At 49.6% G+C, this 71861-nt stretch overlaps 1 protein-coding gene across 1 annotated transcript; it reads right to left on the reverse strand.

Annotated features, from left to right (window-relative positions):
• Nucleotides 1–19123: 19123 nt before the first annotated feature.
• Nucleotides 19124–49236, reverse strand: LOC119845780 (cAMP-dependent protein kinase catalytic subunit alpha-like). The gene is made up of 10 exons (XM_043506813.1): nt 49152–49236; nt 29776–29837; nt 28054–28182; nt 27776–27874; nt 26562–26644; nt 25504–25630; nt 25171–25266; nt 24932–25054; nt 20167–20331; nt 19124–19359 (listed from the first exon to the last, which is right to left on the reverse strand). Exons 1-10 carry the CDS (start codon nt 49195–49197, stop codon nt 19234–19236), a joined length of 1056 nt encoding a protein of 351 aa, XP_043362748.1. The 5' UTR covers nt 49198–49236; the 3' UTR covers nt 19124–19233.
• Nucleotides 49237–71861: the final 22625 nt, after the last annotated feature.

Genomic DNA, 71861 nt, shown 5'->3' on the forward strand with positions numbered 1-71861 from the left:
CGTGAGCTACAGCTCACTTCATCGGATGCATTTGGTGGAAAAAACAGAGGAGAGATTTATATACACACACACAGAGAACATGAAACAATGGGTTTATCATACACACTGTAAGGAGAGTGATCACTTAAGATAAGCCATCACCAACAGCTGGGGGGGGAAGGAGGAAAACCTTTCATGGTGACAAGCAGGTAGGCTAATTCCAGCAGTTAACAAGAATATCAGAGGAACAGTGGGGGGTGGGGTGGGAGGGAGAAATACCATGGGGAAATAGTTTTACTTTGTGTAATGACTCATCCATTCCCAGTCTCTATTCAAGCCTAAGTTAATTGTATCCAGTTTGCAAATTAATTCCAATTCAGCAGTCTCTCGTTGGAGTCTGTTTTTGAAGCTTTTTTGTTGAAGTATAGCCACTCTTAGGTCTGTGATCGAGTGACCAGAGAGATTGAAGTGTTCTCCAACTGGTTTTTGAATGTTATAATTCTTGACGTCTGATTTGTGTCCATTCATTCTTTTACGTAGAGACTGTCCAGTTTGGCCAATGTACATGGCAGAGGGGCATTGCTGGCACATGATGGCATATATCACATTGGTAGATGCGCAGGTGAACGAGCCTCTGATAGTGTGGCTGATGTGATTAGGCCCTATGATGGTATCCCCTGAATAGATATGTGGACAGAGTTGGCAACGGGCTTTGTTGCAAGGATAGGTTCCTGGGTTAGTGGTTCTGTTGTGTGGTGTGTGGTTGCTGGTGAGTATTTGCTTCAGATTGGGGGGCTGTCTGTAAGCAAGGACTGGTCTGTCTCCCAAGATCTGAGAGAGCGATGGCTCGTCCTTCAGGATAGGTTGTAGATCCTTGATGATGCGTTGGAGAGGTTTTAGTTGGGGGCTGAAGGTGATGGCTAGTGGCGTTCTGTTGTTTTCTTTGTTGGGCCTGTCCTGTAGTAGGTGACTTCTGGGTACTCTTCTGGCTCTGTCATTCTGTTTCTTCACTTCAGCAGGTGGGTATTGTAATTGTAGGAACCCCTGCTGTTGGTGATGGCTTATCTTAAGTGATCACTCTCCTTACAGTGTGTATGATAAACCCATTGTTTCATGTTCTCTGTGTTTGTGTATATAAATCTCTCCTCTGTTTTTTCCACCAAATGCATCCGATGAAGTGAGCTGTAGCTCACGAAAGCTTATGCTCTAATAAATTTGTTAGTCTCTAAGGTGCCACAAGTACTCCTTTTCTTTTTGCGAATACAGACTAACACGGCTGCTACTCTGAAACCTGTAATAATTTAAGAGGCACTTCTACTGTACGAAGACAGTTCACTTGCATGTGAATTGCAAAGAGATGTATTAGACTAGCAATCAAGTCATTCAAAAATGAACAACAGATGCTAAGTGTATTTGTGTTCATCTATACCTGGTTAGAAGTGTCACAATGTAACCAAATTAGCTTGTAGATGCTAATTCCCTTTCATGTCTTAATTGTGTATGCAAGGTGTTCAGTTAACCTTAAAATCAAAGTAGTAAGATACTGCAGGAAATTAATAATTTCTACATTGTCTTCATCTTAACTATCTGTGTTACAATGGAAGAACGGCTAATAACCTTATGTGAATGAGTATAACTAATTTAGTGTTTATGCACAGGAAATAGAAGATTAGCTTCAAAGCAAAATACAAGAGGCAATCTGCATTGCCTATTCTCTCTCGGGGGAAGGTCCTGCTGTGACAATTTCTGTGAGGTAGGCTTGTCAGCCTGCTAGAATAGCTATAAAAGAGAAGGCTTGGACCTGATCCTGTCATCTCTAGTCTGCTTAAACTTTGAACAGGGAAAGTGTAAGCCATAGGACACATACCTTACAAATCATCATTTGGAAGAACCTGGAAAATGCAAGGAAAAATCTAAGAGACTTTACATCTAAGCTGCCTTTGGATTTTGATCTGTTGGGATGATTCCAGAGAGACTTGTACAAGCCAAAAGAAAAGGAGTACTTGTGGCACCTTAGAAACTAACAAATTTATTAGAGCATAAGCTTTCGTGAGCTACAGCTCATGAAGTGAGCTGTAGCTCATGAAAGCTTATGCTCTAATAAATGTGTTAGTCTCTAAGGTGCCACAAGTACTCCTTTTCTTTTTGCAAATACAGACTAACACGGCTGCTACTCTGAAACTTGTACAAGCCAGTAGTTTATTCCATCACTATTGTGATCCTGAACTATGAACATTGAAAGTCGCTTGTATGGATATTGATCTTTTAACCATTTGTAATTCTCTTTTAACAATAAGCCTTAGGTTTAGTTATTAAGGATTGACTGACAGCATGATATTTAGGAAAGACCTGAGATTCACATTGACCTGGGGATAAGCATCTGGTCCTTTATGATTGGTGAATCTCACATACAGTGAGAGGTTACTGAAAACCTGATTCACCATATTAGACTTGGCAGTTTTCATGGGAGCCAAGACCTGGAATGCCAAAAAGGGACTGTTTTTAGTATCTTGTTAACTAGGGTGCAAGCTCTTTTGCTGTTGACTTGGTGAATCTAATTCTAGAATAAGCCATCAGTTTGGGGGATTGTCTGCCCTCTACTTCTTGCAGTCTGCCTGGAGTGTGATCACAGCATTGTTGTGTAAACCTCTCTTATGGAAGCAGAGGGATCTTAGTCACCTTGAGATCCCAGCTGTTGCCTGGAAGAATTTTCATGCATTTGCGTTGAGTATCAGATCTGATATAAGCAGGGAAGTCAGCTCAAGGAAGAGTAAAGCTATAGTCACTGTGCTATTAACTGTCTCTTGATAGGCAGTCAGCAGTTGGATGATGGCCTGCAAGGCCCTCTCTCGCTCTCTCTTTCACTCCTTCCTTGAACTGAAGGATGTCTCTAAGTAACTGTTGGTAGAGCAGGGGAATGGACAGAGTTAGTACCAGAAAATCCCTCCCAAACGTTCCTCTTAAACAGGTTTAATTGTCACAAAAATCCCTCTCCAAAGCATCTGACCTCCATGGAGCAAAGGAATTACATGTTTAATGGAAGAGCCCCTTACATATACCAGTCCCAGGGACCAGATTCACCTCTGGTGACTGAAGCCAAAGGAGTTACATGAGAGATGAATCTGGGCCTGTGTAGGCTATATCTGCTGTAGACTGTCTGATGGGAGCCATCTAGCACATTGCATGCTGTTCGATGTCTGCTGCTGTGTTCTGTTTCCTTGGCAACTTCTCCCACATTGAGTGGCAAAATGACAGAGGAGCATTTCTTTTTCTTAATTTGAAGAAGAGCAGAGAAGTCCCCCCCAACCCAGCTCCTTTTAGAACTTCATTTTTGTACTGAAGGTGCATGAAACTCCCCACCCCTCAGCTCTTCAAGATATTCTGTTCATGTCTGAGGAATAGGAAGTCTCCTCTGAATGAGTTTCTATACACAGGGCTTAACTCAATATTAATGAATTCCTCTTTGAAGAAGTGATCAGTTTCAACTGCTTCTCTTGGATTTGGCTACTGCAGTGGTGATTTTCTTGCCAGTCCAAGTAGTGTCAACTACATTGTAAGAACTTGGTCCCAATCCACCCCTGGCATAAAATGGCATAGCTTTGTGGATTTCAATGGGGCATATGCCTGCTTATCCTGGGAAGAATTTGGTGCTTTCTCCCTAAAATTCACTCATTGTGGAAAATTCCTCCACAACTGAAGCTTAACCCCCTAAATCTCTGACTCTTCCCTGCTGTAACACAAGAAACAATCTCCACCACGGTTCAATGGTCTACTCACTTGAAACATTTTCCAGAACCAGTGTGCGGTTGGTTCTTCCCCCAGCAAAGTCTTCATTAGCTTGCCAAAGGCTTCCAAGGACTCTACGTACAGTGACTGAAACCAGAAGAGAAAGAGTGAGGCTCAGCACAGATAATGCGTGTTGGGGCTGGGGAGAGCTAACCATAACCTTGCCAGGGAGGCCATGTGTAACTGCCATCACCCAGTGCCTGCTGGGCAGAAATACACTGGATGGTGCCAGAGGAGAATTGCTGTCAAATACATGTATAAGCAGAGCATCCTTTACTGTCTCGCCTTCCTCTTCCATCTTCTCCAAGGGAAGGAGGGGAAGCAAACTTTTGAAACACTGATCAAGGAGCTCACGGTTTTCCTCCAAGGTCAAAGATGGTTTGAGTTTGCTGGCAGAAGACAGAGAGAGAGAAAAGTCATTCATTCGACTCAGTACCACTTCCAAGTAAAAGAAATGGGTCCAATAACTGGAGATTGTCCCAGTCTAAAACCCCAAATGCAAACAACCCTTCACTTTGCATCGGAGCACCTCTTTGCACCTCTATTAAGTATTGGCTCATCTAGAAGTAAAGCTAAAGCTTCAAGTCCCACAAGCTTCCTTCCCACTGCCAGCTAGCCAGACACCTCCCTCCCCATCTGAACTCTTCTCCATTGTACTGCATGCCCCAAAACCTCCAAGCTTGTATCTTTCAAGCACAAACCTCCAAATGGACACATTCAAACCCTCAAGAACTAAAGTTCTGCTAGTGAGCAGCATGTGAGCCAAACCCTGCAGGCGTCAGACTGCTCCCAACCTGACACTCATGAATTAACAAAGAAGAAGACATCACAGTGCCAGGAAATATGGCAGAAAATAGCCTATCTCAGATGTCCAATGGCAAGAATTGCCTTGTAGCGAACTGGAGATGCCAGGGAATCCTGTGGTTCCTTTTTAAGGAAATCCTGAAATGCATGAATAGGGACATAAAAAATGGGAAACGGATTTGAAAGGCAACGAGGCCTTCCTCTCACACCCTGAACCAGGGCCATATGCCAGACCTGTAATAAACAGACACCGTGCTCAGCAGGCTCTCTGCCTCAGAAATGGACCGTAGGGCCATCTGCAGGCTAGACAGAGGACAGAAAGATAACTTCCCAGACACAAGCCATTCCTTCCACTTACAGCCCACAATAGGTCGGCATCCCTGCCAAACTCAGAGTGGACCGCTGGAGGGGAGGGATAGGATACAGAAGGACCTAGACAAATTGGAAGATTGGGCCAAAAGAAATCTAATGAGGTTCAATAAGGATAAGTGCAGGGTCCTGCACTTAGGATGGAAGAATCCAATGCACCGCTACAGACTAGGGACCGAATGGCTCGGCAGCAGTTCTGCGGAAAAGGACCTAGGGGTGACAGTGGACGAGAAGCTGGATATGAGTCAGCAGTGTGCCCTTGTTGCCAAGAAGGCCAATGGCATTTTGGGATGTATAAGTAGGGGCATAGCGAGCAGATCGAGGGACGTGATCGTTCCCCTCTATTCGACACTGGTGAGGCCTCATCTGGAGTACTGTGTCCAGTTTTGGGCCCCACACTACAAGAAGGATGTGGATAAATTGGAAAGAGTACAGCGAAGGGCAACAAAAATGATTAGGGGTCTAGAGCACATGACTTATGAGGAGAGGCTGAGGGAGCTGGGATTGTTTAGTCTGCAGAAGAGAAGAATGAGGGGGGATTTGATAGCTGCTTTCAACTACCTGAAAGGGGGTTTCAAAGAGGATGGCTCTAGACTGTTCTCAATGGTAGCAGATGACAGAACGAGGAGTAATGGTCTCAAGTTGCAATGGGGGAGGTTTAGATTGGATATTAGGAAAAACTTTTTCACTAAGAGGGTGGTGAAACACTGGAATGCGTTACCTAGGGAGGTGGTAGAATCTCCTTCCTTAGAGGTTTTTAAGGTCAGGCTTGACAAAGCCCTGGCTAGGATGATTTAACTGGGACTTGGTCCTGCTTTGAGCAGGGGGTTTGGACTAGATGACCTTCTGGGGTCCCTTCCAACCCTGATATTCTATGATATGATTCTATGACCCAGCAGCATTCTGGGTGCCATGCAGGTAGCTCATGAGACTGCAGTGGTACAGTCACAGCCAATGGATAAAACAACATCTACCTGGAAAACCAGTCTTATTCCATTACAACAAACTCCTTTGTACTTCAGTCTTCAAAGCTCCTAATCACTCACCGGCATGTAGCCCACTTTGTAAGAGAATTCGAACTTCTGCGAGTCTCTGGTCTCCAAAATGGCACAGCTAATCTCCGTGACATTCTGGATGAGGGTTAATTTTAGGTACATGTCCTACATAATCCAGAAGGAGAAACAAGAGGATGTGGATGAGAAACGGAGAGAAGAACCAGAGTCCACAAGATAAAGATCAGGAATTAAATCTAGCCTCAGGAGAGGAGAGAGGTGTCCACAGACCCCAGAAGGCAGAGGACCCTGACTCTGCACCCACCTCAGAAGAAGAGAAAACCCAGGTTCATGAAAGAAATCCAGGTCCACTTACACCAGAGCAGCCAGGACTCCTGCTTGATGTAGCAAGGAAATCAAGCTCTGTGCAATTTAAAAAAGTAACTTGTGTATAGAAAAGGCAAGAGCTGAGGGCAGATTATTTAGAATTTACCTTGTTCATAACAGTGATGCCCAGCACCTGAAAAACAAAATGCAAAACAGCTATTAGCAATGTCTATAGATCCACACAACACACATCCGCAAAATGGCCTGGCTGGCGAATATGGAGCAGAGAAATCACTCTTGTTAAATCTTCCAAAAGGCAGGAAATGTATCCAGAGGAGGTGTTTTGCAGAGGTCAAGATCAGGGGCCATCCTAAGATCAGGGGCCATCCTACGGAATATTTGCATTTGTGAACTCCTGGAAGATATCCGTTTGGTTCAACTCTGATCAACTTTTTTGACAATGGCTAAAGGAGAGTCTCAGTTTGACAGGGCAGAATTGAATGGCAAAGTGACATGGCGAGGTTGCACTGAGAGGAGAGTCAGTACCAGCAGTCAGATACCTAGGAAACAGAAATAATGAGCACACAGACAAACAAGACGACAGAGAAGAGGGAAGGGAAGTAGTGAGTCCAAGAAACAGAGTGACAGCAAAGAAACTAAATACAAGTTAGCACCATTCTCTCTTGGGTAGCAAAAGATAGAGCTAGATACACATACATATTAGGGGAGTTAGAGGGTTATTCTCAATAGCCTGAGTGTGACTGCATCTGAATTACTGTGTAGATGTGCTCGACGGAATTTCAGAAGAATATAGAAAAACTAGAGAAAACACAAAGAAGAGCAACAAAAATGATACAACATGTGACAGCTCCGCTCCACCCATTACACTTTTAAATTTGAGTTATGTGACAAATTATTGCTCAAAGGAGAGTTTTACAAAATACAAGCCCTCTCTCTATAAACTCAGAGGCAATGCTATCACTTCAGGGTAATGCTCCTCACAGTTGTCACGCAAAAGCTCTTACCTGACAACTGGTTCTGTAATGGTGAAGGACGTTCCCTGTGATGTCTGCCTCTACTCGAGAGAGAAGCTGCTCTTTTGGAGCATGGACAGCCACGTTGCTGTATGTCAGCATCAGGGTGCTGCGAGTCTTCCCTCTTGTCCCATGGTGGTAGTCCTAGACAATCGGAAATGTCACTAGAGACAAGTTCTTCTGATTCGTTTGGCCTTGCAATTCTGATCTCCTGCTGACCAAGGAATTGCTCACAGCAGCAAGAGCAGCTTGAACTTGCAAAGCTCTTTTCAGCCAAAGATCTCAAACCACTTGCAAAAAAGTATCAAAGCAATATAATAACTGTGTGAGGTGCGGAGATATTAGTATCTCCATTGCAGGGGTGGCAAGATTGTAGAAATTTTGGTGGTGCCCAGAACCCGCCCCCCCCAACTCTGCCCCCCACCTGCCTAAGGCTCCGGGAGGGAGTTTGGATGTGGGGAGGAGGTCTGGGGTGCAGGCCCTGGACTGGGGATTAGGGTGCAGGAGGGGTGCATAGTGCAGGCTCTGGGAGGGAGTTTGGGTGGGGCGGGGGTCTGGGGTGCAGGCTCCAGGCTGGGGCAGGGGGTGGGGGTACAGGAGGGAGCTTGGGTGCAGGCTCTGGGAGGGAGTTTGGGTGCAGGCTCTGGGAGGGAGGGCAGAGGGCTGGGGTGCAGGTTGTGGGAGGGAGTTTGGGGACAGGCTCTGGGCTGGGGCAGGGAGTGGGTGTGCAGGAGGGGGCGAGGGTGTAGGCTCTGGGACAGGGTTTGGGAATTGGAGGGGGTGCAGGGATGAGGGCTGTGGGGCTGGGGATGAGGGATTTGTCTGGGGCTGGGGGTAAGGGGTTTGGGGTGTGGGAGCGGCTCAGGGCTGGGCAGCCTCCCCTGGCTCCAGTGGAGGGACGGGGGGGCACTAAGACCCTGCGGCAGCAGTTGATACCCGAAGCTGGCAGAGCAGAGTCAGCGTGAGCTGCAGGCTCTGGGCAGTGAACAGGGGCAGCAAGTGTGGGCTGGGGGACACTCGGGCGACGGAGGTGGGGCTGGGGGAGGCAGACGGGGGCGGCAGGCAGGGCCGGGGAAGAGACCTGGCGCCAAACATTGGTGGAGCCGGGCCCCCCGAGCCCTGAATATTGGTGGAGCCCAGGCACCATGAACCCCTTCAATTCGCCGCCCCGTCTCCATCATTCCCTGATGGATGATGGTAACTCTGACACAGAGAGCCGAAAAGGCTGAACCGACAGCAGTGAAGTACACAGGAGCTTAGTTATTGACACTGGTGGGTACAAGATCAGGCGCTAAATGTTTTGCCTAAGGCTGCACAGTGAGTAAATGGCAGAGCCAGCAATGGAAGCCCAGAGGCCTAGTCTCCTGCTCTATCCTCTCGATCAGTGGTGTTCAACCAGGGGTACTTGTGTGCCCCTGAGGGTCTGCAGAGGTCTTCCAGGGGGTAGATCAACTCATCTAGATATTTGCCTACTTTTACAGCAGACTACAAAGAAAGCACTTGCCAAGTTACTAACTCAAATTTCATACAATGGCTTCTTTAGACTACTCGATATACTGCAGACTGAAATGCAAGTACAATATTTATATTCCAGTTGATTTATTTTCCAATTCTAGGGTAAAAATGAGAAAATAAGCAGTCTTTTTTCCAGAAATAATGTGCTATGACACTTTTATAATTTTATGCCTGATTTTGTAAGCAAGTAGTTTTTAAGTGAGGTGAAATTTGGGGTACACAAGACAAATCAGACTGCTGAAAGGGGACACTAATCTGGAAAGGTTGAGAACCACTGCTCTAAATCAGAGGTTCCCTAATTGTCCTCCATAGACCACTGGTGGTTTACCTATAGCGGGTTGGTTAGCCACATGTTGCTTGCAACACCTCCTCATTTCCAGCTACTAACCTGGAATAAAAAACAGGTAAAAATACCTTCAGTATTTTACCTTCAGTACCTTCATGCAAGCAACTGATGTAGTTCCAACACATTGTGCATGGGAGGGGCACTCAAGCCATGAGATATCAGAAGATAAAAATCATTTGAGAGAACCCCAGCTCCACATTGTGCTCCTCTCTGCTTAACTGCAGGCATCACGTAGAACGCGTACATTGGGGGACAATGCTAGCTGAGCAGAGCAGACACTCCAGCGGGGCTTCTGCCCCTGCTTTAGAGGGAGAGGAAGTTTGAGAGAACCCCCTGGCTCCTTTACCTTCAGATGGCTGATGAACCCAGAAATCTTAACCTTGCTCATTGCAGCCCCAAACTCCTGAAGTGCACTCAAGGTGAGGTCCAAGTGGCTCTCAGCACAGAGTGCGAAGATGGAAATGACTCCCTGTCACGCAAGAAAAATATGGGTTAGGATCGAACCAGGTGTCTGATAGATCCCACGAGTCCATTCCTTTCACCTGAAGTGGTGTAAAGTGCCAATCAGGCCTGAGACACATGGGAAGTGGGGGCCGAGTGAAATAGCAATGAAGAGCATAGGAAGCAAAACGGCATCTGTCCCAGGCCAACTCAGAGCAGAGCCCCCCAGGGAGCAGTCAGGGATTACTTGGTAAAATGGGGAGAGGGACAGAGTCCTCACCTGTATCTCAGGGGCTTCCATATAATCTGTTGTTGTCAGAAGTGTATAAATCTGTGATTTCACATGGACCAGGTCCTCATGAGCTGCTAAGGACATTCCTAGCGCTTTATACAGGAAGCTCTGAAAGAAAGAGACCAGCCCTGAGATATCAGTAATACAACGTGCCTGTCAGTACAGACCCAGCTCAGCAATACTCAGGAAGGAACAAGATAGCCAAGTCCAAGCACCCATGCTGCAGAAACATCCCATCATCTAGCCCAGCCAGAGAACCAACAATGCAGTACAGATAAGCAGCCTGTCCGCGCAAATATTGGAAGGGCAGGGGGGGCAAGAGAACAGGGAACAATACAAACAAATTTTATGTGCAGAATATCAAGTAATGAAGCCTTGAGAGAAGCCTTAGGCAGCCCTCCAATCAGAATTTCAGGAGAAAGTAACTAGAAACTGAGCCTTAACAGAGAACAAACCTTCTCTTTGGAGGGGCTGGCATAGCTGGCCATCTGCTGGCTCAACTCAAGGGACATCTGGCTGCTCCAGGCACTGTCATCTATCATCTCCAGAGATCTTCTTAGGAACTGAGTGTAAAACAAGAGTTAAAGCAGATGGTTAATTGCAAGAATTTGGGGGTTGTTGTGGGGTTTGGGTTTTGTTTGTTCGGTTGGTTTTTGTTTCCTTGTTCTGTTGTAAACTTTCCAATATTCAGGTGTCACGGGAAGATTATTTCCCTCTTGAGAACCATAAACATCGATAACCCAGACTTCTTCTGCCCATTGTTCTTGAACCTTTGCCTAAGGATTCCTCTCAGTCCCCAAACCCAGATGGACAGTGAATTGGAGAATGAGATGGAGCCAAGACATCTGAGCATTGAGGAGTGATTGGCCAGTGGATGGAGGATGGGTCTAGTCAAATTTGAACAAAGGGCCCTGGACTACGAAGGACCAGGCACCTTCTCTGAAGTGCTATGGACCCTTTATGACACCTCCCGAGGGTACCCAGGATTGTGAGCGACCTCACCACCACCTGCCCTTAGCATGAGGAAGCCTTTTCTGTGCCTGCCAAGTGTCTGCTCCTGACTCTGCCAGTCACAGGAAACACAAGCACACCCTTCTCACCCCATCCAGGCTCCACTGTCCTCCTACAGATAAGCCATCGGTACACTCCAACCGCCCAGCCCTCTGTGCATCCCCAGAACGTCCAGCCCGTTCCACTGGACACTCACAGAATTCAGAGGTTTGCTACACACCACCTTACCAGTTTCACCTCAGCATCACCGCTCCATTTCACACACTTAGATACATTGATAGTGAAAAGAAGTAGAGTTTAATTCACAAAGATCAGAGACTTGAGAAGCAGCAAGAAAAATTAAAGTAAACAAAAGGTTACATAAAAATAAAATCCTAACACCCTTCTAGAGCTTCAATTTAAATAACCAAACAGTCCCATCTCACAAGGGATAACTCCCCCAAATCTCTCTCCCAGCATGAAACACCCAGACCAAATGTGATCCTCCATTCATAAGACAAGCCAGCTGGCAATTCGTCGAATAGGTGAAGGATACTTGGTGCAGGATACCTCTGCACCTCCAGATATAGTTCCAAGCATCCATTCTCCACTTGTAAACAGGGTACCCCCTATTGTTTGTTTCTTTTGCTTGTATCGAATCTCCTCTGGAGACTTTGCAATCACTTGATTAGAATTTTGCTCTATTGATTAGCATCCACTGTGAATAATTACTCAGTCTACAGACAGCCATTCAGGCAGCTAAGCATCTCCTGCCTGAAAGAAACTTCTTTATCACCTTCTGGTGACCAGCCCCAACTCACAGACCTTCAAAGCATCAATTTCAGTAGACAACCATAACGCCTTCTATATTATCCATCCAGTCCCTGTGCAATGATTATGACGAGCAGTGTGGCACAGACATCCAGTAAAGGCTTTACATGATACCCTTTGATGATATAGAGATCAGATCCAGGGACTCCTGGGAACCCTATGCACTCCTGTGGCCTCTGCCAGTGGGCACCCAAAGGACCCGGGGTCACACCCTCAACTCCCAATGAAGTCAGCCAGAGGTTAGTAACTCTCAGCACTTGGCTGTTTCAGGCCCGAATTTTGAACAACAGCCAGGAAATATCAGAAGCCTCGCAAGAGAACCTAATCTTATTTGATTTTTTAGCCAAAAGAATTTCAAATGAGGCTGGATCTGGAATGGGAAATTCTAGAGTGTAATCCAACCCCAAATGGAACTCCAACCTTCTGGGGCTTCTTTGTCACTAGGTCCATTCCTTTCATTTTCAGCACTCGCCATAAAAATGTTCCTTGTCTGATTTACATGAGGCTGTAAAGAGCTCTTTCTGACCAAAAGGGCTTCTCCATAAGATACAGTCACCAAACCTTGTCTTGTCTCTTTTCCTTTTTGGGTTTCTCAGAGCAAATTTTCTTTTGTGGCAAATAGAAAAAAAAATTCTTTAGCTGTTCCCCAGGGATGCATTAGCATCATTAGCATGCTGGTTTTCTGGTTAAGTTTTGTGTTGTTCCCAGTGGTAATACAGAAGGATTTAGAACGAGAGCTGGTTGACCAATAGTAAGTCCATTTCACAAAACAAGTGGGATTTTTGTTTTCTTGATTTTTCAACACACAAATGAAAAGTGAAAAAACAAAAAATATTTTGCTTTTCAAAATCAAAAATGACCATTATTCAATTCTTTGTTTCCCCCCTTTCCTTCCCTTTATCCCTCATCCCCTTGCTTTTTTTCCCTTCTTCCACTTTGTGATTGAAAAAGTGGGGGAAGGGAGGGGAAGAGGAGACAAACAACAAAGCAACTGAAAAAAAAATCAACTTCAGTTTCAAAAAAACTAAACATTTTCTTTTTGGGTTGGGGGTTGTTTTCTTTTGCTTTGTTTTTGTGTTAAAAAAAAAACCCTGAAAAATTTTAAAATGTCCCATGAAAATAAAAAGGCCATTTTTCATTGAACAAAAGTTGCAAATGAAATGGTTTGACCAGCTCTGCTTATAATGAATAATTTATCGTTAATTTTTCCCCAGCTGATACATTTGGAGGGGGGAGGGAGGACTGTGACAATTCATCTGAAAGCCATCCTGTACCTGAAGCAGCATGTGCTCCCACTGTGCATGGTCCAGGGAATTCTTTGTGTTTCCTATAAATCAGGAGGCAAAACAATAATGTCACCTAGATTAGCAAGAAGAACCATCCCAGCTACCTCCTTTGCAATCAGTCCTTCTAAAAGAGATGAGAAGTTTTTCGCAGGAGTGGGTGGGTGAGATACTGTGGCCTACCTTGTACAGAAAGTCAGAGTAGATGAGCATAATGGTCCCTTCTGACCTTGATATCGATGAATCTATGAAAGGGATTAACAACAGCTGGGCTGATGGGGAAAGCAGCCACAGTTGTAGCCTGGGTAATCAGGGCCCAGCTGGCCCTTATAAGACTCTAGTCTTGAAGGGAGTAGGGCCTGCAGAAAGGGTACTGGGAAGGAGGCAGGGCTCGGGAAAGGCCAGAGGAGCAGGGAAGCCCTAGGCTAGCAACTCCCCAGGCTGTCGGGTCTGGTCCCAAGGCCCATAGGGGTATTGGGTTGCAGGGAAAGGCAGCAGACCCAAACCCCCTCGCCTGTGATGACTGGCTCTTACACTGCAGTCTGCCCCAGGGGGCAGGGGCTTGATGATGACGGGCAGTAGCCCAGACTGAGGCAAGGTGGGGATTAGAGGGTTGGGCGTTCCCCAGAGAGGGGAGACCCATAGAGACTGAGGGGGTACTGCCAGGGGGCAGCACCCTGGGTAAAAAGGGCACCGGGGTCGGAGGGACACGGGCTTGCAGAGGGTGCTCTGTGCTGGAAAGAGCTAATTCCCAGATGGCCAGCAGGAGGCGCTGCAGGGGTGAGTCGTTGCGCCGTCACAGGGACCTGCGCCAACCTTCTTTGTTGGACCAACAGAAAGTATCCTGTTTCAGAGTAGCAGCTTGTCAGTCTGTATCCGCAAAAAGAAAAGGAGGACTTGTGGCACCTTAGAGACTAACGAATTTATTTGAGCATAAGCTTTCATGAGCTACAGCTCACTTCATCGGCTGTTACGTACCCTGCTGGCATTTTCATTCAGGGTCAGTCAACCCACCAGGAGTGAGATGCTGAGCACTCCCAATTCCTCTTGACTTTAATGGGAGCTGAGGGTGCTGAGCACCTCACAAAAGTGTTCAGCACATCAGAAGACTGGGTTTAATATGAATACAAACTTTTCCTGCAGAATAAGAGATTCTGGACTTGATCCGAACTGGATGTAAATCGGTGTAGCTTCATTGAAGTCAATGGAATTATACTGATTTACATCAGCTGAGAATCTGGGCCTGTTTCTGAGTGTCCAGCTCTAACCTAGCCTTCTTTAATGTCGGCACAATGTAGTACTGGGGACTCTGTACAGCCACAGCAAGGAGGGAAGATAGAGCTCATTTTTTAAAATCTTTTTTTGAATATCAAACCCACTTGAACATTGTGGGTTCATGAGAGACATATCGGGTTTGTACTGCACTTAGGGTCTGTCCTACTCCACAGAGACTAGACTGGCACAGCTACGTCATTGGAGCTCTGCTGGCATAACCCCATTGTGTAGATGCAGCCTACACTGAATGAAGGGTTTTTTCCATGGAGGTCAATAGAGTCATACCACTGTAAAATTGGTGAAAGACATTATTAAGCCCACAATACCTAGATTCTCCCTAGGGCACCCACTTGGCCAACCTAGCTTTTATGGCTCAGGTTTCCTTACAGAAAGAAAAACTCTGGTTTTTTTAATTGAATCCCCCTTGAAAGTAAACATGGGGTTTAATTTTCAGAAAAAGTCAGTTTGCAAAATCAGACTCTATATGTAACCGCAAAATCTTTCACTAACCTCCAGCTTCATACGTATTGACCTTCCCAAATAATAACCTAGCAAAGGTGTGGGGGAAACCGCTGTAAAATTTCCATTCAGCTGAAACCTTCCTGGCCTGATTCTGCCCTGATTGAATTGGCCTCAGTGGTTCAACTCTGGATTTACCCCAATGGTTCACAGTTATCCAGATGAAGGAAAAGTGTGGGCCTAGAAGCCCAATTTCAATTCCCCACTGTTCCCATGTACTGCAACAGGAATGGCACAACACACGTCAATACAAAGCTGCATTTTCTGGCTTCCCTTCTAGGCTCCATGGACCACACTCTTCCTAACTAGCACTTTACCTTCAATGAACTGCAGCAGAGAGGGGATCTTTACTACCCATATCTCACCCACTGCTGCATGGATAGTTTGGTGCAGGGCCTTTAGTAACTGCAAGGCAGCACACCCGTGTCCTTCTTTTTCATAAGGGGATGAGGCTACTACCTGTCAATGAGAGAGAAAGAACAGGCTAAGTTTTGTCAGCACAATACTAGTTTGTTCCTGAAGGAGGGAATAGTTCAGAGGCTCTCATTGTGGAGCCCATCCAATAGAGTTGTTGCTTCTACTGCAGTGCCTTCCTGAAGAAGAAAGCATTCTAGCTAGTAGGAGGATGCAGAACAGTGTGTCTCAGGAGAGGGCGGAAAGAGACAGCCCAATCATACACATTCCTCAGTCTAAGATAAGCATCTAGCTATAAAACCAATTTGTATAGTTAACTGTCCCATTCCACAGAAAACCTATTCTCATGGTCTACTCACCAGGAGTTGCGCCAGCAGCCCCTGGGGTGTAGGGAGTTGCACTAGGGAAAGAAACAAAATAGTGTTAATTATGCCAGGCTTTGCAGAGAGTCCTGCTGATGTTCTTCACCTATCCGTTTCCAGCGTGCCCACCAATGTTCAATACAGCAGATAATAATTTGCATTTCCATAGTGCTTTCAGTCTGAGCATCTCAAAATGCTTCACAAACATGAATGAATTCTGCCTCACAGCACCTCTGTCAGGTTGGCATTCATTACTCCTTCATTTCACAAGTGGGGAAGCTGAGAAAGAAAGATCAAGTGATTTCCCCAAGGTCACATCAGAATTTTGGTGGAGAGCTGGGAACAGAACCCACATTTCCTAGCTCCCTCCCATGGCCGTGTTGTAATCACAAGACCATCCCTCATTCATTTTAGCCTCCTGACTACAGATGAGAGAACTGGAGCAGACTGAACCTGTTCATTTCATAGTGCCTGGAGAGAAGAAATGAAAGAGTTTCTGTTATAAACCTCGTCCACTGTAGTCGAGGCAAGCAGCTGCTTCTCCTTCCTGCTGCTTTTTCTCAGCCAGTTCCCTAAGGCATCTGCAGAGAGGCTTCAAAGTACCAGTGTACTGAGCTGGCACCACATACTCCAGAAGCTTTGGCCATAACACCTGCAGAGAAGAGCGAGACTGTTCAGTACAGAGTTATTTCCATTCCCCCACCTCCAGTATCCTGCTGTCTGAATCCCGCCCTGTCATGTAGCTTCTCCTTTTATTCATCACTGACCCTTCCCTAACCTATCACCTCATCTCTCTCTCCCCATTATCTCACTCTCCCTGTCCGGTGCCCCCTCACTCTGTCTTTTAAAGACACTACCTTGTTTGGTGAGCAATTGGGCTCTCACCCAGAGATGAATCCTCTTTCCCTGCATTAGAGCATTGTGGAGATATTTAGATAGTACCATAAGCTCACCCACAACTTGACAGACCAATATAAGGCAGCCCCAATATCTGTTCCAATCCAAGGATCACCAACTCTACATTTCAAAAGTAGTCCTGGGGGATCTAAGGGGAAGTTGCACTCAGACAGTGGAAAGAATTAAGAGACCATCTCTGCAACACGATTCCTTCCAGTTAAGTTGCTTTATATCTTTTCTCTAATGTGAACCGCTTACTCCACGAGGAAGGGGTCACATCATCCCTGACATGAATTGGACATGCTGATCCTCCATTATGCTGATTGTGCAGAAAGCTTCCTTGTGGAGGGATACAAGGAACGTAAGGAAGAACGTCCCTATTTCAAGAAGCAGTAGCAACAGGTCACTTACTTGGGTCATTCCATGGACTGAGGTGTCCAGACATTGCAGGATGTCAATGCACAGGGTTTGGATCGTGCTTTCTTCCTGAACATCCTGGGTGAGAAGGGTTGTACCCTGCGGTGAGATAGCTATATAGAACTTATTCACTAGTAGTACGACACTGGCAATAGAATCAGTGTCCTTCTCTTACAAAGCCATCTTGAACATTGACCTATGCCTGCTTTTATACTGCACTGGAAGTGCACAAACGTCTGAAGGGAAGAGAATACTAGAAACACCGAACTGGTGGGTCAGATCCCAGGCTTAGGAAAACCCTAAAGTGCAGGGAATGATTCACTGTACACAAAAGAGTTCCCCCAACAGTGTTAAATTTTTTAAAATTTGAAAAACTGTTTCATCTTTTTCTCTCTGAGGAAAAACATTCAGACTCTGCTCAGGGGAAATAAATATGCAGAACCAGGGGGATCCAATCTCTTTGTTCTGATGCCCCAACCAGCTTGGTCATTCTGTGTGTAGTGAGTGTGATTCTATCAAAGCGCATAATTCTCTACTGATTTCAGTTTAAAAGAGACCAAAACTGGCCTGACGAGAAAAAGCAGCCTTCTTTAAGGTGTGTGTGTAGGTCTTTAAGGAGTATTGCCACAAGCTCCAACTTTGTAGAAAAGGGGCCAGACAGAGCTAAGATCTTCAACAACTTACTGTCAAGTTGAACTGCTTATGTTAATACATATCATAGATTCAGTCATTGCACTGTGGAAAAGCAAGGTCCTGCTTTCACTCACTCCAATGTAGAATGGGAACAAATTTGAAACCCTCAAATTCTCTCACAAAATACAATCGGTTTCCAGCCCGATCGCGCTTGGAACCCCCTTGTGTGAGGGGCTGTACGGATGGGCTTATCACTTTCATTTTATTTCTGATAAACTACCTTTCATTCATAGGGGTTTCCTCTCTCCCCTCTACCACACCGGAAATTAGCTGGCATCTTATTACCTCATCCCCTTTAGAGGCAGATTCACACACATGGCAGGAGTTCCCCTGCAGTAAGGAAGGTGTGCACATATCCACATTTAGAGGAAAGTATTCTGCTTCTGGCAATCCCCCCGCTGCTAGCGCACTGCACTGCTGTACACCGGGGACAGCCTGGCTGTTCACGTCTCCTGCCCCGGCCTCATAAGGCTAGATTATCGATTTAGACAGGACCACTGTGAGCACCTCGTCTGACCTGCGTAACACAGGCCACAGGACTTCCCTGAATCAACTCCTGTTGGAATTGGAGCCGATCCTCTAGAAAAACCTCCCATCTCGATTTAAACAACGAAAGTGATGAAGAATCCACCACGATGCTTGGTGAATTGTTCCAATGGCTAATTACATCCCCTCCCCCAACCCCAATTAAAAATCTGCCCTTTTTTCCTGTCTGAATGTTTCTAGTTTCAGCTTCCAGCCACGACCTCTCCTTAGACCTTTGTCTGCTAGCAGGACTAGCCCATTATCATAGTTTTATTCCCCTCATAGGTTCTTTGAGACAGGGATCATGGCACCCCTTAACCTTCGCTTTAAGAAGCTCCTTGCATCTCAGCATAAGGCAGGTTCCCCCCATTTAATCGTTCTCATGGCAACTCTCTGTCAATTTTTCCCCTTCCTTCTCGAATTGTGGGCACCAGACCTGGCCATGGTATTCCAGCAGCTGTAGCCCCCTGCCCGATACAGAGATAAAATAATCTCTCCGCTGCTGCTTATGATGCCCATTTATCCATCGGCCAGATGCCACCCCCCCATTGACGTGCGGACACTCGCCCCTTGGGGCTTCCGACTCCAGGCGAGTTCAGGTCCCGCTTATGGCGGCCGCTGGCCCCCCCGCTATATCCCTGAACTCCTTGGGCCTCCGGGGAGAGGAACAGCTCCCGGCTCATCACGGCCACGACAACTGTCCCCTAGAGCCGAACAGTCCACACGCCAGTCTAATTTTTTTTTTTAAACAAAACTTTATTGGTAATTGTTTCAAATATGTTTACAACAAAGCACACTAAAGAGGGAGTGCGGGCTGGGGGTTTTTGTTTTTTTTTTCCGGTGAAACAAGTTTTGTCAGAGGACACAGAGGTGTTTCCCGGGGCGGGGCAGATGATACTCCCACCCTCTAGATGGGAATCTCAAGCTTCTTTGTGGGAAAATGGGATTTTGGGGGGAGGGGGGAGAGTACAGGTTTAGAATAAGGGGTCTCCTGCTCCCCACCAAACCAGATCCAGGCAAATCCCTACCCCCCCGCCCACAAAAATAAAACACACAGGCAAGAAACTCGGGTCTTTCTCTTGATCAAATCCAACTCCGCCTCCACCTGCTCCGTGTGCACCCTCCCGGGGGGGCCACTCGCCCTAGAACTCCTCAAACTCCTTAGCGCACATCTCAGTGCTGGAGACCTGGATCTCCTCTTCCTCACAGTTGTCGAAGTTACTCGTGTCGCCGGGGCCATTGCACTTTGGTATAAAGGGAGCTTCCACCTGCGAAGGGAGTGGGGGGAGGTTGGGGACGAGGTGAGGGATCAACATTTATATTATCCACCTGCTGCCACTCCTGGGTCTGCTAGTGGCACACAGTCAGGCCCCAACTTTGCAACAAGGCAGGCAAGAATCAGCCCCGCCTCCCCACCTACTATCCAGCCAGAAACCTGCACACTTTGCAATCACAGAAGGGGGAGCCCATGACCCCCCTTAGGAGCCCAGGATCAGGACACCCAGCACCCTCCTTAACAGCCCAAGATGAGGGCCCCCAGCACCTTTAAGGGATACAGGATCGGGCCCCTTAGCAAATCAGGTGAGGGACACAGGATCAGCAACTCCTCAAGCCCCCTTTTATCTAGCCAGAACCCCCTCCTCTTATTTTGCAATCAGGGAAGGGCAGGGGGTCACGAGCCCCTTGGATCCCCATAAGAGCCCCCACTTGCATCATCAGGAGGGTTTTAATCAAGACCTTCAGCACAGCATTCTCCCACCAGACATGGAGGAATAACCCCATTAGCGGGCAGCAGCAGTAGTAGGCCGTTATCCTCAGGGGGTGGGGACAGGACCTTGCTTTTGCCACCATCTTACAAACAGCTGACTGAGGGCTCCCCACTTTAAACCAATGCTGGGTGAGCATATCTCCCCCTAGTGGTTGGACCCAGCCACAACACCCTACTACAGAGTCCCAGTAATCAAAGCGCTCCTAGAGGCCTGGGCACTGATGATCCCAGGTTCAATTCCTGCTCACGGAGGCTGCACCAGGTGGGAGTTACCCAGGCTCTCCTGTGCCTGCCACCGCCCTCCTACCTTCCTCTGGTAGACGGCGATCCAGTCGGTGGTAGCAAACCACTTGTGGTTCTTGATGTCGTTGACCCTGTTCTTGAGGTTGCCAAAGCGTTTGGTGAGGTCCACCTGCAGCAGGTTCTGAAGCAGGTCCCTCAGGTCCGAGCTGAAGTAAGACGGGAACCGGACCTGGGGTGGGGAGGAGAGACAGAGGTCTGCCCTGCCCTCATGGCTAGATTCATAGATACAGCTAGTAATGTACAGCCCCTAGCACAGGGTGGTCCTGGGCTACACCTGGGGCACCTAGGCACTACCATAATACATCTAGTAATGTACGGCCCTATAGCACAATGGGGTCCTGATCCATGACTGGGGCTTGTAGGCACTATCAGAATACACCTAATAATAAATAACAAGCCCTTTAAAAACACTCCAGGACAATGAGTGGACAAGAAGCGGGGGGGGGAGGGTACTGAGGACTGACACAGGAGCTGAAATGGTTAATTAGCAGAAGCCACCCCCCCCCAGCTCTTATTGAGCATTTTTCCTCCACAGATCTCAAAGCAGGGCTGCCGCATCACTATCCTCATTTTACATAAGGGGAAACTGAGTCACAGAGAGACGTGACTTGCCCAAGGTCACCCAGCAGGCTGGTAGGAGAACCGGGAACAGAACCCAGGTCTGTTGAGTTCCCACTATGCCACACAACTTGTTTTTTTTTTTTTTTTAAAAAAAAAGGAGGACTTGTGGCACTTTAGAGACTAACAAATTTATTTGAGCATAAGCTTTCGTGAGCTACAGCTCATTTCATCGGATGCATTTGGTGGAAAATACAGTGGGGAGATTTATATACACACACATGAAACAATGGGTTTTATCATACACACTGTAAGGAGAGGTTTCAGAGTAGCAGCCGTGTTAGTCTGTATTCACAAAAAGAAAAGGAGGACTTGTGGCACCTTAGAGACTAACAAATTTATTAGAGCATAAGCTTTCGTAATCTCCCCTCTGTTTTTTCCACCAAATGCATCCGATGAAGTGAGCTGTTGCTCACGAAAGCTTATGCTCTAATAAATTTGTTAGTCTCTAAGGTGCCACAAGTCCTCCTTTTCTTTTTACTGTAAGGAGAGTGATCACTTAAGATAAGCCATCACCAGCAGCGGGGGGGGGGGAGGAGGAAAACCTATCATGGTGAAAAGCAATGTGGGCTATTTCCAGCAGTTATCAAGAATATCTGAGGAACAGTGGGGGGTGGGGTGGGGGGGAGAAATAACATGGGGAAATAGTTTTACTTTGTGTAATGACCCATCCACTCCCAGTCTCTATTCAAGCCTAAGTTAATTGTATCCAGTTTGCAAATTAATTCCAATTCAGCAGTCTCTCGTTGGAGTCTGTTTTTGAAGTTTTTTTGTTGAAGGATAGCCACTCTTAGGTCTGTAATCGAGTGACCGGAGAGATTGAAGTGTTCTCCAACTGGTTTTTGAATATTATAAATCTTGACGTCTGATTTGTTTCCATTTATTCTTTTATGTAGAGACTGTCCAGTTTGACCAATGTACATGGCAGAGGGGCATTGCTGGCACATGATGGCATATATCACATTGGTAGATGCGCAGGTGAACGAGCCTCTGATCGTGTGGCTGATGTGATTAGGCCCTATGATGGTGTCCCCTGAATAGATATGTGGACAGAGTCTCTACGTAAAAGAATAAATGGACCTAGAATCCTATTTTCAACGTCTCTGACTCAAGGAATATTTCCAACACACCTCTGACCAACATATTAACCCACAGAGACCTTCCTACCAACACTACAAAAAGAAGGATTCTGGGTGGACTCCTGCTGAAGGTTGAAACAACAGACTGGACTTCTACATAGACTGCTTCCGCCGACGTGCACGAGCTGAAATTGTGGAAAAGCAGCATCACTTGCCCCATAACCTCAGCCGTGCAGAACACAGTGCCATCCACAGCCTCAGAAACAACTCTGACATCATAATCAAAAAGGCTGACAAAGGAGGTGCTGTCGTCATCATGAATAGGTCGGAGTATGAACAAGAGGCTACTAGGCAGTTCTCCAACACCACTTTCTACAAGCCATTATCCTCTGATCCCACTGAGAGTTACCAAAAGAAACTACAGCATATACTCAAGAAACTCCCTGAAAAAGCACAAGAAAAAATCCGCACAGACACACCCCTAGAACCCCAACCTGGGGTATTCTATCTGCTACCCAAGATCCATAAACCTGGAAATCCTGGAAGCCCCATCATCTCAGGCATTGGCACCCTGACAGCAGGATTGTCTGGCTATGTAGACTCCCTCCTCAGGCCCTACGCTACCAGCACTCCCAGCTATCTTCGAGATACCACTGACTTCCTGAGGAAACTACAGTCCATTGGTGATCTTCCTAAAAACACCATCCTAGCCACTATGGATGTAGAAGCCTCTACACCAACATTCCACACAAAGATGGACTACAAGCCATCAGGAACACTATCCCCGATACTGTCACGGCTAACCTGGTGGCTGAACTTTGTGACTTTGTCCTCACCCATAACTATTTCACATTTGGGGACAATGTATACCTTCAAATCAGCGGCACTGCGATGGGTACCCGCATGGTCCCACAGTATGCCAACATTTTTATGGCTGACTTAGAACAATGCTTCCTCAGCTCTCATCTCCTAATGCCCCTACTCTACTTGCGCTACATTGATGACATCTTCATCATCTGGACCCATGGAAAAGAAGCTCTTGAGGAATTCCACCATGATTGCAACAATTTCCATCCCACCATCAACCTCAGCCTGGACCAGTCCACACAAGAGATCCACTTCCTGGACACTACGGTGCTAATAAGCGATGGTCACATAAACACCACCCTATATCGGAAACCTACTGACCGCTATTCCTACCTACATGCCTCCAGCTTTCACCCAGATCACACCACACGATCCATTGTCTATAGCCAAGCTCTACGATACAACCACATTTGCTCCAACCCCTAAGACAGAGACAAACACATACAAGATCTCTATCATGCATTCCTACAACTACAATACCCACCTGCTGAAGTGAAGAAACAGATTGACAGAGCCAGAAGAGTACCCAGAAGTCACCTACTACAGGACAGGCCCAACAAAGAAAATAACAGAACGCCACTAGCCATCACCTTCAGCCCCCAACTAAAACCTCTCCAACGCCTCATCAAGGATCTACAACCTATCCTGAAGGACGACCCATCACTCTCACAGATCTTGGGAGACAGGCCAGTCCTTGCTTACAGACAGCCTCCTAACCTGAAGCAAATACTCATCAGCAACCACACACCACACAACAGAACCACTAACCCAGGAACCTATCCTTGCAACAAAGCCTGTTGCCAACTGTGTCCACATATCTATTCAGGGGATACCATCATAGGGCCTAATCACATCAGCCACACGATCAGAGGCTCGTTCACCTGCGCATCTACCAATGTGATATATGCCATCATGTGCCAGCAATGCCCCTCTGCCATGTACATTGGCCAAACTGGACAGTCTCTATGTAAAAGAATAAATGGACACAAATCAGACGTCAAGAATTATAACATTCAAAAACCAGTCGAAGAACACTTCAATCTCTCCGGTCACTCGATTACAGACCTGAGGGTGGCTGTCCTTCAACAAAAAAACTTCAAAAACAGACTCCGACGAGAGACTGCTGAATTGGAATTAATTTGCAAACTGGATACAATTAACTTAGGCTTGAATAGAGACTGGGAATGGATGAGTCATTACACAAAGTAAAACTATTTCCCCATGTTATTTCTCCCCCCCACCCCACCCCACTGTTCCTCAGATATTCTTGTTAACTGCTGGAAATAGCCTACCTTGCTTGTCACCATGAAAGGTTTTCCTCCTCCCCCCACCCCCCGCCGGTGATGGCTTATCTTAAGTGATCACTCTCCTTACAGTGTGTATGATAAACCCATTGTTTCATGTTCTCTGTGTGTGTATATCAATCTCCCCTCTGTATTTTCCACCAAATGCATCCGATGAAGTGAGCTGTAGCTCACGAAAGCTTATGCTCAAATAAATTTGTTAGTCTCTAAGGTGCCACAAGTCCTCCTTTTCTTTTTGTGAATACAGACTAACACGGCTGCTACTCTGAAACCTTGTTTTTTTAAAACCTCACTAGGTTTAAAGCTGACTGTGTCCACCACGAGTGCTTGGAGATCCTTGGTGAGAAGGCGCTGGGGTGGGCAGAGGAATATTATGGGCTCTTGGTTACTATGGTGATGAGTGCTCTACCAGTGCCTGGAGGTGACTGATGTGTTTTAGTCTTGCAACGTAGCAGAGTTGTGGAGGGTTTTGCAATTAACAACAGTGTATAAGAAAACCAAAAGCACCTGTTCCAGGAGTCCCCATGTGAGTTACAGGGAGCCCAATGGTGGTGGGGTGAGGAATGGAGTCCATGTGTTGGAGAAGTAGGGTACACGGCAAGGGAGGGCCCATGTGTAGGGTGTAGGAGTGGGGGACACAATGGGGAGGATGTCCATATGTTGGAGAACAGGAGTACGTGGCAAGGGAGGGTCTATGTGTTGGGGTGCAGGGGGAATGGGGTACATGACAGGGAGGATGCCCATGTGTTGGGGATTGGGGGAGCATGGGAGGGCATGAGCATGTGTGGGGTGCGTGTAAACATCTCTCTTATCAGTCGCTGAGACTTGGCACCCCCCTTTCACTGGCAAAATCCCGCCTCCCACAAAATCACACAAGTGTCCCCTCCCACAGCCCAAATACCTTGCCAGAGACGATCTTCTCGTAGAGTTGAATGGTCTGGTCCGCAAAGAATGGGGAGTAACCAGCCACCATCTCGTAGATGAGGACGCCCAGAGTCCACCAATCCACAGCCTTGTTATAACCCTGCCCAGGGAAAGCAGGCTGGGGTCATGCAGCGAACATTTGGGGGGCGGAAGGAACCATCTGGTGGCCAGGGATCAGCTAGAGATCAGGCAGCAGACAGGCCCTCCCCAGCTCACCTTGCTGAGGATGATCTCGGGGGCCAGGTATTCCGAGGTCCCACACAGAGTCCAGGTTCGGTCTTTCACCCGCTTGGCAAAACCAAAATCCGCCATCTGAAGCCAAAACACAGAGAGAGGAGAAGCTGGATCAGCCTGGAGGCTGTGACAGCAGGAGGGGAGTGGGGGGGAGCAGAGGATGGATGTATTCTGTCCGTGTTATGTTTCTGGGGGTGTCTTGGCTTTGGGAAGGGGATGGCAGCAGAGAGAGACTTGGGCAGGGAGGAGATCACGGCAGGGAGCCAGGAGCCGGAGCTGGGATGGGGACAGGAAGGAGTGGGGGAGGGGCATCACCAAGATGTAGCCCTGCTGGTCTATCAGGAGATTCTCTGGCTTCAGGTTTCGGTAGATGAGATCCAGCGAGTGCAGATACTCAAAGGTCAGGACGATCTGAGCAGCGTAGAACTGGGCGCGAGGTTCACTGCAATGAGGTGGGAGGAGAACGTGGGCATCCCAGGCCAGATCCGCCCCCTCTCAGCCAGCTCAGGATCCTCGGCCCCCTGCCGCCCTCACTTCTCCTCAGTGGCGTAGCTGGGGGGGAACAGGGGAGCGGCCCCTCCCCCACTGAGCACAAGTGGCGCCTTTTGAATGTCTTGGCGATAAAAAAAAGAAAGCGCCACCTGCTGCGGGTCTTCAGCGGCACTTGGGCGGCGGGAGCTTCAGTGCCGAAGACACCCGGCGCGAGTGAGGGCCGGCCGCCGGAGCGCCGCTGGGGGAGTGAAAGCGCAGCAGCAGGTGGCGCCTTTTTTCTGATTGCTCCCCCTGTTCCCTTCACCTGGCTCCGCGGCTGCTTCACCTTCCTTATAGATCCCTGACTCCATCTACTCAGGCAACCCCAGGCAAGATGCCCCAACCCTTCTAGGCCTGGTGGCCCCATCTGCCCCAGCCCACACATCCCACCCACCATTCCTAGACCCCTGACTCCACCCAGCCTGGCAAACCCCTCCCAGACCAGCATCTCCCCGCTAGCCCCAACACACACCCCCATGGACCTCCAGCTCCATCCAGCCTGGCCCCATCTAGCCCTGGCATCCTTGCCACTAACTGTGCCTCATGCTGGCAGAAGATCTCAGCACCTCTCCCCATGGGGAATCCCTTCCTGACCAGCCCAGCTGGGATCACATCATGGCGTGCAGCATGAGGATCAAAGCCAGCATCGCTGCAGATGCTGCTAGTGGATAAAAGGTCTAGTTCTCTACTGAACTAAATCCCAAATTTACAGCTGTGGAAACTGAGGCACAGAGTGATTCTCCCCCCTCCCCACAAGGAGTGAATGGCAGAGGCAGGATTAGGACCCAGCTCTAACCATTAGCAACGCTGTCCCCAACATTGGCTCCCGTGGCAACGCTCACCTGAACCTCCCGATCTGCCGTAGGTGGGAGAACATCTCCCCGCCTGGGATGTATTCCTTCACCATGTACAGATTGGAGTTATCCTAGAAGGAAATGCAGCAGAAACTGAGTGCAAGGGATGGAGTCACTCCAGCCCCCTGTCAGTGTCTGCAACACTAGAATGAAGCTGCTCACCACACCCCTGCTCCTTTATTAGCCCCATCCCTTTCCGGGCACTAACCCCACACTCCTCAAGGGAGCCTGATGCACTGGCCTGGCTTCCCCATAGCACACAATGCAGTGCACCCGCTGTCTGGGAGATAACAGCCTACTACTGCCACCAGCTGCTGCTGTTACTCCTTTGGCTCAAGGGCCAGAGGGGCTGCGCTTGGTGCCCAAGGTCCCAGGCACACAGCAGCAGTGGGAGTTGCTGCCCAGATGCAGCTGGGGAACAGATTCACTAATGAGAGGGCGCAAGCTTTATTTTCTTGGAGTATTTAGTACTAGAGCCCTAGAAAATTCAACCCCTCCCACACCTCTGCTCTAGGGGCAGGGACAGGAGGGCCCAAGAGGGATTTCCCAGCTCTGATGTCTCCGATCAAAGGGGAAACCCAACCTGCCGACAGGTCTGACAGCCAAAGAAGCAGAAGCAGGAAGTGAAACTTCTCAAAAGCAGGTTTCAGAGTAGCAGCCGTGTCAGACTGTATCCGTAAAAAGAACAGGAATACTTTTGGCACCTTAGAGACTAACAAATTTATTTGAGCATAAGCTTTCGTGAGCTACAGCTCACTTCATCGGAAACGATCCCATGTGATGGTTTCAAAGTCTCCACAAAGTCAACTGTGCATGGAGTTAGGACTTCCTCTGAGACTCCCCCGCAAGCCAGACCTCATGCCCTAGGGCCAGCGCATGGGAGCCTGAAACTGGAACTGACTAGGAACGAAAGCAAAACTGACCAGGTTGCGGGGGGAAGTATCACTTTTCAAAACCTGGAGTCAAAAGCAGAACAGAAGAGAGTGAAAAAGGGGAATGATCCAAACTGATTTTTCTTAGCTCCAAACCTGATCCCAGACATCACGCCAGGAAGGTTTGCTCTCAGGATACAAGAGACGCAGGCTGTGCCCTTTGACCCCTTCAGCACAGCTTTGCTTTTAAATAGGAAACAAATCAAGGGGATTGTGGGAGTCGGGGGCAGACAGAGCCCAGGGCCGGGCTGGCAAGCGAAGGACACCTACCTTGAAAGAATACTCGAGCTTGACAAGGAATGGAAAGTTGACGGCCTGAAGGAGCCGTTTCTCATTGAGGGTGTGCTCAATTTGTTTCAACTTCACTACCTGGGAGAGAAAAGGAAGTAGTAACATTAGATCTTCCTCTGCTGGTGCAGCACCCCCTACGCCTCCCACACACTCCCCTCTCCAGCGTCCCCATGCAGGGTTCAGCCCCACATCCGTCCCCTGCACTGGGGATTCCACGGCCCCAGGCCAGATCTCTGCGGCAGCCCCCAGCCTCTCACCTTCTGTTTATCCAGGATCTTCATGGCATAGTGATTCCCAGTCTCTTTTTGTTTCACCAGCATTACCCTCCCAAATGAGCCCGTGCCCAGAGTCTTGATTCGATCAAACTGATCCAAACTGGCCGTGTTCTGGAAGGGGGAAAACAAACCTGATGTGGGGCCAGACTGGTCCTGGGGGCATCAGGAAGGAACCTGCCCAGGACGGTGGGATTTGCACTGCAAGACTGGAGGGATCTTTAATGACCATGAGGGGGTAAGAGCCAGAGCCAGCTCCAGGCACCAGCTTTCCAAGCAGGTGCTTGGGGCGGCGTTCAGAATGGAGTGGCAGTCCATGTCCCGCAGTGGCAAGTCGGTGGCCGCTCTGCCGCTGTTCCAGCGGCGACAATTCAGCAGCGACTGCTTGGGGCAGCAAAATTGGTAGACCTGCCCTTGGTCAGAGATTCAGTTTTTATAGCTCACCAGAAAGACAGCCCCTCCAGGGTCATCACTGACTGTGACAGGAGAGCGCCCCCAACTGAGCCCCCCTCTACCTGCAGCACAGCACCCCCTAGCCCCGCACTGGGGTTGTTCTTGAGAACACTGTTATGAAGTAGATGTCACATTTCACCACCAGAGGATGCCAAAGGAAGTCACTGCATTTTTAATAGGTTTCAGACTAGCAGCCCTGTTAGTCTGTATTCACAAAAAAGAAAAGGAGTACTTGTGGCACCTTAGAGACTAACAAATTTATTTGAGCATAAGCTTTCGTGAGCTACAGCTCACTTCATCGGATGCATTCGAATGAATTTGTTAGTCTCTAAGGTGCCACAAGTACTCCTTTTCTTTTTTGCATTTTTAATGAGACACAGACAAGGGATTCCCTGCTCCTCGGGCAGAACCAGACTCCAGATCCAGACAGGCGACCCGCCCAGCTCCATTCAGTGGGGATGGTGGGTTAGAGGCGGGGGCGGAGCTGGGAGTCAGGACTCCTGGGTTCTAGCCCTCCGTCTGTGAAGAGAGGGAGTGAAGTGTAGTGGTCAGAGGGCAGGAGACTAGGAGTCAAAACATCTCTTCCTAGTTCTGCCACCAATTTCCTATACCCTTGACCAAGTCCTTTTCCCTCTGGGCCTCAGTTTCCCCATCTGTGCCATGGCATTAATGACAGGGTGTGCGGGAGAACTAGCAAAGTGACAGTGCTGCAGAGGGACCAGCAGCTCTGCCTCAGGAATTACCCACAATCACCCCAGGTGGGATTTCCAGTGGGGACAGACCAAGGGCACTGGGGCACTGCGCTCAAATGCAGGTAGCAAACGGAGGCCCTTTGAACAGGGTCCCTGTTAGCACAACCCCCCCGGGGAGCCAATCTGGGGCTGGGCTGAGCTGGACGACCACGCTGGAGCCTCGGGAGGAGGATGGGGGAGGGGGAGACAGGCTGGATCAGGAGTCGTCCCACATGGTTAGTGTCCCCCTCCCTCAGCAGAGTGGAGTTGAACCTACAGAGTTCTTGGCCCTCCAGCTACCAGAGGGCAGATTAAGGGGGCGGGGAGGAGAGCAACATGGTCCACTCAGCCCCGCCCCCCAGGAGCAAAAAGAACCCCCAGACCCTCAGAGGAGGCTGGGTAGCAAGGTGGCTCAGTGATGGGGAAAGAGATCTAGGGGGTGACTGCAGAGTAATCAGCCTGGGGCTGCAAAGGCCTTGATTGCGGGGGGCGGGGTGTGTGATCTGGGTTGGGGGCACAGTACCTGAGAGGGGTTCTCCCATTTCTTGAGGAAGTCTTCATTGGCTTTGGCTAAGAACTCCTCCACTGTAAGGGAAAGAGAGAGGGAGCAGCGTGAGGAGTCAGGAGGGGGGGCACCCAGCCTGGTGGACAGAGCTCCCCTTTCAGCCCCCACCCCACGCAGCGAAGAGGCACGCAGTCACAAAGGGGATGAGTATTTTAAGCTTATCAGCGGGATGGTGATGCCTCATTGGCTACAAAGGGCGGCTCAGCTGGGGATTGGCTAGATAGAGGCCATGTGGGGGTGCTCCCGCAACATCCCCACCCCTGTGCCTCTGGACACACCGAACAGCCCCGTCAGGGAGGGCTAATGCAGCCCCCAGTACCAAGGGGATGCACTTCTGCCTCTATACCCCCACTGAACATGCCACTTGTGGTGCCTGGTCCACGCCCCTCAACACACAACCTGCACCCCACAAGGAGACACTCGTACAACCCTTCAGTCAAATGACGTTAAGATGCGTGGATCACGTTGCCCTAATGGGAGGATACGGGATCTACTACTGCTGCCAGCAAAAGGGGGTGAAGGGGAAGGAGATTCCCCTTAGCTCAAAGGGCAGAGGCCTGTGTGTAGCCTTCTCTCAACCATGCAGTCATCACAGATCAATGACACCAACAGTCCACAAGGGGGTGCTCTGCGCACACACACAGAGCTGCAGAAGGCAGCCACGAAAGTCAGAAACCCCAGTTGGGCTTTGCCCACAAAGGGGTTAAAACAACCTGCCAGAGCCTCCACAGCAGCAGCCTGGGACCAGCCAAGTGCCCCACTCTCTGGCATCCAGCCAGGTCATCCTTCCTTCACCAGCCGGGCTCCCTGTCCTTGCTGCCAGATCCCAGAACCATGGGAGGGAGAGCAAGGATGGGGGTTGGAGCAATCTGCAGCATCTGGAAGGATATTTGGTACCGAGAGCCCCTTTTATCTTCACTGCCTCCTGCTGCTCCTGACAGGGCCAAGTCCCTCAGCTCTCAACAGTGCAAGAGATGCCCATGGGATTTGAATGGCTGCAGCAGCGAGGCCAAGCACAGAGCAGCAGCAGGGGGTGACTTTGAGCCCAGAACTCAACCCTGCCCCCACCATCACAGGCAAGTCTCCCCCACACCAGAGGTGTATAAAGTTAACTGCCTCCCCCAGGGATCATTGGTGCTCAGATGTTAGGGAGGGGACAAGCTAAAAGCCTAGATCCAGATCTGGGTGCTGCGGTTCTTGGGGTCACAGATGCACAACCCAGGAGTCAACTCCCTGCCGCCCCACTCTCACCACTACAACCCACTCCCTTCCCAGAGCTGGGGACAGAACCCCAGGAGCCCCCACTTTAATCAGTAAATAGCAACATCCTGTGGAAACCCGGCATCACCGCGCTCTAGTCCTGTCATCCCTGCCCTAAAGAAAGGGCTGAGAAATAGGCCAGGCGAGGGCCTGAAATGCATCAGTGAAGCAGGACAACATCCTACAGATGTGACTGATTCACTGCTGGAGGGAAGGAGACCAAGATTACGGGGATTCCCCGATCCCACAGGACAGGGCAGGGCATCCCTGAAAGGGTTCCGGGGATCAGCTATTTGCTGGCTAACTACCCCCGCCCACACCCCCCCTTCACCCTCTAGTCCCCACAGCCCATCTCCCGTGGAGCTTCACAGAGGGGGAGTAAATTCACATCCGCTCAGTCTATCTGACCTACTTTCACTTTGTCTCCTACTTTCTCCAGGTTATTTTTAGAAACAGGCTTAGCTCACCAGCCACTGTCTCCCACCATTGATCCCAGCCCCAAGGGGGTGGGGAAGAGGGATCCTTGCATGGACATGGGACAGAGAAGACAATTTCCTGCACTATCCTGGCCGTACCTTACATAACTAAGTTTAAGTAGTTTAGGAGTTCATTGTATTACAAAGGCAGGCGGTTATGTATTATTGTGGGACTGTATGCGACATCTCAGATGGAAACCCAGGGAAGGGATATGGGCTTTGAGGGACCATCTGAAACTATGGGGCCTTTTAAAGTTAAGTACGTTTCCCAGGAAATCACTAAAGGGAGGGGTATGCAAATGTAACGCCTCTGGTTATGCAAAACCTCAGCCGCTGGAAGCCGCTCCCGAGGAGAAACCCACTGCCTGTGAGATACCTGGCTGGAAGCAGGGTGATCTTTGGAAAGCTTATTAGCAGGTGTGTTGGTTCTTTGCTGGTTTTTAAGAGGTTTTCCCTACAATGCTTTTACCTTAAGAATCAATGTGCTTGCTAACAGCCGTGTGGTACCTTATACCTGTGGGACACTGGGCTGTTCATAGCCTCTGAGGAAGGAGGTCAAAGCAGGCCGGCTGAGGCAGTCTGGCTAGCTGGGGAACTCACAGTGTAGGCAGGGAGCTGTGCAGCCTGGAAATCCCCCAGGCAGGAAGGAGAGAGACGCAGGTCTCTGCCCAAGAGAGGTGATGACTGGGAGCCAGAAGCCTAAGTGGCTTCCCTGGCTGGACCATGAGGGGCAAATACAGGTGCAGTTGCCCTGACCTGCAATACCCCTCCCCCCACTGTTCTTTCCTGGCATCATCCACACCAGATCAATGCCTTGGGAAGGGAGATCAGCCATTCTGCCTTCTTCTGGAGGTCTAGGAAGACTTGTGAGGCTCTGCTAATCAGTTACATAAACTGGGGGCAGCCTCAGATAGTGATGGAGGAATCTTCTCTGCACCACCAGCCTCTAATTCACTTGGCCCAACACCAATAATTTGTTCCCTTTTTGGGCCTGTCTCATCTCAGAGTCTTGTTCTTCCTCTTCAAGGCCCTGGGCCTGGGCGAGGGACCCCTAGAGCTGAAAGCTCTGGGATGGAGATTGTGGCTGTCAGCCCCACTCCTCCCGTCCCATGGCACTTTCTACCACCCTGGTGAAGCTCATCTGTGAGAGAGACAGAGTTTCTTTGGGAGCCCATCCAAGACGGTGGAACTGACTGCCACAGGATATAAGGATCATCCCAAACTTCCCCACCTCTTCCTCCTAGTTCTATGTGCCCTCCTCTGATCAGCCTTCTCCACTATAAAAACAGCATAGCACAGGCATATATAAAAAGATCCTACCAAAACCAACACCTCCACTGCACACACAGCTCTCCCCCTGGTGAAAGAATGAACCGCAGGGGACAGATGAGAGTCACCTTGCTTATGGCATGGACTGAAAAGTGACCAAACACTATGGTAGTGAGGGCAGGACAGGAACGTACACAGTGCCTCTGCACTGGTCAGTTTCACTCCTTCGCCAGCAGGGCTCAGACGCCATCCTGCAGGTTCTCGGCACTGTGGCAGGACGAAGGGTTAACTGAGGCTCCAATCCCGCAGTTGAGTGTATGGACAGACCCCGGCACTAAGCCCCATTGATTTCCAGGGGGATCTCCCCTGTATAATCAATTGCAAGCTCTGGGAGTTCCATTGTAAGCTCTTTGGGGCAGACACTGGCTCATTTCAGGTCTGTACAGAACCCAGGCACAAGGAGTCCTCAGTTGAAATCAATATCTCTGGGGGCTGCTGTAATTAAAAAACATTTAACGAGCAGGCAATTCAAATTTGGCCTCCAAAAATGTAAGTTTTGGTTAAACCCGCCAATGCTGTCTAAAAACAAATCCTGAAATATTCCAATTATTTTTGAACTAAGTCCCACTTGAAACTATTCATGTCAGTTTTGTCAGATGGCACGAATCTGGCATATGAAACTAATTGACTGTGTCTGATTACACAATAGACTAACACACTGACCTGCGCCAGGATAAACACCAGAGGATAGCTGGCTAATGGAGATGTTTTCATACCGCTAATCTTTTGTACCATCTTTCAACAAACTGAGCAAAACCTTAAACTCCTTAATCCTTCCAGGAGGTAGGAAATATTCCATTTTTTATGGGAAGGGAAATTGAGGCAGGGAGACATGACCTTGCCCACTGTTGCACAGGAAGTGGAAGAACTGAAAAGAGCACCAAGAAGCCTGACTCTCAGTTCCCCACCCCCAACCACTAGACTCCACTCCTCTCCCAGAGCTTGGAATAGAACCCAGGAGTTCTGATTCTCAGTCCCCTGTTCTAACCACTGGTTCCCACTCTCCATCCCAGAGCCAGGAATCCCAACTCCCATTCCTTACTCTGACCGCTAGACTGCACTCTTGCTTATCACAATGCATCCAGTTCTCTTGTATCCAATGCAGCAGCATGAGGTATTATTCGAATACCTGGGACAGGGATCAACCCCGATACACAGAAAGGAAAATGCACGAGGTCAGACCACTTAGGACCATAGATCTGGTTAACAAAACCATTCTCTGTTGGAGGGAAATCAGAGCCCAGCAGGGCCCAGCACCAGGGCTCTAGGGACCTGTAATTAGGAGAAATCAGAGTTATCTGGAAGAGAGCTGAGTCTCCTAATCAGAGGGCAGACTGCTCTTAAAGAGACCTGATAAGTTTTAGGCCCAACATTTGTGATTACAGAAACCTAACGCATGCCAGCTTGTGGGTAGCAGTTTCCAACCTCATGCTTCTCCTTAGAGCCTCTGCCTTTCAAACCAAGTTCAAGTTCTTGTTCCCATCTTCAAGGCCTCCATGGCCTGCGCCAAGGGAGATCTAAATGAGTGTACGACTTTGGCAGAAAGATAATGGCTGACAACTCTTTTTCATTGGTAAAATGGCACCTACCACCACTGTGAAGTTCACCTGTGCAGGAGACAGAGTTTCCTCAGGGTCTGGTTGTAGATTGTGGAACTACCTGCCACATGAACCAGGGACCATCCCAAATCCAGACGCGTTTCTTTGACCTACCAGAACTTCTAAAACGACAAGACACTCCACTGCCCTCACTATTCCTTCAAGGGAGAAGATGACAGAACAAGCCACATGACAGATGTGAAGTCACATCATTTAATGTACGACTGGAAGGCATTCAGATACTGGGGTAATAAGAGCAGAATAAGAACCTATAAAGGACAGATTAGGCTTGTTTCTGAAATCCTGTTGCAGGATCAGGGCCAGGCCCGTAAGAAAAAAAATTGAGTTGCACAAGGCCGGGGTTACAAAACGTCACACAACTTTCCCCCTATTTGGGGGAGAGGGGCTGGTTTGACAAAACTTTAAAGTCTCCGCCCCCAAAACCAGTGTTGGGCCCTCAGCCTCTGCCAATCAACACTGGAGAAATCAGAAACAAAGTGAAATTGATTCATCACATTTCACCACGCCCCAGAGGCGCAAAGGGCATGAATGGTGAAGAGCAGATGAGAGGTTTACAGGGACAGGTCACCTTGGAACGCAGCCAGAATTTAAAAGCAGGCTCATTTGTCTGTAACTTGAGTGTAACTGACAGGGGGCCAGGGCTTCTGAAGGCAAAGCTTCCACAGCAGCCAATACTAAGTGCTTTAAAAGTGGTCACTACAAGGATCATTTCATCCACCACCAAAATGCAGCCACCTCTGGGGTGAAACAGGGCAGCTGTTTAAGGACACTGTACAACAACAAAGAGATCCTGAAGCTACAGGCGAAAACTCAGGGAGGGAGAATGGCACCGGGGTTAAAACCCACACAGATTCCGCCCTTGCGTGCCCCAGCGATGATTGTCCGATAAGAACGAACATGCTGACAGCTCCCCCATGGGCTTGTTCCACTCCCCTCCGTCCTCCCTCTTAGCCCAGCATCATCACCTGCCATCATGGATTTAGATTTTAGGCCCTAGATGCATGTTAGCAACCTGCCTCAGCCCCACTAGCTTTCCACATTGGATGCCATTTCTGGCCAGGGGAGGGTTTTCACTGGGATGACGCCTGACTAGGATGGCGGGGGGCAAGCTACAAGCACCACATGAAAGAACCGTTACTAGTGCAGCCCCAGGCCCTATTCTGATTCCAGCTACATCCCGTCCACCTCATGCCCCCAGCTGCTCCACATCCCGATCTCCCACAGTGCCTGGGAGCTGCTCCAGATCCTGATCTCCCACATGCCTGGGAGCTGCGGTTCCTAGCAGAGCTCCCAGGCATGACAGTCGGGAAACCCAACATCCTCCCCAACCCCCCACAGAGCATCCAGCTTCCCGCTGGCTTAAATATTCACCACCAAGGCAACAGACCCGCGTGCTTTGCCACCTGCAGGCGAGGAAAGAGGCCATCGCAGGCAGCAAGGGGTTAATGCCAAGAAGCAGAGTCTCAGTTACCCAAAGTCAGAGAGGAGCCAGCTCTGTTTCAGATGGTTAAAATCCCTCCTCTCAGTTAGAGTCCTGTGAGCTTCCCCCCCCACCACCACCACCACAGTGTCACCAGGCTGCAGAGGGGAAACAGAGCACAGACCAGGAGGGTCAGTTCGTCAGGGGAGCTGTTGCTGCTAGCAGGCTGGCTTACAGGACAACTGACACAGTTGCTGGTAAAAAGCACTTTATTTCCCTTCCCACAGCAATATATATACAGCACTTGTTTATTCCTTTTCTGTTGTTTATCACCCAATGTTCTCATCATTCTTATCTTTGGGTTCCATTATCTTGTGGTAGTAAAGACTCTCAGGTGCTGCTTATATCATTTGTTCTCAGTCCAGCCAAAATCTTCTGGCCTTGTCCTTTATCTCTTGTACTGTTATTTTCCATTACTTGGCACACATTTCTAAAACATCTGATACTCAGCATTTCCCACATCTCCCCCTTTTTGTTAAAAAGCAGCTTGAATCATCCGTGACATTCCCCAACGCATACATTGAACTATATATGGACCACACAAACAAATTATACCAATACAGATACCAATTAATAAAAGAGTGTGCTATAATGATGTTATCCATATTGTGTTCTAATTTTGCAAATAATTCATGAACAGAGTGAGAATGATCTGACAAATTAACACAACGAATACCCTCAAAATCTTCACATCCGTGTCCATGTGCTAATAACAAAAATTCACTCGCAGCACTATTATATAAAACTGCATGGCAAATGCTATCTACATCGATTAATAACTCAGTTAATATTTCAAAAATTAGATTAAACTGTTTAATACTCCAACACACTAATTTCTCTAAATTAAAAGCATTTTCCATAATAGCAACACCAGGGATGCTTAAGCAATAGAAAATCAATCGCAGCTCGATTATCTAAAATGGCATCTCTTAATTCCTGTTGTTCCATACTTAAAAGAGCAATTGCCTGTAATATAGCATTAAGCGCTTTAACAGCAAAACAAGCTAATGCATTCAAAGTTTGCACCGTGTAATAAGTTGCAAAGCCAGGAATGCCTGCAACAGCATTCAGCAAAGCCAAATATTCTGAGTGACTATATAAGGTAACATCGGCGGAACACGTATTTTGCAGGGCCGTGCTTCGCCGATTTCGCTGCTGATTCTTTCCGGGCAACAAAAGGGTCATTCGGCTAAGACAACACAAGGTATTATGACTTAGATTGGCAGGAATATAACTAAAGGTTCGTTCGCCGCAGGTAAAAAACCAACCAGACGGCAAAATAATATGTCCATAATTAAAAGAAACATTCACCGCATTAGTACAATTCAAAAGGGGGGCACTTACGGTTTGGCAGCCCATGGGTACTTTTGCGCGTGTGCAATTAACCACTCACGCACACGTTACATTATCTGCCCCGGCTGGGTACAGGGTATGTAAAGATAGGGCCCAGGGGGCAAGGAGTAATTGGCGGGGCCCCAATTTGCCATATTCGAATACTGTGAAGACAAATTGGCATAAGCTGCAAGCATGGTGTGACTGCCAATTTCTTCGGGATGATGACATATGGGCACAAGACAAGTGCCCAGTAGTTCCCCGGCTGCCACAGAATCAGACAAACAAAAGTGTGTGACATTGGCTATCAATGCTAGACGTTCCCGTAGGTTATACGTCATTCGCACGCCTAGGGGTACAAGGAGTCCCCCCTGTAACCCAAGCAATAACACTATAACAATATCGATAACCCACATCCTCATTCTGGAAATAAACAGGATATGGCAACAAAATCTGATGCGGATCAATTCCTGTCATTACAGTTACTCTTTTCCGCGCTTGCACTATTAGCATGGCTATTGCTTTAATTCTGGAAGTTACCGTACGCACATTTTTACACGGTGGAAATATCCATTCCAAACCGACTAGGGGGTCTTTATCCCTAGTATCCCACTGAAATAATAGCGCTTCCAATACTGCATCTAGGCTAAAGACCACTACCACGAAGGGTAAGTTTTCCCGATATCACCCGGAATAACCCTCCCCCACCTTCTGTCCTATTCGTTGTAATGCTTGCTTCTGTAGTACCGACAGTTGTCGTTTATCTCCAGGGGCTCTCCCCCCTTCTAATAAGGGAAGAAGAGGAATTATATCCTGATTTGTGATGCCACAAAGGGGGCGAAGCCATTGCAGTTCACCTAGCAGTTTCTGTGCATCATATAGTGTGCGCACATGAGGAGAGATTTTCAACTGCTGGGGGCGTACGGTGCAGTCAGTGATCTGAAGTCCCAAATACAAAAAAGGGGCTTTAGTCTGACCTCTTTTCTTGGGGCAATCTCGTTTTAAATGACCCATCTTTCCACACTAATAACACGCCCCCTCCTTTCCTCTACGCCAATTCGACTTGGAGGTATTCAAGGCTACCGCCAAGGCGCGTGCATGAATCTTTGCCTTATCCTCCTCCTCCACCAAGGGGGCACGAGTGCAGGCTTCAATCATGTCGACTAGGGAGGCCGATTTTGGTAAGGTCACCAAAATCTTCTTACACGTGGGGTTAGCATTTTGAAGGGCTAAATCTACCCCCAATGCTGATCTGGTGTCTGGTGTTAAATTAGGGGCCCTATCCAATGCCGTCCTTAGGCGGTCCAAAAAGAGGGCAAAAGATTCGCCCACTCCCTGTGTGACTTTTAAATAGGGAGGTGAAGGGGTGCCCAAATCAGGGAGCTCTTTGAATGCCTCCAATGCTAGAAGCTGAGACTGTTGTAATATTTGGGGTACCAATCGCGCCTGTAGCTGAGGCTCTTCAAATCGCCCCTGTCCCAACAACATGTCTATTGATGCTACCTGGAGAGGGTCGTCCCGGGGTCTATCTAAATTAAGCACTGCCGCGTGCTCAGCCTTTTTTCTCCATGAATCCTTCCATAATAATCTCTGTGTGGGTGTTAACAACATGTCTGCAAATTTCTGGGCGTCAAAGGGACACATCACTTGCCCCGAGAATATTTGTTCTAATAACGCTTGTACATACGGATTTTTCAAGCCATATGCCACAATAGCTTTCTGAGCCTCCCTCATCGATTTCCAGTCTAACGGCACCCAAGATTTAACCCCCTCCCTTGATACCGATACCGGGAAAGTAGCCGGCATGGCATCCAAAAATTCCCCTTCAATTATAGCATCCTTTATCAATCCATGCCAGCGCTTAATTGGGTCAGGAGATCCCGCTCCCCCCCCATCCCTCCAAATCACCCCCGTCCCCCGTTCTTCTTGCCCTCGTCCAATTGAAGAACACGTAGGTGGCGGAGTTTTCACTTTTGGTTGAACTGGTTGCGTAGCGGGGGCATAAATTTTGCGATATTCTTCCTCTGCTGTCGGTTGCAACCCTCCCTCGGGAGTGAGGTGCTCCGTACAACCATAATACCCACACAACCTACAAATATGGGGCAAACGTGAGGGGTCAGGTATGCCGTGCTCTTGAAACTGTTGTAGCAGTTGCGATCGTGACGATCCTTGCGGTCTGTTTTCCTTTCTATCCAGCTCATCCATCATCTGTTGAGCTGCAATACCTTCCTTATATAACCACCAAATTATCTGGTCCTGCGTCAAGTTATCAAACTCTCCAGTTTTAGGCAAGTCAATAATCCGAACGTGTCGGGGAGGGGCTGGTGGCACAACCGCGGGCGGCAATCCTGACCCCCCTTGTAACGGGTTCTCTGGATTGCCCGATGACAATTCCCCCGACACAGGCTGATCCACGGCCATCGGTTCGCCCCGATCTGAGTCGTCATCCTTCAAGGGCAACGGTACCTCACTGGGGTCCAACGGCGCCAAAGGAATCATAGGCGTTGTTTTACCAAAAAAGTCTTTCGCTCCTACCGTGAAGGCCCCTTTCACTGATGATTCTAATGCCTCACGTAAGGCAATACGCGCCCCTGCCTGAGCCGCTGCGGTGGTAACGGCTCGATGAACAGTCCGCCAGATAGGGCTCAAGGCAGCAGCTCTTTATTTCCGACCCCCACAAAGTCCCACAGGTCTTCCCCCACTGTTTTCCACACCGAGGAGTCAAACACTTTCTTTGCATTAACCAGGACACCCCGTCGCTTTCCCCACCGAAGCAATTTTTGAAGAGCTTCTGGGGAAAATTTTTCTCCCTGGTTATTAAGCAGATTGCTTAAGACCTTAAACACGGCCTGCTCATCTGCTGATGCTGCCGCTCCCATTATGAGAGATATTCCCCACCGCTCACCTTCCAGTGGGAGCTCCCCCGCCTCTTGGGTGTCCCGGTTCCTCACCCAAACGGAGGACACCGGCAGCGGCAGTCCCTGCTATTTCTTCCTCTGTCCATGGTATCAAATTCACAGAATTCTATCACGTCGGGGTCATCATTTGTTGCTGCTAGCAGGCTGGCTTACAGGACAACTGACACAGTTGCTGGTAAAAAGCACTTTATTTCCCTTCCCACAGCAATATATATACAGCACTTGTTTATTCCTTTTCTGTTGTTTATCACCCAATGTTCTCATCATTCTTATCTTTGGGTTCCATTATCTTGTGGTAGTAAAGACTCTCAGGTGCTGCTTATATCATTAGTCCTCAGTCCAGCCAAAATCTTCTGGCCTTGTCCTTTATCTCTTGTACTGTTATTTTCCATTACTTGGCACACATTTCTAAAACATCTGATACTCAGCATTTCCCACAGGGAGCGATGAGGCTGCACATCTTTGCTACCCGGATCCTAGGTGGGAATCAGGCTCTAGGTGGGCAGTGCAATTTATTTTAACTCCAGGGCACTTTGAGATGCAAACTGGTTTCATACAGGGGCCGTTGGCCTGGGTCCTAGAGGGAGTTGTCCCGATTTCTAGTGCCAGTCCAGTAGCAGCCTCAGATGAGGAGGGAGCAGGGTCTGGCACCAGGGGCCCCTTGCCCCAGCCACCGGGAGGGTCCCTCCAGGGCAGACAGCGCAGGGATGGCAGACCTGTTGGGGTTCTCAGCTGGGAGGGCCAGGGCTGCTGATATAGTGTGCAATTAACTAAGGGAAACAATACTGAAGCCTGGATGTCTGAGACAAAGAGGCGGGCGGGAACCTACAGAGGGAGATTTGGTTGCGACGAGACAGTGATCTATGAGGAGTCTCCTCACCTCCAGCCAGTGAACAATTACTCCAAATTGCAGCTGGATGGGCGGCTGTGGTGTAACTAACCACAGGGAGGGTCCATCCCCTTTAACAGGCAGCAGCTAGCAAAGAAGGCAACAGCCCCGCAGGGCACCTCCTACTCCCTCCTGACCATTTCCAGACCCAGCATGGGTTTGCTAACTGCTGATGCTCCACCCAGGAGCTTCTGCAGCGGTGCCCACAACGCAAAGCAGAGGAAACCCCTGATGCTCTGATCATTGCCTTGTTCTGCTGGGTCAGAGAAGTGGGCAGAATCAGTGCCAACCAGTGGATCAGACCCTGGCCTGGAAATCAGGAGACCTGGGTTCTAGTCCTGGCTCTGCCACTGACTTGCCATGAGACCCTGGAGATGTTGCTTTGTGCCTCAGGTTCCCCATTCGTACACTGGGGATGATAGCCCTGCCTCACAGGCAGGTTGTAAGGATAAATGCATTGACTGAGGTGCTCAGATGCTATAGTGATGGGCCCTCAGAAGTACCTTAAGATCAAGAGAACAAACCCAGGAGTCCTGGCTCCCAGCCCCCCTGCTCTAACCACTTTAGACCCCTCTCCCCTCCCAGAGCCAGGGAGAGAACCCAGGAGTCCCGACTCCTGGTGCTACCAAACTATGGCGTATAGTCCTTACTCACAAGGCTATCAAGAAGTCCAAGCTTGCCCCCCACACCATGCCCACTGGACCTGGAGGCAGTGCTCAGAAGGCCGAGACAGCAGAGGGTTAAAGGTGCTAGAGAAGCCGCTGGCACCAGGTGCTTTACAATCTGCTATTTTAATCCTGGCTGCCCTGCCAAGGCACTATTGTTACAACCTTGTTTGAACTTCCAGCGCGTGCCTGGGATTGGCGGGCGGGTCAGAGATAGCTCATTCCCCACATCCCCCCCTCCACTCCCCCGCCAAGCTAGCGCAGAGCCCCCAGTAGAGGGAGCAGAGCCACTGAGGGTCGCGTGGGGACTTCCAGATCCCCCATGGGAATCCTACCCACCCAAAACTACAGCCCGGGCCATGGAGTGGGGATGTGACCTTGACCCAAGCGGCTGTGCAGTTAATTCAAGAATACAAGCTGATCAACACCCAGGTAACACTTGACAGGTTGCAAATAGGGAGCAGGGGGGAGTTTTCATCTCTGAGAGTCATGGCTGGGCACCCAAGAAAGATCAAGGTCTTTAGTCTCCACATTAGCCCGAGTAGCAGCTGCTAAGTGCTGGGGAAGGGAGGAATAAAAGGAGGAAATGAGGGAAAGAAAGAGGGAGCATGAAAGAGAAGGAGGAAGTGAAAGTGGATGAGAAGGAAAGAGTGAGACAGGATGTCAGAGAAGAAGTGTAAGTGATACATAAGAGGGCACAAATCTGTCCCAGCAGCACGGGGAAGTAGCCATGACTATCCCACGGAGGGGAGCCAGTGGGTCCTCGTGCCACTCAGGGCAAAGGGATCCGAGCGCCCAGCCTCCCACCCACACCAAAGATCTGCAGCGATCAAGGACCAGGCGTTTGGCCTGCAGCTTCCCAGGTGCAGTGGGGGGAACGGGAAGTGCCACACCCCAGGGACTGGCCTTTGGAATGGAGGGAGAGTGGGAATAGAGAGAGGAAGAAAGACAGACAGGGAGTAATGAGGAAGAGAAGAATCCACAGACCCCACTCCCTTCCCAGAGCTGGGGACAGAACCCAGGAGTCCTGACACCCAGGCCCTGCTCTAACCAGTATGGAAGACTGGGAGCCAGGACTCCTGGGTTCCATAGCCAGCTCCGTCCCCAAGTCTGCAAGTCTTTAGGCAAGTCACTTCCCCTCTGTGCAGGTCAGTTTCCCCCCATCACAAAACGAAGATAATCTCTCCCTTCGGAGGGTTTGTGTGTGTGTGGAGATTAGCTACCATTGGCAGAACAGCCAGAGCCGATGGAGCAGCGCACGCCGCATAAACTGGTTTGGACGCCTGGCGCAGACACTCAGCGAGGAGAGAAGTCACACTCGGATTGGCGGGTTCAGCCCTCCTGACATAAGAGCTGCCATCTCCAGAGCCCACGTCCCACCCCACACCTCCACGGTGCCACCATAAGCTCCTTAGCATGGCAAGAGGCTCACGTGGCTGGCGCAACACGGCTGATGGCTCAGGAATGGCAGGAAGACGAGTCCCTTGATGTCAACCTCCTGCCAGCGTTGACTGGGAACCGAGAGCTCCTAAGGCCTCATCCACTGAGTGAGCTTCCCCCTCACCTCGACCCTGCCCCTCAGGGAACCTTTCCAGGGGGGAACTGGGCAGACCAGACTCAATCCTTGATTTTCCCACAGAAGCCACCACAAACTTCAATGGCGCCTGCATCACAGGGACCCCCCCGCATCCCCACTAGGACTCAGATGCTGCATCTCTTCCCCAGCACTGAATCACGGCAGCTCGACCCCCTAGGATCTGGGGCTGCACATGGTCCTACCAACAGGGCTCCCATCCCAACTCACTCTGCTCATTCCAGGAGGCAGTGTGCTCAGACACATGGGCTGTCTCGCTGCGCGGCCCCCAGTAGAAGATCCGCCCAGCCAGGCTCTCCAGCTTCTGAAGCAGTGACATATTAGCGCCTTTGTTCCTGCTGGGGTTGGGGCAGGTCATTTCTGCTCCATGGCTCATGTTTCCCTTCATTTATTTATCTCCCTCTCTCCCCGGCTCTCACAACCAGAGTCGACGCGAAGCTCGGCCCTGATCCAGGAATCCTACAGCCTTGGTCATTACCCAGCAGCAGAGAAGACAGCAGGATCAGGGACTACAGGAACAGCCCCAAGCCTCAGCAAAACTCCTCAACTCCCGACAGAGATAGGGGGTTTGAGCTGATTGCTCTTGACTTCTAACCCGGAGAGAGAATTTCCATCCAACAGCTCCCCCGCCCTGCAGCAGCCCAAGAGCGTGGCTGTCAACTCAGAGACCAGCACGCGACTCTTCAGGACCAGCCAGTCACATCCATGCACATTCCCAAGCGGGAAAGACCCACGGACTTGGAAATGGTCTCTTCTCTCCCACCTCTGTCTGGAGAGTTGGCTTCCCTGGTGGCGGAAACGGAGCTGGAGTGGGGGAGTCTGGTCACTTACACAGCCAGCCAAGTCAGTTTCACTTCCTGGAGGGTGAGGGGAGGACAGATCCTGCATCAGAACTCATGGGACAATGGCCAGTGGAAGGGGAAACACCAACACAGCAGGGCTTAAAACAGCGCCCTGGGTCTCCGCTCCTCTCAAATCCTTGGGCCGAAAGCAGCGTGAGAGGCTCCCTCTGGCTTCACGGCCGATCCTGCATGCATTGGGGGCAGACCCCTGGAAAAAACACCATCCTACAAGTTCAGTGTCCCCCAGGCCAAGCCACTGGGGCTGCAAAGGAAATGGGGGGGGGGCTGGGGGTGGGCTTGTGGCTCCTGTGAGGCCTGAGTCAGAGGGGTGCAGGTCCTTAAATCCACTGCTGGGGGCCCCACTTGCAGAGATGAACAGCAGGGGGTGGCAGTACATCGAAGGTGGCTCTCCAAGCGGCGTTCAAAGAGACTCACATTCGGAAACCCTTGGCGGCCCCCACAGCAGCACCCCAGGGAGGAGATCTCGAAGCACCACAGGGTTTGACTCTCGTGCCGCGCAGCCCCAGGTGGTACCGACCGCCGTCAGGGGAGGGACCCAGGACTAGTCGCCTGGAGGTTTCTTTACTTCGTCTTTCCCAAACAAGCGTTGCTGCGCTCCTTGCCCTTGGGAGCAGGAAGCCACTGTCAGCGGAAGCCAAAGAGAGCCAGGTAGCGGTCCGGGGGAGAAGCAAGAGGGTGGGATGGGGAAGGAGGAAGGCCCTTTCTTGCGAGTCTCAATTTCCAAGCAGCTGAGGTCTGCAGAGACGGTGACTCTGCAGGCAGAAGGCAGGGGGGGATCTGGAAAGGAAGCTGCTCACCGTGGATGCAATGGACAACGGGGCTACTGGGTCAGCCCCCCAAAGGTGCGGAGGAGGTAATGGACCAGCCGGCCGAACAAGTGCACCCAGAGGAAGAGCTGGATCCAGAACTGGAAGTCGAAATCCGAGCCTTCCTCAATCCCACGAAGGTCGCTGGATCTGAGCTCCATGCCGCTGCCCCTGGTAATGCAGACCTTGGCTCCTGGCCGCCGGGATTCTGATTCAGGCTGCCCTCCTTATCTATGCCACCCGAGGCTCCCCCATGGCTGCACGGCTTCCAACCAGACCTCTGGGACCCTTTAAGGGGTGGAAACAGGATCTCCGGGGGAGAAATTTCTGGACGGTAGCAGCGTGGGAAGCAGCCGGCTTCGCTCCTGTCGTTTCCCAGGCTCAGGGCTCAGTCTGCTCCGGTGAGGAGCGCGCTAGGTATTGTTTCAGAAAGCGCCCCATGGGAGGGAGGGAGAGCCAGGGCTGGGCACACCGCCAGGTTCACACAAAGCCCTTAAAGGCATCGGCTCCCTGCTCCACATCTGCTTTCGGCTGCTCCATCAGCTGCTGCAGCTAGCCACTGGGCGACTGGCGCTCCCCGGGGATCTCGGCACACGGGCCCATGCGGCAGGACAGGAGGGTGGAATCCCATGGAACCTGGCCCAGCAGCTCCCACATCTCAGGAGGATTGGGGGGTGGTGGCTGTGATCTACAGTATCTCTAGGGCAGTATTCAAACACCGTCCAATGTGAAATTAATTTGGCAGGTCTCAGTCCAATTCCCAGAGGGAGAGACCTCCCCATCACAGAATCCAGCTAGACAGACAGGACTCCTGGGTTCATTCTCACCATTAGACCATGCTGCCTCTCCAAGCCAGGACTAGAGCCCAGGCGTCCTGAGTCCCAGCCCCCATTCCAAAAACAAACAAAAACAAAAACACACACACCCCATCCCAGCCCCCACTCACTGCATAAGAGGAAAGGCCATGTTAGCTGCTCCTATCCCTTTTGGAGAGAGAGGCTGGTGAGGGGCAGATTATGTTCTGGGCTCCCATTCAAGCCCCTTTCAGGCCTTACAGGCATGGGACTGGGGGTGGGCTGGGGTCTCCCCACAGTTCCCAGATGGGAGGGAGATGGTTTTGTGATGGGGAGGCCCCTCCCTCTGGGAATTGGACTGATACCTGTCAAACACCTTTCACATTGCAGTGGGTTTGAGCGGGGCTACTAGCAGTCAGGACTCCCAGCTTGGAGGGCTGAGAGTCTGATCTTCCTGACTCATCTGGTCTTTGTCAGTACAGCCAGCTGGGGCAGCTGAGGCCAGTGCTGCTCCCGCATGCAACACGATCAGCTTATTTGAGCTGTGCCTGGGTGAATGGAAGCCTAGAGCAGATCAGCTGAACAGCTGGGCAGGAAGGTCTCCACCAGCTGCTGCACACTCAGCACCTAAAAGGGGGTTGATTGGAAGCCACTCTCCATGGAAGGGACTGGAGCAGGCCATCAGTGCCCGTCCTCCAGAGCTGGAGTCTAAACCCCTTTCCATGGAACCTGGGGTGCTCAAGCTGTTCAGGTCAGAACAATTCCTTTGCCAGCCCTGTCCGAAGGCACCAGCAGAGGGAATTAACTGGCTGATTGGGGTGGGGTAACAGATATGTAGCTGAGTCTGCACACCCAAGGGGCTGCCCCCCCCACGTGCCAATCCGACAGGCTGGCGAGAGCGGCGCCCAAAGGGTTAACCTTGTATAGGTGCAGCTTTGGCAGGACCAGGGGAATTCTCTGCCATCTCAGGTGGCGGGTCCTGCAGGCTCAGCACAAAAGGTTTAAAATATTCCAGCGTGCTCATTAAAAATCATCTAGCTGCAGCCAGCAACGAGCAGCAGCAGGAGGGACAAACGGACACAGCAGATGGCATTTTGCCCTCCTCAGCAATTGGAGCACCGTGGCCTGGCCACAGATGGTGACCCCAGGGCAGTCAGCCTCATGGGGCAGCACCAGTGAGAGCCCCACTTGGTATACCCGGTCTAACTAGGGGCTTGTCTGCTCTGGCAGCCTGAAACTCATTAGTTGTTCATTTCAGCAGTGGCATCCCTGCTCCACCCCAGAAGTGGGTGCATCAGGGAAGCATTGAATGTTCATTGCCTGAACAGCCCTGTGCACCCAAGGAGGCACCACTGGCAGTACAGGCCATTTAACCCAGATAGGTTCATTTTGGCCTAGCAGGCAAGTCACCCCGCTTCAGAAGCCACCGCAGAGACTCATGATCTTTGAACAACTGAAGCCCACCCAAGCAGTTGCAGGTGTAGAACATACACATCTCGCCCCCCTTAACCCTGCTTCTGGTCCCCCAACAGCAGCCAGCTGGGTCTGTGAACACGCAGAGAAAAGGGAAGATGTAACACACCAAGGGGGGGCGGGGGAGGCAAGAGACAGCATGAAATATAGATCTAGGCTCTGCACAGAATCCTCCACTCCCTAAGTTACAGCAAGCTTTCTGTCACAGTTTACCAGGGGCTGTGGTGGATTCTCCAGCACAGGCAATTTTCAAAACAAATGTGGATGCTTTTCTAAGAGATCTGCTCTAAGTCAAACGGGCAAGTCCTATGGCCTGTGCCATGCTGGAGGTCAGACTAGCCCAGTGGTTTTCAACCTTTTTTATTTGCGAACCCCTAAACAATTTCAAATGGAGGTGCAGACCCCTTGGAAATCTTAGACACTGACTGCAGACCCCCAGGAGTCTGCCGACTACAGGTTGAAGAACACCGGATGATATGATCACGGTGGTCTTGGCTGGCTTTGGGATCTCAGACCGACGGCCTTGTGGTAAAGGCAGGGGACTGGGATTCGGGAGATTTGGGTTCCATTCCCAGTTTGGACACCGACTTCACGCAACCTTGGCTGAGTCATTTCATCTCAGCTCCCTGTCTGTAAAATGGGGCTACAAATCCCTCCATTGTCTGTCTGCTCTCTTTAGATTCAAAGCTCTTTAGGGCAGAGACTCTTTCCAGGTGTCGGAGGGCTACGGATCAAGTCATCACATGCTACTGTAATACAAATAATAGAAACCCATCCCATTCTTAACCAGAAGGAACGCAGGAAGCCAGCTCGGATGCTCACATCACAAACACATGCTGATACAGGAGAGAATTGCAATCATTTTCAGCCCCAAAACTATGTATATTTACAAACATAGGTTTGTAAAAGTGGTGCGGGCCGAGGCACATACTGGCTGCCGCTTCCCGCAGCCCCCATTGGCCTGGAGCCGCGGCCATTGGGAGCTGCAATCAGCTGAACCTGTGGACTCAGCAGGTAAAGAAACCGGCCCAGACTGCTGGGGGCTTTCCCTGAACAAGCAGCAGCCCGAGTTTGAGAACCACTGTCCTAGACAGACCCCTCCAGACACACAGTGAGGTGCGGTGGGTGGGGGTACAGGTAGCAGCAAAGTGCAGCAGTGTGGGGCATGGAGGGACAGGGCAGGGGCACACAGGTATGAAAGAGCCTCTAGGGCTACGGGTTCACGGGGCCGGGGGAATGCAGCCAGGCCAGCACAGAGCTGTTGGGTGTCCCAGGCAGGGTGGAGGGAGGATCCCCTCAGCAGCCTGTCCTCTCCACACTCACCCTGCCCGGATTCAGCAGGCCTTTCTCCAGAACTGCTAAGCCCTGCTCCCCCAGGCCCGGGCACACTGCTCTCCCCAGCCCCCACGACCCGTGGCCCTGTACCTCCTAATGCAGGGCAGGTCCCGTATTCACCCACCCTTCAATCCCCGATCCCCCGCACTCCCCACTTCCCCCGCACACTCCTCCCCCCAGGCCCCGTGCTCTCTCCCCTCCCAACATAGGCCCCAAACACTCTCCATCCCTCCCAGGGCCCTGATCCCCCTACAAGGCCTACCATTCCCTACTCCCCCCGGGTCCTGTACTCCTCCCACTCCCCGCTCCCCCCCGTGGCCCTGATCCTATCTTCAGGCCCTGCGCTGTCCCCATCCCCCCGGAGCCCCGATCCCCCCACCAAGCCCCACGCTCTCCCCATCCCCCCACTCCCTGCTCCCCCCGGGGCCCCAATCACCCCCGCCAGGCACTGTGCTCTCCCCTTTCCCCCATTCCCTGCTCCCCGATCCTCCCAGCACTCACTGCTCTCCAGCTCGCCGCCCTTCTGGGCCGTTGTTGCATTGCCCATCGTGGTGGTGGGGCCCGGGCGGGTCCGGCTGCGGCTCCTGCTACCCCTGCTGCTCTCTCTGGCGCCCGCTGCCCGCAGGAGGCTCAGCTGGAGCCGCCGAGATGGTTATTGCCGTTATCGCCTCCCCTCAAAGAGTTCCTGAAAAACCAAACGCAGAGAGCAACTTTTCAGGATTCCTAAAGAAAATTCAGTAAAAAAAACCAACATTTGCTGGAGGATTTAGAGAGATGTTACTGGTTTAAAAAAACATTACAACAAAAACTATGTTTCCTTCTTGTGTTACTAGCACCTGGGTTTATTAAACTTAAAGCTTGTTTTTAATATAAATCCCTCCGCACTTATTACCTTTGCTGTTATTTCAGCATGGACAAATGAGGGGAAAAACAGGCACTACAGCTGGTCAATTTCACTCCATTTCGAGTCAGTTTCACTTCTGGTACTTAAGTAACTCCACATTGCTACACTGAACTGTGATCAGCAGATGGAGATACTCAGCAACTGCTAGTGTCGATTCCTTGTTACAGCCGCTAAACTGCATCAACCCACGAAAGACTTTCTTCATCTGAATTTGAAATAATGTCTGCAGCACAGGTCACCCCAAATCAAAGAGGATACTGCAGAATTAGAAGGTTCAGAGAAGGGCAACAAGAATGATCTAGGGCCTGGACAAACTCTCCTATGAGGAGAGATTGAAAGGATTGTTTACCTTTGGAAAGGAGACCAATAAGAGGGGCCATAATAAATATCTATAAAATAATAATTGGGATGAAGAAGGGAGATCAGGAGCTTCTGGTCTTCCTGTCTCATCCCACAAGCGTCAAGGGACACTCAAATAGAATTAAAAGGTAAGGAATTCAAAACCAATACGAGGAAATACTTTTCAATTAGCCTGTGGAACTCACCACCACATGAAGTTGAGACCAAAACCAGCCTGGACATTCACATGGATAAAGACTATCCAGGGCTATAATTTAAATTACAACAATAATTCTGGAATGGATATTAAACCTTGTACTTCAGAGTTTAAACTGAACTACTAGACATCAGGATGAGACCTATGGTGGTGAAAAGTTTTCCTCCCCACTGCTACTGTGGGTTCTTTACCCTTCCTCTGCAGCCTCTACTGCTGATGCTACATAGACCTCAGGGCTGACCCAGACTGGCATTTGCTACGTTCAGGTTATTTTTCCATGTTGTCTGTCACTACCACAGGACATTAGGGGATCATGAAGGAGGAGCTGCTTGATGGAATGGCACAATGGGAACAGAGGGCCCCATGGAGATCTCCTCAACACTATCAAAAGTCTGACGTAACATCGAGCTCTTAATTAGCACTTTTCATCTGCAGATCTCAAAGTGTTTTATAAAGGAGGCTCAGTATCACCAGCCCCATTTTACAGATGGGGAAACTAAGGCACGGGGAAGGGACTTGCTAAAGGTCATAGCTGGGAATAGAACCCAAGTCCCACAAGTCCCCATGCTCTATGCACTAGGCTGCACTGCCTGACAAAGCAGCTTGCACTGTCACAATGCTGCACTGTTTGGTTTCCAGGGGAAGGTTTAAAAAACAAACTGTTCTCTTTGGAATTTCTTAATTTCTAGGGACTTTGGGGTATGTAACAACGTTGTTTTTACAACCCCTAAATTCAAGGTCTAAATCAACCCCAGCCCTGTCTACATGCAGAAATGCCCCCTCCTTCACCCCTCGCAAAAAATTCTAACCAGTTTTAAAACCAGCTGGAGCCAGAGCATCAACCAGGCTCTGACCCCTCCAACCATCAGTTAAGGCAGGACTGGGCAGCCTGGACCGTGCCATGACTCCAGCCACTTTTCAAAACCGGTGAGAAGTTTGGGGGGGAAATTTTCACTGGTCTTCAAATAAATCTCTCTAAAATCTTCCCTTGCAGCGAGACAATTCATAGGTGCACTGAGTTTAAGGCCAGAAGGGATGGCTGATGATCATCATCATTCTAGACTGAACTCCTGCATAACCCAGGCCAGGGGATTCCACCCAGTAATGCCTGCACCCAGCCCAACAAACTGTAGTGGAATAAGAGCAGATCTTTTAGAAAGAAACATCTCGCCTGGATTTAAAGACTCCAAGCGATGGAGGATTCACTGCATCCCTTGGAAAGCTGTTTCCACGGTCAATTCCACTTCTTGTTAAAAATTTGCTCTTTATTATTCCCAGTTTGTATTTGTCAAGCATCAACTTCCAACTGATGAATTGTCTTGCCTTCATCTTCCAGATGAAAGAGCCCCTGCTATCAGAAATCTTCTCCTAGTGTATTTATAGATACAAGTGATCAAGCCACCTTCTCTTTGTTAGACTGAACAGATTGACCCTCTTAGCTCTCACTCAGACCTAGTAGATCTTCTCTGAGACCACTTTACTCCCCACCCCCCATCTGATTTAAAGCACAGACACCAGAATGGGACGCAGTTCGAGGGTGAAAGGCTAGAAACAGATTGTACAACTGGCCAGGTGAATTTCCCTGTCCCATGCTCAGTCAGATGCAAGAGAACATTAACCAAACAGCATCAACTGTGAACATCGCTAATGTGTTTAGACATTAGGATACATTTATATGAGTTTTCTGTTGACAGCGTCCCTTGAATTTCCTCAGCCTGCCTGTCTCAAGAGAAAGAGTCAGAATCCTCTTACACTGGGGCTGGAAAAATGATCTTAAGTAATAGCATAACCTGCTTGTGAAAAGAGTATCACATCTAGCATGTGGCCCGCATAGAGGATGACAGCTTACTAGTGCTGCCAGCTAATAGAGATCATGCCTTCAGGTGATGTGGTAGAGGACCTCACTTGAACACTGAGGATCCTGGGTTCAAACCTCACCAGGACAGGGTTTGCTATAACATCACCCCTGCTGAGAACTAAACGACCGTCCCAGAAATCAGAACTCTCACACTGGAATAGTTATGGAGGACTGATTCTCCCACAGGTCACGCTGGTGTAACCCCCCAAGGTACAAGGGCAATGGGGCACCCCCGGCAGAGTTACACAGGTACCACCGAAGAATTTGAACCCACAGTTTTGATATTTACTAACGGAGACCAGACCATGAAGCATACCCCTCAGGGAAGCAACATAACTAAGAGCTGAACTCATCTCCTCTAGACAATTCAGTCTCTTGTCCCTTTTCCCCTTCTGTCCCCCTCCCCCCCAAATCAGTCTGTTCCTTGGTCCTGCCCCTGACTCCACACATCTCATACACTTCCCCTCGCAGTCTGTTCACCCCTGAGGAGGAAGCAGCTGGGGGTGGTTGAGTCCCAGGGAGGATGGGGCCTGGATTCTGACTCAAGAGACCCAAGTTTAATTCCCAGCTCTGCCTACAGCTCCTTGTGTGACCTTGGGAGAGTCACTTCCCCCACCCTGCTCTGTGCTTCAGCGTCCAGATCTGTGAAATAGGGATAATACTCTCTTGCCTCACGGCAAGGATTGAGTCTGTTAATGACCGTGAGGGGCTCAGATCCTACGTCAATGGGAGCCATACAAACCCCTAGATCGGTCCACACATGCCTTCCCACCCCACAACACTGATCACCAGCATTTAACAATCCCATTGGAAGGGACTGCCCTCAAGATCACAGTTCAAATCAGTGGAGGAAAGAAGAGACCATTCCTCCCCCTCCCCAGCCATGTCCCCGACACATCCCAAGCCACAAAATTCATTTGTTAGTCTCTAAGGTGCCACAAGTACTCCTTTTCTTTTTCCAAAATTCATTTGAAAACTCACCACCTTCCATCAAGAAATTCAGAGTCAAGGTCCCACCCCTTTCTGGGAGGCTCCTCCCACAGCCCTAGGCTGGAGATGAAAGCATGTTCCCATGGCAACCACCAATTCCAATTTTTTTAATTCAAACCCACGAATTTTCCTTCTTTTAATTATTTAGTGGATTTAGTGCTGGGATTGGGGCCTGATGCCCAGCCCTGGAGAACGAGGCTTCTGGGTCCCCCCTAAAACAGGGGTAGGAAGGCATCCCACCATTCCCGCACACAGATGAGGGCTCGGTCCCCAGGGCCCATCCAATCCTTGGTCTCTCTGCCAGCCAGGGGCCCAGTCAGTGCCCATGGGGTGGTGACACTGGACATTCATGCCATTCGGACTGAACCAAGACCCAAACCCTTTCCAGGGGCCAGTGAATGGGGCATCACAGGGGATGTGCCTGCCGCTGCAGGGGGCGAGAGAGGCACTTGCTCTTAGCCAGGGCCCCTGGCGCTCTGCCAAGCGTGGGGCAGACTGACCCCACCAGGGAGCCGTAGCTGGGGGACGAGGGTGGGAGCCACCCAGGATCTGTGCCCTCTGGGATTCCATAGATGGGGGGCAGGCCAGGGGAGCCAATAGGGGGTGGGCACAAGGGCTTGGCCCCATGGGGGCTGGAAGGCCAAGGCCAGGGGATCTGCCCCTGCACAGGCCTGGGAGGGCGACAGATTTAAAGCAGAGGAAAATCAGAGCAATACAAAGGGGCAAGCAGACACCCCTTGGAAGCCACATAAACCTCACGGGCTGCAGTTTGGGGCAGGGGCAGCACATGGCATAAAAAAAATCCTTCCCCGTCCCCTCCAGACGGTGTGTTTGTGTTTGTCCTACCGATGGAGAGGCCATTGCTGTCAGAGAGATGGCAGCAGCAATCTCACGGGATGCAGGTTTGCCAGAGGGCAATCGCTGCTCTCTACCTCAGGAAGGTCGGTGCCAGGCTGGCATTCTTCCCCTGCCTCTCAACCAAATCCCTCCAAGAAACGAGTGTTTCCCCCAAGCCGGCCGAGTTCTCTCTCTAGCATCCACTTACCCCTCAAGTTTTACTTAACCAGATCTTTTGTGTCATAGAGGGAGGCTGGTGCAATGGTTAGTGCGCTAGCCTGGGACTTGGGAGATCCTGGCTCAATTCCCTATTCTACTTCAGACTAACCTTGGGCAAGTCACTTAGTCTGTGCCTCAATTTCCCCATGCTACAGAGGGGGATGATAGCACTTCCTTGCCTCACCGGGAGGGTTAGAGGAAAAATATATTACGAGTTGTGAGGAGCTCGGATACTATAATTACCGGAGCCAGATAAGGACTTTAGACAGAAGGATAATGCACTTCCTTATTCTCCATACTTTTTTTATCCCCTCATTTCTTGTTCGACGGGATTAAAGAAAAAGCAGCTCAGCAGCTCTTAATCATTTTAAGATCATTAATTTTATCTCCCTATCCATCAACGAGACAATGCACCTCTGCTACTTACCTATTTTACTCCTGAGGTCTGCAAAAGCCCCATTTTCCCTTTACCCTTTTTGTGATTTTCTGCTCCGGCTGCCTCTCCAGAGATCTCCTCAACCTTTCCTCATCACTCAAAAGTCAGAGTTGAACCCTGGCATGATTCCATTCTGCCTCCCTGAAATACCCACCACAATTCAACTGGGATTCCTTCATCTTCACTTCCTGTCCTAAATTCCTAGGCCCACTCCCTCCCATCCTCTGTTATACTGCAGATGCTACAGGGGAACCCAGGTCAGAAGCTCACAGTGAGGAAGTGAGGAAGCAAGAGGGTGCAGGGGGAAGATGCAATCCAGGGAAAGGGGAGGGGTCGCCGGTTTGATCCCTCCTGGGACTCACTCAGGCATGTCTCGAGAGGTCAGAGGCCCTGTGGCTCAGTTTGCCCAAAGCCAGCAACCGCCTCAAGGCTCACACAGACTCAATCATCCCAGCAGAGTCAGAGTAGGGTGGGCAGCTGTTTACATACTAATCCTGCACCACACCCAGGGGGCAGATTGTCCAATTGCCACCCCAGGCAGAGCGACTCCCAGCTCAGCCGCACCCTCAGGCAGCCAAAGGGGAGGAAATAAGCACCCACCGCCCTCGCACTGTTGTTCAATGCAAGCATCTTTGAGCTATGCCCAGTTTGCCCAGCTGAAAGCAACTGCTCCAAGATGGGGACAGCTTAGATACATGCTCAGGGCTGGTCTTCACTGCACGGTTAACTCAGGTGCAGCCCTTAACTCGAGTCGCATCCAGTCCACCCACAAGTCAGCTGGCCCAAGAGAGGCTACGAGCTACAGCACGAGTTAGCCTAACTCGTCAGCTGCTAAGACAACTGCTCTGTAGTGCAGACACAAACCAACCTCGCTTGAGTGCCACTAGTCCGCCAACGGCTTCCCACGATTCCCCCATCCCCTCCAGGTGGCCAGAGAGGACGGACGAGCTCCCCCACAGGTCACTGGGAAAATCCATCCAGCGGCTCAGTTTACTGCAGCGCTCAGAGCCACGGGAGGTGCTTCCAGGAGTCCTAGCCACGCACACGAGCGGGGATGCAGAAGCTCGCGTGTTCGACTGCAGTGGGGCCGCTCGCACTCAAGCTCGACCAAACGAACGCTGTCGCAGAGACAGACCCTCGATGGGTCTGAGCCAGAGCACCCTCCCCATCCCGCCAGCACACAGCTGAGCAGCGAGTCCATTACATACAGATACCCCATCGAGAGCCACGGAAGGTCCCCATTTAACCCCAGAACAGGGACAATGCAGGCAGCACAGACCTCTCCAGCCTCCTCCAACATGCATCAAACCCTGCAAGGATTGCAGACCAACTCCCCTTGAGGGCTCCAAGGACTCCCCACATGTCCCCCATATGTGCCCAGAACACACTTCTCTAGGAAAGAAGCTTTCCCCACACACCCCGTTCAATCCTTAATGAAAGGCTCAGATGATCCTAGAAATTAGAGTGACTTCATGCCAGATCTGCCCCCAGGTCTGAGATCCTAAGATCTCCAGCTGATGTTTACAGTGTTGCTTATGGCCTATAAAGTCCTCCATGGCCTGGACCCAGCCTTCCTGTGTGGTCCTCGCCCACTCCGTACTGCCACAGCTGCCGGCAGAAGTGTACCCAAGCTATCAGGAGTGAGTGGCTGGCAGGGAGTTCTCTTCTACATCACCAAGACTGTGGAACGTGCTCCCCACCCCCACCCCAGTGACCATCTGGAAAAGTGAGAGAACCCCCCTCCTCCCCAAGATGAGAGGGTCTGGGGAGTGGAGTGGCCACCTCTGAGGTACAAAAAATGGGACACCCGGTATGACCTGAGCCCATAAAACTGGCCAGCTGGCCCTGCATACTGGACCGATTTCCCAGAACAGCTACTTCAAAAAAGGGGGCAACCTGGACCAGCAGCAACCCCAGCAGGGAGAGGGCTAAGGGTTTGCTTCCTAGATGAAAGGGCAGAAGGGAGCCCCGGCAGCGGCTGCCGGGCTCAGTTCTGGCTGGACAGATCATGTAGCGCGGCCGGGTTGGAAGCTGTAGTGTTGATGGTGTCGTACGGCCTAGAACCTTGGACAGGTGTCTTTTTAAAATCAAAATATGGAAGGGCGGCACCGTGTCCCAAGCACATTTAATAATGAACTTGCAAGAGGAAAGGCCCGTCTCCCCGGGGGATCTCTCGGTGGGAGCCAGCCGATGGCAGGAACATACGCACACTGGCAGATCAGCTCTCTGGGCATCGCCCTATGGGTGATCGGGGGGTGAAAGTTCCACTGTGCCAACCCCAGAGGAGGCTGCCTCAGGCGAGCCCAACGCTGAGGCTCCAGCAGATTTCCCCATTTGCGAGTTTCTGATCCCAAGGCGCCCCCTGCAGGCTAAGGCCTGCAACCAACACAGCAAGGCTCTCAGCGGGGTAAACTGCTCTGGGCAGAAAGACATGGTCACATGGCAGATGCCTCCCGGATTCACACTATGATGTGGCTGCCGAGAGCTTGTTTGCCACGGGAAGGACCCTGCCAGCCCTGTGGAGATGCAAAGGAGAAGAGCCTGGCTTGATGCAGGGGGCTCCACAGGGAGCACGGCAGTGTCAGGAAAGGCAGTAGCCATTTCTCAGCTGTGGTGAGCAGTGCTGAACTCAAAGGGGGAAATTCAGGACTCCTGGGTTCTATCTCCAGTGGGAGAGAGCAGGGGGGACAAGGAGTCCCGACTCCTGAATTCTCTTCCAAATCTAGGCAAGTCACTTCACCTTCATCTCAGTTTCTCCATGTGTAAGCAGAGCCGATCCTGCCTCATCTTGGGAAGACCCTGTGTCCTTTCCATCCAAAGATCCCAATCTAAGCACTAAACCACATCGGTTAATATCTTCCCTTAAAGCCATCATCATCCCCAGCCCCACCCGGCAGCCTGACCCCGTACACCCAACAAAACAGGGCCCACCGGTCAGAAACCAGCCTGGGAACGGACCTCCAAGCCCAGTGCAAAGAGGCCCACACGTGGCAGTGCCACAGCCCATCTGCCGTCGCACAGGGCACCCCACAATCACCACCTCACCACTGCCCGCCCCCTCCACCGGGAGCTGGTTAGAGCCAGGCTTCTGCTGCAGATCTGGCTGCCAGGCGAAACTGAGCAGCGGCGGCAGGAAAGAGCACTGCCCCTTCCACACAGATGCTGTGAAGGTAACTGTACTCACATGTGAGGTGCACAGATATTACAGTAATTAGGGTCATATCAACACCCTATGCAGAAGCACCCCATATACTTTCTCTGTCCCATTCATAGAACATCACCCGTGGGATTAGTCACAGGCATTTTGATGGTGCTGCTTCAGCCAGAAGCCAAGACACTGCTGAACCAAGGGTAGGTCTCTCTCTCTCACACAGAGGAGAGATTTATCTCTGATAGTAAAAAGAAAAGGAGTACTTGTGGCACCTTAGAGACTAACAAATTTATTAGAGCATAAGCTTTCGTGAGCTACAGCTCACTTCATCGGATGCATTTGGTGGAAAAAACAGAGGAGAGATTTATATACACACACACACAGAGAACATGAAACAATGGGTTTATCATACACACTGTAAGGAGAAAGAAAAGGAGTACTTGTGGCACCTTAGAGACTAACAAATTTAATTAATTTAATTAATTTGTTAGTCTCTAAGGTGCCACAAGTACTCCTTTTCTTTTTGAGAATACAGACTAACACGGCTGCTACTCTGAAACTGTAAGGAGAGTGATCACTTAAGATAAGCCATCACCAACAGCAGGGGGGGGAAGGAGGAAAACCTTTCATGGTGACAAGCAGGTAGGCTAATTCCAGCAGTTAACAAGAATATCAGAGGAACAGTGGGGGGTGGGGTGGGAGGGAGAAATACCATGGGGAAATAGTTTTACTTTGTGTAATGACTCATCCATTCCCAGTCTCTATTCAAGCCTAAGTTAATTGTATCCAGTTTGCAAATTAATTCCAATTCAGCAGTCTCTCGTTGGAGTCTGTTTTTGAAGCTTTTTTGTTGAAGTATAGCCACTCTTAGGTCTGTGATCGAGTGACCAGAGAGATTGAAGTGTTCTCCAACTGGTTTTTGAATGTTATAATTCTTGACGTCTGATTTGTGTCCATTCATTCGTTTACGTAGAGACTGTCCAGTTTGGCCAATGTACATGGCAGAGGGGCATTGCTGGCACATGATGGCATATATCACATTGGTAGATGCGCAGGTGAACGAGCCTCTGATAGTGTGGCTGATGTGATTAGGCCCTATGATGGTATCCCCTGAATAGATATGTGGACAGAGTTGGCAACGGGCTTTGTTGCAAGGATAGGTTCCTGGGTTAGTGGTTCTGTTGTGTGGTGTGTGGTTGCTGGTGAGTATTTGCTTCAGATTGGGGGGCTGTCTGTAAGCAAGGACTGGTCTGTCTCCCAAGATCTGAGAGAGCGATGGCTCGTCCTTCAGGATAGGTTGTAGATCCTTGATGATGCGTTGGAGAGGTTTTAGTTGGGGGCTGAAGGTGATGGCTAGTGGCGTTCTGTTGTTTTCTTTGTTGGGCCTGTCCTGTAGTAGGTGACTTCTGGGTACTCTTCTGGCTCTGTCAATCTGTTTCTTCACTTCAGCAGGTGGGTACTGTAGTTGTAGGAATGCATGATAGAGATCTTGTAGGTGTTTGTCTCTGTCTGAGGGGTTGGAGCAAATGCGGTTATATCGTAGCGCTTGGCTGTAGACAATGGATCGAGTGGTATGATCTGGATGAAAGCTAGAGGCATGTAGGTAGAAATAGCGGTCAGTAGGTTTCCGATATAGGGTGGTGTTTATGTGACCATCGCTTATTAGCACCGTAGTGTCGAGGAAGTGGATCTCTTGTGTGGACTGGTCCAGGCTGAGGTTGATGGTGGGATGGAAATTGGTGAAATCATGGTGGAATTCCTCAAGAGCTTCTTTTCCATGGGTCCAGATGATGAAGATGTCATCAATGTAGCGCAAGTAGAGTAGGGGCATTAGGGGACGAGAGCTGAGGAAGCGTTGTTCTAAGTCAGCCATAAAAATGTTGGCATACTGTGGGGCCATGCGGGTACCCATCGCAGTGCCGCTGATTTGAAGGTATACATTGTCACCAAATGTGAAATAGTTATGGGTCAGGACAAAGTCACAAAGTTCTGCCACCAGGTTAGCCGTGACAGTATCGGGGATACTGTTCCTGACGGCTTGTAGTCCATCTTTGTGTGGAATGTTGGTGTAGAGGTGTTCTCTGTGTGTGTGTGTATATAAATCTCTCCTCTGTTTTTTCCACCAAATGCATCCGATGAAGTGAGCTGTAGCTCACGAAAGCTTATGCTCTAATAAATTTGTTAGTCTCTAAGGTGCCACAAGTACTCCTTTTCTTTTTGCGAATACAGACTAACACGGCTGCTACTCTGAAACCTGTGATTATGCAAGGCACTGAATTTAGCCGTATAGAGTGGAAATCTGTCAACTTCATGAAAAAACTCGCACAGATACAGACAGACATCATCTTCCTCTCCAAATGCAAACAGATGGACATCATACCGAAAGGACTGAAGGTAAAAAATCCATTACAATCTACATACCACACAGACTATGCTGACAGCTTGTGCCACACACTCTCAAGGAAACTGCGGAACCACCTGATCAACATCCTCTACAGCAAACAGGGAAAGATTAAGAATGAGCTCTCAAAACTGGATACTCTCATAAAGAACCAACCTTCCACACAAACTTCCTCGTGGCTGGACTTTACAAAAACTAGACAAGCCATTTACAAAACACACTTTGATTCTCTACAAAAGAAAAAGGACACTAAGCTATCTAAACTACTATATGCCACAAGGGGCCACAACAATGGTTCCCGTAACCCACCCAGCAATATTGTTAATCTATCCAACTATACTCTTAGCCCAGCGGAAGAATCTGTCCTATCTCGGGGCCTCTCCTTTTGCCCCTCCACCCCCACGAACATGATACAGTTCTGTGGTGACCTAGAATCCTATTTTCGACGTCTCAGACTCAAGGAATATTTCCAACACACCTCTGACCAACATATTAACCCACAGAGACCTTCCTGCCAACACTACAAAAAGAAGGATTCTGGGTGGACTCCTCCTGAAGGTCGAAACAGCAGCCTGGATTTCTACATAGACTGCTTCCGCCGACGTGCACGAGCTGAAATTGTGGAAAAGCAGCATCACTTACCCCATAACCTCAGCCATGCAGAACACAGTGCCATCCACAGCCTCAGAAACAACTCTGACATCATAATCAAAAAGGCTGACAAAGGAGATGCTGTCGTCATCATGAATAGGTCGGAGTATGAACAAGAGGCTACTAGGCAGCTCTCCAACACCACTTTCTACAAGCCATTACCCTCTGATCCCACTGAGAGTTACCAAAAGAAACTACAGCATTTGCTCAAGAAACTCCCTGAAAAAGCACAAGAACAAATCCGCACAGACACACCCCTGGAGCCCCGACCTGGGGTATTCTATCTGCTACCCCAGATCCATAAACCTGGAAATCCTGGACGCCCCATCATCTCAGGCATTGGCACCCTGACAGCAGGATTGTCTGGCTATGTAGACTCCCTCCTCAGGCCCTTCGTTACCAGCACTCCCAGCTATCTTCGAGACACCACTGACTTCCTGAGGAAACTACAGTCCATTGGTGATCTTCCTAAAAACACCATCCTAGCCACTATGGATGTAGAAGCCTCTACACCAACATTCCACACAAAGATGGACTACAAGCCGTCAGGAACAGTATCCCCGATACTGTCACGGCTAACCTGGTGGCTGAACTTTGTGACTTTGTCCTGACCCATAACTATTTCACATTTGGTGACAATGTATACCTTCAAATCAGCGGCACTGCGATGGGTACCCGCATGGTCCCACAGTATGCCAACATTTTTATGGCTGACTTAGAACAACGCTTCCTCAGCTCTCGTCCCCTAATGCCCCTACTCTACTTGCGCTACATTGATGACATCTTCATCATCTGGACCCATGGAAAAGAAGCTCTTGAGGAATTCCACCATGATTTCAACAATTTCCATCCCACCATCAACCTCAGCCTGGACCAGTCCACACAAGAGATCCACTTCCTGGACACTACGATGCTAATAAGCGATGGTCACATAAACACCACCCTATATCGGAAACCTACTGACCGCTATTCCTACCTACATGCCTCTAGCTTTCATCCAGATCATACCACTCGATCCATTGTCTACAGCCAAGCGCTACGATATAACCGCATTTGCTCCAACCCCTCAGACAGAGACAAACACCTACAAGATCTCTATCATGCATTCCTACAACTACAATACCCACCTGCTGAAGTGAAGAAACAGATTGACAGAGCCAGAAGAGTACCCAGAAGTCACCTACTACAGGACAGGCCCAACAAAGAAAACAACAGAACGCCACTAGCCATCACCTTCAGCCCCCAACTAAAACCTCTCCAACACATCATCAAGGATCTACAACCTATCCTGAAGGACGACCCATCACTCTCACAGATTTTGGGAGACAGACCAGTCCTTGCTTACAGACAGCCTCCTAACCTGAAGCAAATACTCATCAGCAACCACACACCACACAACAGAACCACTAACCCAGGAACCTATCCTTGCAACAAAGCCCGTTGCCAACTCTGTCCACATATCTATTCAGGGGATACCATCATAGGGCCTAATCACATCAGCCACACTATCAGAGGCTCGTTCACCTGCGCATCTACCAATGTGATATATGCCATCATGTGCCAGCAATGCCCCTCTGCCGTGTACATTGGCCAAACTGGACAGTCTCTACGTAAAAGAATGAATGGACACAAATCAGACGTCAAGAATTATAACGTTCAAAAACCAGTTGGAGAACACTTCAATCTCTCTGGTCACTCGATCACAGACCTAAGAGTGGCTATACTTCAACAAAAAAGCTTCAAAAACAGACCCCAACGAGAGACTGCTGAATTGGAATTAATTTGCAAACTGGATACAATTAACTTAGGCTTGAATAGAGACTGGGAATGGATGAGTCATTACACAAAGTAAAACTATTTCCCCATGGTATTTCTCCCTCCCACCTCACCCCCCACTGTTCCTCTGATATTCTTGTTAACTGCTGGAATTAGCCTACCTTGCTTGTCACCATGAAAGGTTTTCCTCCTTCCCCCCCCCCCCTGCTGCTGGTGATGGCTTATCTTAAGTGATCACTCTCCTTACAGTGTGTATGATAAACCCATTGTTTCATGTTCTCTGTGTGTGTGTATATAAATCTCTCCTCTGTTTTTTCCACCAAATGCATCTGATGAAGTGAGCTGTAGCTCACGAAAGCTTATGCTCTAATAAATTTGTTAGTCTCTAAGGTGCCACAAGTACTCCTTTTCTTTTTGCAAATACAGACTAACACGGCTGCTACTCTGAAATCTCTCTCACACACTTCCTGCAGGCTCTGAACGTAAAGGTGATCACGGTAGCTCAACAATGCACAGAACCGCCGCTAGGCTTCAGTGCTGCCAAGGCAGGAAAAACCAGCAGAGCTCCGAACGCCAGTTAAAGGGATGGGAGGGTGAGTCTCAATCAAGCTCCCCTGATCTGAGCCTCCGCCACGCCATCAGGGGTTATTTTGTGGCTAAGGTGGAGGAACAGGAGTCAGGAGGACTCTGGGTTCTCTCTCCAGTTCTGAGAGGGAGGTCTGGTGGTTGGAGCAGAAAGGGCTGGGAGCCAGGATGCCTGGGTTCTTTCCCCAGCTCTGAGAAGGGGGTGAGGTCTAGATGGGAGAGGCTGGAATCAGGACCTCTGGGTTGTATCCATGCCTCAATTCCCCATCAGGAAAAGGTGAATGATACTTCCTTTTTCTCAACCTTTTGCCCATCTTGGTCTATTCAGGCTGCAAGCTCCTGTCGCAGGGACGGCCTCTCACTGCACCTGTGCATTACCTGGGACTGATCTCAGCATGGTGCTACCACAGTTCAAAAGTCACCGCTGGGCACAGAGTGGGGTCTAGTGGGTTAGAGCAGGGCATGAGGCGGAGGGTCAGAACTCCTGGGTTCTGTTCCCAGCCACAGGAGGGCAGTGGGGTCCAAGGGTTAGAGAAGGGCAGAACTGGGAGCCAACTGGGACTGGCCTCTGCCACCAACTTGCTCTTTGACCTCAGGCAAATCACTGCACCTGGGAGCCTCAGTCTTCCCCAACCTCCTTCTACGTTTGTGAACTGCCACTGACCCTATGCACACTGGGGCCTAACACTGACAGATGCTGCTGGGTGCGGTGACAGCTTCGGGTCTGATCACAACAGCCACCCTCTTCCCCTCACAGACACCACTGGATGGTCCCATTTTATACTGCCAGCCTGCTCCTATCCCTTTACAGCACCTGCCCCCAATCAGCAAACATTCATTTACAAGCAAATTTTGTGGAGTCGAAACCCACAAACCCTAGGGTTGGTGCTCCTTGAACCAGCCGGACAGGTTGCAGGCAGTGCTACCAGTGGGACTTGCATCCAAGCAATGCAAAGGGAGAAGGGATTAGCTAACTGTTCTCAGCTTATGGCTAGAGAGTGGTGAGAGGAAATAGCAATTAAGAGGGGATGTATAGGAGTGGGAAGATGAAGGAAGATGGGGGACCCCAACAAAACCACCCCTGCAAATGCGTCCAACACCTGGTTGGAGAGATCAGGGTGCAATACCCCAGGGCAGTGGTCCTCAACCTTTTTTCATTTGCAGACCCCTAAACATTTTTGAATAGTGGTGCTGGCCCCTTTGGAAATTTTAGACAGTCTGCGGAGCCCCAAGGGTCCGCAGACCACAGGCTGAGAACCACTGCCCTAGGGTCCCCACAGCCCCAACCTGGCCTCCCCTGGGACATAGGGCCAGAAAGAGACACCTCAGGTATGAATGGAGAGGGGTGTCGGAGACCAGTGGTTTTCAATCTCGAGTGCCGCTTGTTCAGGGAGAGCCCCTGGCGGGCCGGGCTGGTTTGTTTACCTGCCGCATCTGCAGGTTCGGCCGATCGAAGCTCCCAGTGGCCGCAGTTCACTGCTCCAGGCCATTGGGAGCTGCTGGAAGCGGCGGGGCCGGGGGACATACTGGCCGCCACTTCCCAAACTTTTGCCCTCTTTTAAAAATATCTAAGTGAGTTGTTTGTACTAAATTATGTGCTTTTTTTTAAACAGATATGGGCAGCATTGATTGCATTTGTTCTCATTATTATCGTCATCATCATTGGTAAGTGTTTAGCTAATGCACTGTTTTGTCAGTAGGACTAGCATACACTGGGCATAAGACTCTAAATCGAATGCAAAAAGTTGTTAATGTAACACTCTGGGTGTGACTGCTAGTACATAGGTCATAATATTCAAAAGTTAAGGTTCACACAGTAATGCTAACTTAGCCATATTGCATGCTTGACATATGCAGTAGTTCAAAGTAGTACTTAGGCTGCTTGAACATAATCTGTGTGATCTGGTGAAGTTATGGCTTTCTGTGGGAACCTTAACTGTTGAATCTCAGGCTCTTGTGCATTGAGCAGAAATGGGATCCCACAGGAGACTGGGACCTTTAAGTCCCAGTCCCAGCTCTGCCAGTGACTCTGAGCGTGACCAGGTCACTTGACCACTTCTTTGCCTCAGTTTCTTAATCTTTAAAATGGGGATAATGACGCATACCTCACAGGGGTTTCCAAAGAGTAACATGAAATGCTTTGAGAACTTAGATGACAGGAGCTGTGGACATACACCTTTCTCAAATTCATCTTTTGTGGTATTTCTACATGTATTAATCCTTTAGACTCCAGGTTCAACATCCTTATGTCACTTTTCTTTCCTGCAAAGTAGTCTGGCCCTCTTCTATTGAGTCACACCCTTTTCTTAATCCCAAAATGGGTACTCCAACCAATCAGACTCCCCTTGCTGTCTTCTAGCTCAGAAGTTAGGCAAAACAAACAACAAAAAAAGTAGGGAAGCTTCATATGAGACTCCTCCTGTCTACACTGTAAATTTACCCTGCATGCCATTGGTACAACTATGCGTGAAAAATCCACACGTGTGAGTGACACAGTTACACCTACCTAACCCCTATTGTAGACAGCACTACGTGGACAGGAGAGCTTTTCCCCTCAACAAAGCTACCATCTCTTGTGGAGGTGGATTAACTCTGCGAATGGGAGAAGCTCTCCCATCAGCGTAGTATTGTCTTCACTGAAGAGCTACAGCCGTCCAGCTGCACTGGTGCCACTGCAGTCTAGACTTAAAACCCTGCCCTTAGACTCAGTCCAGGAAAGAGGCTTGAGCTGACTAGTTTCACCTGAGTGCAGGAAACACCACTGACTTCATGCACTAGCTTTCCTGCTGGAGCAGAAGCCTGGGGGAAGAGGAGGACAGGCAGTTCTCAAGGATTCATCACTGGTGAACAAGCTGTTTAACAGAAGTATATTGCAGTAGAAGCTTTAAGAGGAAAGAAATTCATGCTCCCTTGTTTGATATCTAGATTTCACTTGTCCCAACTTCTGAATGTTGCCAGATGTACCCCTATGTATACAACAGCCACAAACCCGTCATTATAACTGGTAACAAACCTGTAAATAGAAATGCAAGTGGAGATGCTTCTGGTGGGTGCAAGGAAGACTGTGGATTCATAATCTGGCCGTAGTAGAGCCAGGGAGCTTATAACTAGTACGATAGACCCAGGCCAGTTGGGTACAGCAGAGTATTTTGTGGTTTTGTTTTTTGTTCTTTTGGTTTTTTTTTATTACGGGGGACAGCTAATGAAATAACAGGGACAGGAGTGTGGTCAAAGGGTCAAACAAAAGGAACCAGACGGGGACACTACGCAGAAAACCCCGGACAGTGCCCTCTGCTCCTCCAAGGCATCAAGGGAGACAGTGGACACTGTCCAGATGAACTCTGCCTGGATACGAGAACGGACAGAGGATCGGAAACAGGCCCCACAGTCACCTCGGCTAACCTCTTCACCCTGGTTTTATAGATGGACCCTTTAGCCAGGGCCAGGAGGAGGTTGACCAGGAGGTCGTGACTTTGTGGAGCCATGGATAGGGAGTGCATAGATAAGGAGGTGAGGGGGAAAGTGCAACCAAAAATGTAACAAAATATCCGTGAGGAGCCGGAATAGGGGCTGCAGCCTGGCGCACTCTAAGTGAATGTGCGCCAGGGTTTCCCTCACGCCGCAAAAGGAGCAGGTGTCCGGGATAGGGGTGAACTGCGCCAAGTACACACCCGTGCTCACAGCCCAGTGAAGGAGCGGTACAGCATAGTAGTGATCCTATTGGGATCCAGGCAGTGAGGCTCGCCCACTGCTTAAGGATCCCCCCGCAGCCTAAGAGGGGGATCCACAGGACCTGGAAGCCAAATAAATACGGGAGATAACTAATGAAAGCAACAGGGACAGGAGTGTGGTCAAAGGGTCAAACGAAGGAAACCAGATGGGGACACCGAGCACAGAGCCCCTGACAGTGCCCACTTCTCCTCGAAGGTGTCAAGGGAGTCAGCGGACGCCGCCCAGAGGAACTCTGCCCGGATGCGTGAACGGACCGAGGATCGGAAATAGGCCCCACAGTCACAGGAGACTCCATCGGCCAACCTCCTCACTCTGGTTTTACAGACGGCCATTTTAGCTAGGGCCAGGAGGAGGTGGACCAGGAGATCCCGTGACTTTGTGGGGCCACGGATAGGGAGTGCATAAATGAGAAGGTGAGGGGAGAAGTGCAACCAAAAACGTAATAGAATATTGGTGAGGAGCCGGAATAGGGGCTGCAGGCTGGCACACTCCAGGTATGTGTGTGCCAGGGTTTCCCTCACACCGCAAAAGGAGCAGGTGTCTGGGATTGGGGTGAACTGCGCCAAGCACACGCCCATGCTCACGTCCCCGTGAAGGAGCGGTACAGCAGAGTAGTCTTATTGGGATCCGGGAAGTGGGCGGGCGAAGCCCGTCCACTGCTAAAGGATCCCCCCCAGCCTAAAAGGGGGATCCACAGGACCTAGATGCCCAAAAAATTCCGGGGGACAACTAATAAAATAACAGGGACAGGAGTGCGGTCAAAGGGTCAAAAGAAGGGAACCGGACGGGGACACCGAGCAGAGAACCCCGGACAGCGCCCACTGCTCCTCAAAGGCGTCAAGGGAGTCAGAGGACGCCGCCCAGAGGAACTCTGCCCGGATACGTGAACGGACCGAGGATCGGAAATAGGCCCTACAGTCACAGGAGACTCCATCGGCCAACCTCCTCACTCTGGTTTTACAGACGGCCATTTTAGCTAGGGCCAGGAGGAGGTGGACCAGGAGATGCCGTGACTTTGTGGGGCCACGGATAGGGAGTGCATAAATGAGAAGGTGAGGGGAGAAGTGCAACCAAAAACGTAATAGAATATTGGTGAGGAGCCGGAATAGGGGCTGCAGGCTGGCACACTCCAGGTATGTGTGTGCCAGGGTTTCCCTCACACCGCAAAAGGAGCAGGTGTCTGGGATTGGGGTGAACTGCGCCAAGCACACGCCCATGCTCACGTCCCCGTGAAGGAGCGGTACAGCAGAGTAGTCTTATTGGGATCCGGGAAGTGGGCGGGCGAAGCCCGTCCACTGCTAAAGGATCCCCCCCAGCCTAAAAGGGGGATCCACAGGACCTAGATGCCCAAAAAATTCCGGGGGACAACTAATAAAATAACAGGGACAGGAGTGCGGTCAAAGGGTCAAAAGAAGGGAACCGGACGGGGACACCGAGCAGAGAACCCCGGACAGCGCCCACTGCTCCTCAAAGGCGTCAAGGGAGTCAGAGGACGCCGCCCAGAGGAACTCTGCCCGGATACGTGAACGGACCGAGGATCGGAAATAGGCCCTACAGTCACAGGAGACTCCATCGGCCAACCTCCTCACTCTGGTTTTGTAGATGGCCATTTTAGCTAGGGCCAGGAGGAGGTGGACCAGGAGATCCCGTGACTTTGTGGGGCCACGGATAGGGAGTGCATAAATAAGAAGGTGAGGGGAGAAGTGCAACCAAAAACGTAATAGAATATTGGTGAGGAGCCGGAATAGGGGCTGCAGGCTGGCACACTCCAGGTATGTGTGTGCCAGGGTTTCCCTCACACCGCAAAAGGAGCAGGTGTCTGGGATTGGGGTGAACTGCGCCAAGCACACGCCCATGCTCACGTCCCCGTGAAGGAGCGGTACAGCAGAGTAGTAGAAGGCAGATATACTGGCCACTGGATTAGCAGTTTTCTGTTCCCTGACTGACCAGAACAGGGGGCTGCTCCAGGCTAATGAGAACACCTGACTCCAATTAATCTGCAAAGAGTCAGGTGAGGCCATTAAGCTAATGTGAACACCTGACTCTAATTAAGGCCCTCTGATACTATAAAAGGGCTCACTCCAGTCAGGCTGAATAGAGCCAAGGGAGAGGAAGTGAGGCTGAAGGACTGGGTAGTGAAGACACCCTCAAGCCATTGGTAAGGGAGCCCTAAGGTAAGGATGAAGAAGAGAGAAGCGGGAGAGCTGTGGGGAAGTGGCCTAGGGAAATGTAGCAATTCTGGCAGTGAAAGGTCAGCTGCTGCCATTAGGGTCCCTGGGCCGGAACCTGGAGTAGAGGGTGGGCCTGGGTTCCCCCCAACCCGCCACTACAGAAACACCACCTGGGAGGGGAAGATAGGCCCCTGTTAGGACAGGAGGCTAAAGTATTCTGGAATAAGGCCACAGGGACAACAGAGACTGGTGACAAAATTCCCACAATCTCCTTGCTGGCTTATGATGAAAAGGGCTTAGTAGACTGTAACCCTGGCCCTAGAGAGAGAAGGGCTACGTGGAGGGTCACAGTGAGCTTCTGAGGCTAGCATAAACCGCCTGGATAACATAAACCCCACGGGGACAAGGTTGGAGCTCTGCCACGCTAGTTACACTGCTTGGTGTTCAGCTGTTTGAATTTGTGATGTAGCTGTTAACAAGCTTTCCAGCAGGATTCATTTACTCTCGAGCTCTGACAGCATATTCATTCCTCACCTTTGGGCCTGTTTGTAACACAGTCTTCAGCAACTAATTGTGATGCTACAAACAGAATTGTGACCATAGGTGAGAAATACCCAGTACATCAATGCTAAAAGCCAATCCTGTGCAAGAATGAAACTATGGTAAAACAAACACAAGAAATTATTCAGAATTTCCTTTGGTTGAATACTTTGAGTGTTCCGTAACTCAAGTCTTTAAGTTCCAGGATTGTTTTATGCCTCTTTGATATGGGGGGAAGAGGACTGTCGCTTTTCCAATCCTTATTTTTCTGTTATAGTTTGGAGTGTATCCTCATGAGTTACAAGAAGAAATGCAAACCAGCGGAAGCCATCTCTCTCCTTCAGACCTGCTGTATCCTCAAACTCTCACCTATTCATGTATACAGCAAAATTATTTTGATTAGTCATGTGATAACTTTCTCTCATTTATAGGAAATGTGCCTTTATTTAAAAGTTACACTCCTAATTTTAAAATGCTAATAAGCACAGTCCACAATTTGCACAGTGCCTTGGTAATCTTGAGTATGAGCTGGTGAAGAGGATTTCATGTTTGCATTTCAGAATCTAAAAGCAATGTATTGTTGCCAGTGACTACTGCGTTCTAGATAAATTTGAAGAGCATGTCTGGGTATGTGTCTTCTTCGCGGTCTCCTTCATGCCCCAATTTAAAGGTGTCTCTTCTGACACACTACTAAAGGGGTGGGAATCAAATCTTAAATTTGTGCCTTCTTGGAAGAAACTCTTAACATGTCTTCCATTTGAACAGACTTTGCCTGCCTTGCCTTATTCCATTAATGCCTTCTGACTAATTGTGGAAGAGCCTGCCACCCTTGTAAACACTACTTGTCATTCACTGCTGTTTTATGAATATGCAGTTAAATTCTATTATTGAAGTCTTAAATATTTGAGCACTGAACTGTTAGTGCTGCCTTGTGGTATTTGTGATTAAACACTTCTCTATAAGGTGTTTACATTCTCTTCAAAAGACAGTCTGTCACTTTTTGGTGTCAGTTTAATCTGAAAGCGTAGCTTTAAAAATGTTTAGTGTTTGTAATGTAGACACTTACCAACGTTGGTTTTGTTTGGGGTTTTTGTCTTTTGGCAAAAAGTAGTTCAGTGAAGACTTTTCTCTGCAAGCCAGCAAGATGTTTCCAGTGTAGACTCAGTGCCAAATGTAGTTTAAAATTTTATATATATTTATATGTAATCTGTTTGCATTACTTCACAAATTGTCTTCCCTCTAAACTAGTCATCTGAGTGAGTGTTCCCTTAGGACTTCAGGAAAGGCTGGTAACACATGCTGTTGCCTCTTCCCTCTTAACGACAAACTTTTTAGGTATGGGTGACTACTCTCCATGGGGAGGGAAAGAAATAACTTGGTGCTTCACCCAGAGTCACCACTGTGTGTACCCTCTAATCTGTCTGTTTCTAATTTCTTTCCAGTCCTTGTTTCTACTTCCTCTGTATAGTTTTTCCTTTCTTTCTCTTTTTTCCTCCCTTACTTTTTGGGGTAGATTTGCAAGTAGCTACACTGTGAAATTGATTCACAAACCTAATCAACATAGGCTACTTCTTTGAGTGTTGGATGTTGCTTTGGCTGTTATCACAAAAAATGAGCCAGACTCTGGAGGGACAACTACCAGAAAGATGTGACAGAGCACTCGGAGGGTGTCTAAGCCCAATGGTGGATCTGCCCTCTAAACACCTTGCAAGAAATACTGGCCTCTTTACCCCAAAGTACAAGATGCTTTAGAATGTTTTTTTTGGTAGTAAGTGTTGTGGAAAGTTGCTCTGTTGGCTTATAATTAACTGTCTAAGGCCTTGCCTGTTTCTTTGAGGATGAAGAGGGAGAGAAAGGCAAGGATTTCTATGCCTACTGAAGTACTTTAATTTCTGCTCTATCTTCATCACTGCAGTGACTTCTTTAAATGTACGAAGTCTCTTAGAAAAATAACTCTACTGTATAACAAGGAGTCCAGTAGCACCTTAAAGACTAGCCAATTTATTTGAGCATAAGCTTTCATGGTAAAAACCTCACTTCTTCAGATGCATGGAGTGAAAGTTACAGATGCAGACATAAATATACTAACACAAAAAGAGAAGGGAGTTACTTCACAAGTGGAGAACCAGTGTTGACATGGCCAATGCGATCAGGGTGGATGTAGTCCACTCCCAACAATAGATAAGGAGGTGTCAATTCCAGGATAGGCAAAGCTGCTTCTGTAATCGCCAGCCACTCCCAGTCCCTGTTCAAGCCCAAATTAATGGTGTTAAATTTGCAAATTAATTTTAGTTCTGCTGTTTCTCTTTGAAGTCTGTTTCTGAAGTTTTTTTGTTCAAGTATAGCTACTTTCAAATCTGTTATAGAATGTCCAGAAAGATTGAAGAGTTCTCCCACTTGCTTT

The sequence above is a fragment of the Dermochelys coriacea genome, chromosome 20 (genome assembly GCF_009764565.3).
Source record: "Dermochelys coriacea isolate rDerCor1 chromosome 20, rDerCor1.pri.v4, whole genome shotgun sequence".
Lineage (NCBI taxonomy): Eukaryota > Metazoa > Chordata > Testudines > Dermochelyidae > Dermochelys > Dermochelys coriacea.

Bases quoted from the DNA above. Each gene is read 5' to 3' on its own strand.
- LOC119845780 (XM_043506813.1), bottom strand. From the start codon at position 49,197: ATGGGCAATGCAACAACGGCCCAGAAGGGCGGCGAGCTGGAGAGCA. The intron at 27,875-28,053 runs GTGAGAGGCTGG...TTTCTCTCCCAG, and splicing joins AGATCCTGGATAAACAGAAG to GTAGTGAAGTTGAAACAAAT. The intron at 26,645-27,775 runs GTAGGTGTCCTT...ATTTCCTTCTAG, and splicing joins AGCTCGAGTATTCTTTCAAG to GATAACTCCAATCTGTACAT.